The sequence below is a fragment of the Lactuca sativa genome, chromosome 2 (assembly GCF_002870075.4).
Source record: "Lactuca sativa cultivar Salinas chromosome 2, Lsat_Salinas_v11, whole genome shotgun sequence".
In the NCBI taxonomy this organism is placed as follows: domain Eukaryota; kingdom Viridiplantae; phylum Streptophyta; class Magnoliopsida; order Asterales; family Asteraceae; genus Lactuca; species Lactuca sativa.
Genome location: NC_056624.2, coordinates 156533799 through 156605887, shown reverse-complemented (window position 1 = coordinate 156605887; position 72089 = coordinate 156533799). Strand labels below are relative to the sequence as shown.

Below are 72089 nucleotides of genomic sequence, written 5' to 3'. Positions count from 1 at the left end.
TCGCTCACTACTGGGATGTTCTTTAGCTCTTTCGTTTCAAGGCTCGTGTCGACAACGTGAGCAAGGAATGCATGGTATTCCTTACGAAGATACTTCTGTGCTTGAATACTTGATATAATACGAAGACTTGCACTGGGTTTGTCGCAGTAGACTATAAGAGTTTCGTTAGACTGGAGGTTTAGACGGACTGCTTTCTCGAAACACATGATGTCAGCGCGATGAAGACTTAACCAATCCATGCGGATGATAACGTCGAAGCTTTTAATTGAGACCGGCATGAGGTCGATGGGGAATGAATGGTTATCTAGAGTTAGGGTACAACCTAAGTATATGCTATTCGTACTTTCAGTTTTTCCATTAGCCATTTCTACTGTGAATAGTTCTTTGAGTGCGTGTGGTGGTTGTTTAAGCATGCGAGCAAATTTATGGTTTACGAAGCTTCGCTCCGCTCCGCTATCAAACAGAATGCATGCATAGGAGTTATCGAGGAGGAACGTACCAGTCACCACGGTCGGGTCAGCAACTGCTTCCCCGTGGCCTATAGCTAGTACCCTCCTTGCTCCACCAACATTCTTTGCTTTGGGGCAGTCTCTCTTAAAGTGGCCTATTTCGCCACATCCATAGCAGGCCGGGCTCGCGCCAAAGACAGGGACTTGGGTGATCGGTTGTGTCGGGAACTTACAGAAATGGATGGTGTGTCCTTTCCTGTTGCAGTTCAAGCACTGCATTTCACGGCAGGGGCCGTTGTGATGGAAGTTGCCTTTGTTGCACTTAGGCAAACTTCCAGCATACTGTTTTCCCGGAGCAGTAGCAGCAGTAGGGGTTACCGCGACATGCACTGCCACAATTTGCTGCTTTTTGGCAGCTTGCTGCTTCTTCTTTTCATCCCAGAATTTCCGCTTAGTGTCAGCGGGTTTGGAGGGTTCCGGGATGGCTAGGGTTGTTGTGGTTGCAGGGGTTTTGACTCCATGGTCAATGTGTCGTTGTGCCAATCGCTTGGCACTGTCGAAGGTAGCGGGGTTTGATGCTAGGACATTCCCCTGATACGGAGGCACTAGCCCCCATATGTACCTTTCGATCTTTTTCCCTTCAGTGGGAACCATATTGGGGTAGAGGGCCACCAGCTCGCTGAATCGGGCAGTATAAGCGATTACGTTGGTGCCCTTCATAGTCAGGTTCCAAAGTTCCTGCTCCAACTTCTGGACTTCGCCCCTCGGGCAGTATTCCTCAATCATGATGTCTTTCATTGTTTCCCAGCCCATGTCGTTGGCTACGACGAGGGTTAGAGCTTTAACGTGGCCATTCCACCACGTCAGGGCTTTTCCTTCAAAGGTGCATGCGACATATTTGACTTTGCTTGCAGCAGGGCATGAACAGATTTCGAAGACCGATTCAGTCTTCTCAAACCATTGCGAGAGGGCAATGACTCCGTTGGTTCCATAGAAAGGCTTCGGCTTGCAATTGGTGAAATCCTTGTAGGAGCACTCTTTCGAGCGCACAGGGGTTTCAACCGGAATTGATTCAACAGGGGTTCCACCTCTGCTGGCATTAGACGAGTGATACTGAGCCATGGCAGTTGCCACTGCTGCAGCTACGGGAGCATTCAGTGTTGCAGTATCGATGACCGGAGGCGAAGGAGGTGGTGGAGGTGTAGGGTTATTCCTGGGAGATTTGCGAGGAGGCATCTTTCAGCTATAAGTTTATAAAGATAAGAGAAATGGTAAGAATCAATTTGTAAGCAACGTGAGAGTGACACATGGACTAACTAACCATAGCCCAACAGTTGAATGAGTGTTTGAGATCACAACAAAGAATATTAGTAGGAAACACAAATGTATAGATTTTTCCCACAGATTCGATAGATGTCAATAATACTGGTATTACTGATGTAATAAGTTCAGGGAAAATCGAACTATCAGTAGGTCTTACATCATACCATACAGAAAAGTTTGACAGTTCTTAGATTCCTAAACAGAGTACTGAAAGTTAGGAATATTTTACAAACAAGTGCTACATAGAGCACAGATGTTAAAGGCTATTCCTTAACCAAAAGACATAGATGTACTAGACATCATCTAACGGCGATGGGAATTCCTCGGGCGAGCCCTGAGGTCGGACACTTGATGAAACACCTCTTGAAGGTGTCGATCCTGAGCCCTCTGGCGGGCTCGAAGTTCCAAGACTTCAGCTCGGGAGGCAGCCAACTGTTGCTGCAGGGTTTCATTGGTTCTCCGTGTCCGGTCCATGTCTTCTTCAAGACGGCGGATGCGGACTGTGTTGACACTAGAGTTGGCATCAATCTCCATGACCCGGTTGATGGCTGCTCGACCTTGCTCAACATTACGAGCTATTCCGCGGATAATGACGGCCAGAGCTCGGTCAGCAGAACCACCATCACTGACGTTGTAAAAACTTCGGTCCCCAAAGTATGGTAAGGGTTGACCCTGTTTGTCACTCCAGCGATTCAAGTTGTTTACCCACATAGGAGTGGGACCTGGAAATGCTGGTCGGGGGTTGTTATTCGGGGCTTGACCTACTAGCGGTAGGTTGTTGACTTCAGGCTCGGAGTCGGATCCATCAAAAAAGCCTTCTGCGAGGTGATCATCCAAAGGGATTGGATGCTCATCTTCGGGCTCTTCTTCGATCCACCCGGCATTGCCTTCATTTGGAAAGTACGGGTCGCCGTGATGGAATCCAGCCATTTAAATCTACGCGAGAAGAGAGGTATAAGAATATAGTATACATGTAACTAGTAGTACAAAATACACCTATAGTATTTTAAGTTTAAGTTCTACTGATCTCCTTGTGGTATTGTTGGTAAGTTTTTAGACTTGTTAACACATCACAACCATTCTAGGGCATATGCTAATCACTCCTCGGACCAACATAGTTGATCAGGCTATGCCATTCCCAGGACTGACCATACATCCCCAAGCTCACTTGTGATATTTAACAATCGTAATACTTTTGTTCTTGTCATTGTGACATTGATTTTAGTATGAATGCAGACTAGCATACTTAATTAAATATTTTAATATTTAAAGTATAGACTCTGGATCGGAGTGCTTTAATCCCTAATGGGTTCATAGTTTAGTATATATTTTATGGGTTGATATACTTGATTCACTATAAACAATGCTCTGATACCAATCTGTCACACCCCAAAACCAAGAACGGCAGAAACGTTCTGGGGCAGAGGACGTCATGTACAGTATCACAACACAATAAATGTAAATAAGCAAACAACATCATCCATTGCATTAAATATATAATTTTAATACAAGCGTGTTCTATACAGTTTTAGACACCAAAAATATAATGTAAATCAAAATAATATGATGAGTCTTGAATGCGCTCCATCTTCTCAAAAGTTGGCATCGGTACCTGTCTACTGATGACCTGAGAATACAAGTTATTTTGAAAGTGTTTATCAGCATTAAGCTGGTGAGTTCATAAGTATTTTAGTGTCGATGTTTGTTATCAAAACGTTTGAACGTGTCTCAAGTATAAGTTTGTAAAATGTATGTAAGTATTTGTAAAAGTTTGAATCTCTCAGAAAAACCTATATTTTCTATTAAAGTAGCCTTCTACCAAGGCTTAACTGTTTTGTATGCTCGTTTGTTGTAAAAGTGTGTAATTTCCCAAGTGTAACTATCATTTAACAAATATAGTTTGTAAATTAATGTTTAAGTGAGGTTATCACTAAAAATATGTAATGGGTAAATCATTGTACTACTGTAGTTTTGTATTATAGGAACTATTTCTGTACTAACTACCTTAAACCGGATTTCTATTAAGGTATAATGTGATAATTGCACCATACTATCGACTGGTAACAACGACATACGAATGGTCGTAATAACGGAATGACGTTTGGCACCCGCAGACCTGCAGGTCCGGCTGTAGCTAGCAGCAAGGTGTAGGATAGTCAATCCAGTATAGATCTATACGTAAACTCACGCTCTCCCTCCAAGAGAATTCTGGCTACAACTCGGGACATGACATTTAAGGCATGCTCCAATCCAGTGGATCACAATTGTTAACGTATTCTTGTATATGAAATGTAATGTTTCTCGTACTAGTATAGTTGTATATGTTCTCCTCCTAGTATAGTTGTATATGTTCTCATCCTAGTATAGTTGTATATGTTCTCATCCTAGTATAGTTGTATATGTTCTCTTCCTAGTATAGTTGTATATGTTCTCTTTCTAGTATAGTTGTATATGTTCTCTTCCTAGTATAGTTGTATATGTTCTCATAGTAATGTAATGTATAGACTCATGAATGAACTGACTCATTGATCTAGAAGTTGTAGTAGTATGATCCTGTGTTACCCTGATGGTAACTTACTAATGATGTGTATAGTACGCATGAATATGGAATTACTTTTATGTCAATATATGTATAATTGATATATAACTAATATTGAAACGACCTTCGGACGGTCACCCGAAATCCCACCAGACCACATCCAAATCGAGAAAAAGGAAATAGGGCGGATGGCCTTCCTAAGCCCTTTAAACATTGCTTATATATCTATACATATATGGGCATGCAATTTATAAGAAGTATAACAAAGTTTAAATAAAAGTATTTGATAAGTAAAAGAGTTTGTAAAACATTTTGAAGTAAAGCAGTTTGATAAACAGTTTGAAAAGTCATAAAATCATTGGTTTTCTAGTTATTGATCGCATGTGATTAATGTAATCACATGTGATTGATGCAATAACTATAATCATTTAACTCTTATTCCCCCCATAAAGTATTTAAAACATTTAAAGTATTTCAAAGGTTAATTAAAGGGGTATGAACTCACTTGTGGTGAGCGGATTGGATTGTAGTGTCGGATACCGTGCTAGGTGGCAAACGGAGACTTATTCACACGCACGAGCCTAGTTATCATATAATAAGCATATATATAACTAATTAGCCAAATAATAACTTAATGAAATAAGTTGAGACACTTAGGAACATGTAAACACTTTGTATAAGTGTTATAGGTCCTAATGGTTGCATCTAAGTTGTTATGGGACAAGCTAAAGGGGTTTAAAGCTTCCAAGAACCTAGAATAAGAGTTTACTACCCAACAAACCCCACCCAAGGAGTTTACGGTCGTAAACCCTTGAGTTTACGGCCGTGAACTCCACTCTTGGTGGTTTTGGGTGTTTTAAGGTGCTAAATGAATTCTAGAATAAGCCTAGCTTGGTGGTTTAATCATTTGGGTAGTTTAAGGCATAGATTATACTCCTTTGAGGAGTTTACGGCCAAATGACCATATCCCTTAGAGTTTACGGTCGTAAACTCTCATGGGATGGATGTTTTAATTCTTTTAAGCCTCTTGCACAAGTAGGATAATTTCTAGGCTTTTGTTTAAGTCTAAGGGGGACTTTAGGCACACTTTGGTGCCTTTACTTGGAGTTTACAGCCCAAGAGCATTTCTTGGCCGTAAACTCCCTTTTAGGGATGATTTTGATGTGTTTTAGTCCCCATTTTAGCTACAAGTATTTGAGGGTTAAAGTCTAAAGCCTTAGGGGTAATTAGGACACACTTTTGGCCCTTGAAATTGGTGTTTACGGTCCAAGAAATTCTTGGTCCGTAAACTCCTAAAACTTGGTGGTCTTGATTGATTTCTAGCCTCAAATGATCCTACATATTATGCTAAACTAGTTGCCTAACAAGGAATTGGGACTAGATAGCCTTAAAGCTCCATTTTGGAGTTTACTCCCCAAGAACGTTCTTGGGCGGTAAACTCCCGGATCTCATATATTAGACATGTAATATATGTTATGAAGCATAAAACAAGTATTATAACACAACTAGGGAAGTGTACTCACGATTTGGGATGAAAACCCGAAGATCCGTGAGAGAGAATATGGCTTTTCTCTTGTTGGAAATGTGAATAATGAATAATTTAGTTCAGAATTCTATTTATAGTCCTGAAATATTTTTGGCAAAAATATTTTTATTCCGGAATTAGACTATAAAATTATGAAGTTTTGAAATGCTCAAGTTTCACAAACCCATGAGCATCCACTCTCCTGATATCTCCTTAAATGTAAACCCTAGTGTACACAAACTTATTCGGAAAAGCCTGAAATTCATTGAAACTGGACTAGCTTCTATTGAATAGATAATGTTCGTACAAAATGGAAATTTCGGGTTGTCACATCCAGAGATGCAAGAGTTATCCTCGCAGCTTCAGGAGCTGTTGGGGAAGGGATTTATTCGGCCGAGCAGCTCGCCGTGGGGAGCACCTATCCTGTTCGTCAAGAAGAAGGATGGTTCACACCGGATGTGCATTGATTACCGGGAGTTGAGCAAGCTGACAGTCAAGAACTGTTACCCGTTGCCGAGGATCGACAATTTGTTCGATCAGTTGTAGGGAGAATCTTGTTTCTCCAAGATCGATTTGAGGTCTGGATATCATCAGGTGAGGGTGCGGGATGAGGACGTCCAGAAGACAGCGTTCAGGACGCGTTATGGGCATTATGAGTTTGTGGTGATGCCTTTTGGGCTCACCAATGCCCTGGCGGTGTTCATGGATCTCATGAACCGAGTGTGTAGGACGATGCTAGATCGGTCGGTGATTGTATTTATCGACGACATTCTGGTATATTCGAGATCTAGAGAGCAGCATGAGGAGCATTTGAGAGAGGTTCTCGGAGTTCTGAGGTCGGAGAGGCTTTATGCCAAATTCTCCAAGTGTGATTTCTGGTTGCGGGAGGTCCAGTTCTTAGGACATCTCGTTAACCAGGAAGGGATACTGGTCGATCCGGCCAAGGTTGAAGCGGTGATGAGTTGGGAAGTACCGAGATCACCCTCTAAGATCAGGAGTTTCCTAGGGTTGGCAGGGTATTATTGGAGGTTTATTAAAGATTTCTCCAAGATCGCAGTGCCACTCACCAGATTGACCCGGAAGGGTGTTGCTTTTTCATGGGGCCCCGAGCAGCAGGCCTCCTTTGAGACACTTCGCCAAAGGTTGTGCGAAGCCCCGATGTTAGCTCTCCCGAAAGGGATGGAGGACTTTGTGGTATACTGTGATGCATCGATTTTGGGGTTGGGAGCGGTGCTGATGCAGAGAGGGCATGTGATAGCATATGCATCGAGGCAGCTGAAGCCTCATGAGACGAGATATCCCACCCATGATCTAGAGTTGGGGGCAGTGGTGTTCACCCTCAAGATTTGGCGTCACTACCTGTATGGGGTTCGGTGTACGATTTACACGGACCATAAGAGCTTGAAGTATTTGATGGATCAGCCCAACCTAAATATGCGTCAGAGAAGGTTGTTGGATGTGGTCAAGGATTATGATTATGAGATCCTGTACCACCCAGGCAAGGCTAATGTGGTAGCCGATGCATTGAGCCGCAGGGCGGAGAGCATCCCGCTGTGGGAGGTATGTTTGAGATTGACCGTGATAGCTCCAGTGTTGGACGCCATTCGTGGGGCACAGGCCGAGGCTGTGCAACCTGAGATGCAGAAGAGGGAACGGGTTGTTGGTTTGGTTTCAGAGTTTGTTACCGATGGTTGGGGGCTTATGACATTTCAGGGGCGTATCTGGGTACCATTTGTGGGAGGAACGCGTACCATTTTGATGGAACAGGCTCATCGGTCGAAATTTTCGATCCATCCGGGGGCCACTAAGATGTATTTGGATCTGAGGAAGGAGTATTGGTGGCCCTGTATGAAGAGGGATGTCGCGTGGTTTGTTGAGAGGTGCTTGACCTGCCGTAGGGTTAAGGCCAAGCACCAGAGGCCGCATGGTATGTTGCAGCCATTGGAGGTTCCCGAGTGGAAGTGGGAACATATCACTATGGATTTCATCACCAAATTGCCAAGGACTGCCAGGGGAGTTGATGCAATTTGGGTGATTGTGGACAGATTGATGAAGAGTGCTCATTTCCTTGCTATCAGCGAGAGTTCTTCAGCAGAGAAATTGGCGGAGGTGTATGTGAGGGAAGTGATATCTCGGCATGGGGTGCCGATCTCGATTGTTTCAGACCGTGATGTGCGTTTCACTTCCAGATTCTGGAAGAAGTTTCATGAGGAGTTGGGTACTAGACTGCATTTTAGTACCGCATATCATCCCCAGACAGACGGTCAGAGTGAGCGGATGATTCAGACGCTCGAGGACATGCTCCGGGTATGTGTGTTGGATTTCGGGGGTAGCTGGGATGCATATTTACCCTTGGCAGAGTTTTCCTACAACAACAACCATCATTCGAGCATTGGTATGCCACCCTTTGAGCTGTTGTATGGGAGGAGGTGTCGGACCCCCATTTGTTGGGGAGAGGTTGGACAGAGGGTGATGGGCAGTACAGAGATCGTGCTTCAAACGACAGAGCAAATCCAGCAGGTCAGACAGAGGTTGTTGACCGCTCAGAGCTGACAGAAGAGTTATGCAGACAGACGCCGGTCCGAGCTTGAGTTTCAGGTCGGCGACCTTGTACTTCTGAAGGTCTCTCCTTGGAAAGGAGTGATTCAATTCAGGAAGAAGGGCAAGTTGGGGCCCCAATATATTGGTCCTATCCGTGTGATCGCTAGGGTAGGTCGGGTAGCCTATCGTTTGGATTTGCCAGCAGAGTTGGGGCAGATTCACGACACTTTTCATGTGTCGCAGCTGAGAAAGTGTATAGCCGACGAGTCGGCAGTGGTTCCATTAGACGATATTCAGGTGGATGCGAGCATGAATTATGCCGAGAGACCAGTGGCCATCAGAGATCGGAAAATCAAAGTTTTAAGGAACAAGGAGGTACCCCAGGTGTTGGTTCAGTGGCAGCATCGGAAGGGATCAGAGATGACCTGGGAGTTGGAGCGTGAGATGCGTGAGCAGCATCCGGAGTTATTTGCAGAGCGAGACTTCGAGGGCGAAGTCTAGTTCTAGTGGGGGAGAATTGTAACAGCCCGGATTTCCAGGTATCTTTTATTCATATATTTTTGGGTGTTTTGTGAGGGGACTCGGCGAGTTGGAGCTCAAACTCGCCGAGTAGGATCGCGGTTCTGGACGCGGGTTCTCGCTTGGACTCGGCGAGTCCGTACTGTTTAATGAAACCCTAATTTCCCGGTCCTAAGCCCTATTTAAAGGACCTTATGGCCCTTCATTGTGGCTACCTTGACCTTGAGAGCACCAAAGCAGCTGAGGGTTCTTGTGAGTGAGATAAGAGGCCATTATTCATCAATTTTGTGTGTGTTTGCAAGAAAAGAAGGGGAAAGTCAAGCTAGAAGAGTTGGGGAGCATGGACCTACTTCCATTTCGTCAGGGGAAGCTTCTTGAGGTATCATTCAGAGCTTATTTCCGTATTTTTGTTGATATGGTCAAATCTAGGGTTTCTTCATGCGTTATTTGCTTTGTATTTGAAGTGTGAGAGGTCCCATGGGGATATGGTGCTTAGATCTGGACCTTAGTAGGTCCAGAGAGTCCCTAATGTCATGCTTTATGTCCTTCATTTTGGGTTGGAGACTTAGGTTGCCATTTTAGAGTCCATTTCTTCAAAAGGAGCCTTGTAGGCGTTGCATGGTAGCCAAGACTGTGACTTTACGTGATAAATATGCTTAGGAGGGCCAGATCTATGAGTTGATGGAGCGGATCTGACCTCAAAAGCGAGATTGAGTTGATGCATGGCATGAACTCGCCGAGTCCGAAGAACAGACTCGGCGAGTAGCATGAAGACTGCCCTTAACCACTCAGCGAGTGGTCCTGCCGAGTTATGGGTTGACTCAGTGAGTCATGGAGAGTTAGAGAGAGTTGACAGGTGGACTGAGTCGAGCTGGAACTCGCCGAGTTGTTCTTGAGACTCGGCGAGTTGAGTCGTGGTGGCCCCGCAATTCATGCCAGGTGGAACTCGTCGAGTCAGGGGAGTACTCGACGTGTCAAAAGAGAATCCTAGAGAGTTGGTGAAAACGTTTAGACTCGCCGAGTCGCTCTAGTGCACTCGCTGAGTCCGGTCAAAGTTGATCGTTGACCGTTGACCAGAGTTGACCAGTGTTGACTTGATAGGGGTAGTCAACCTTAGTGGTAAAAGTGTTAATTAGAGATATATGATGTTATAGGAGGATTATAGCTCGGAGGATCGAGCACGAGTGATTTCCAGGATTCGTGAGTTATCGAGATATACGAGGTGAGTCTTCTCACTATACTTTACCTTGAGTAGGTAATCAGAGTTATGTGAAAGAGTATGTGTGTGCTACGTGTATGTTATGTGTTGTACTGCATGATGTCTATGTGATTTATGCTGTGCATGCTTATAGAGTTGGAACCGGAAGGTTCCCAGAGTTAGAACCAGTGGGTTCACAGAGTAGGGTCTACGGACCCACAGAGCTATAGCCTCGAGTGGCTAATATGTGTTATGTGTGGTATTTTGGGGAACTCACTAAGCTTTGTGCTTACAGTGTTAGTGTTGTTGTTTCAGGTACTAGTGATGACCGTGGGAAGGCGCTGGCTTGATCTGTACACACGCATGGGATTTTTATATGTGATCTTGGGATTTTGTATGATGCGAACTGGAGTTTTAAACTTGATGTTTTGTGAAAATCAAATGAAAAATGTTTTTATATTTTGCGAAAAATTATTTTGAAATTCACGGTGTTACATGATCATCAGTATACAACCCAGTCGTCAACCTCAACCAGTCCTTTGCCCCAAGCCTTAGTAGGTTCAGGGCACACCTGATCTTCTGTTCAGCATGACATGAACACGTGAAGAAATAGCCCTCCACGTCAGATAACCACCTCATAGCTCTAATCGCATCCTGTGTACCATCAAACGTCACGGGCTTCATATTATCGAAGTCCCGATACTGTAAAGCCCTGCCGGCTCCTCCTCCAACCCTTGTCGCAGTTACAGCCGAAGTGGCTGCTGCGGCAACTGTGTCTGCTAGAGCTGCATATCGCTCGTCAAAATACTCAACCATCGCAGTCTTAATCGACCCAAACATCTCTGGCAGCTGCGCTCGGAACGCAGGAGCAATCTCGTCGTGCATGATCTCCCGAGTCCGGGCATCCAACTCCTCAGTCCCTATCTGGACCACGGGCTCAGGTGCTACCGGCACCTCCAATCCTCCGTCTCCTGACCCTGATCCTGATCTGGATCCCGAAGTAACACGTCTCATCACCACCATACTGCAAACACACTCAATATCTCAGATAAATCAAATAATGACGGAAGACCAATACCCTCAATCCCTAGGGGTTGTGACTTCCTTGCTACGCGTATGGGTCCTGTGCTTTCAGTAGTATGGGCCCCTACTACCTTCCACACCTACCCATATTTGTCTCAAGTATCACCACAATGCCCTAAACTATATTCAACATAATATGCGCTCAACCCTCACTAACAGGGGACATCGCCTAACTAGCAACTGATCCTGCAGTTCCGCACCACTCACACGTCCATGAAACTTCCATCATCCCCTACAGCGCTAGTGTACACTGGCTGCACATAGTGCTGGACCCGATAGACTTTCGAATATCCGATCCTACACTAAGGTCGAATCAGACATTCTCAAGCTATAAGATCTTGACTACAGACAACCGTGGTGCATACACTAAACATCTACAGTTATGATGTCAATTCCATATACAAGGATCCCTAGGCTAATAGGCATCATATAATTAGGCAATTCGATTAAGCGATTCCTGGATATCCCTAGCCTAGCTCTAGCATGATGTTCTAACATATCAGAATATCAAATAACTATATGGTATTTTGGGCCTTACTTACAGGTTCCGGCTGATTGTACCCTCTGCATCCTCCATCCTTTATTTTGAAAACCATTTTAAAACTTATTTTACGAAAATCTCCTTGATTTGAGACTGGATTCACACAAGTGTTCCTCCAATTCACTCAAACCAAGGCTCTGATACCAACTTGTAACATCCAAAAGAATTTACGCCAAATTTAAACTTTTAATATCAACAAAAGAAAACAACTAGTAATTGTTTACAAAACATTTCCAAATCAGTTATCATCAGAGTGTCCCAAAAAAAATCACAAGGATGAGGAGCGGTACGGTCACACCTTCGCCTTCTCACGGTCTCCTGAAGTACCTGAAACCATAACTGAAAACTGTAAGCCCAAGGGCTTAGTGAGCTACCCCCAAAATACCAATACCATACTGACAGAAACCATATCAATAACAATCAATCAGTCAACATGCGTACTGGCCCATCGGCTTGACTGGTCCACCCTACTGGGCCTACAGTCTATCTAGATTTATCCCGAGCCTTCGGCATGACTGGTCCGCCACGTGGGCCTACAGTCTCCCCGGACCACTCATAGGGTATGTTGGCCTTCAGCACAGAGCAGGACCGCCTCAACCCAACCAACAAGCAGATAACCATGTGCGTATAACTATCATATACGACATATACAAACATCAAGAATATCTATCTTACAGATCATCAATCACGAAGTTCTCTAGAACACTGACCTGGCAGGTCACTAACATACCAATCCCTACGGATCGTAAAACATAACATACTGCGTACCCTGATTCCAATCAAGTAGATCGTAATCACATGTAGCATACCATAACTATAATAATTAAAGGGTCGGCCATGGTGTCGTAGACCCTATCGATATAGTGAGGATAACTCACCTCGCAGATGTCGACTCGGAAGGTAAACTCCAACTCTCGGATCACTCGACACAGGCTCCACCACCTATAATCATAGTTCAACATACTCATAACTCCTTAACCTTATAAGGTACTCCATAACCCAATAGTCAACCCCTGATCAAGGTCAAAGTCCTCAGTCAAGGTTAAGAATCCATGTTGACCTCAACTCGTCAAGTACACCCAGCTACTCGCCGAGTCCCTTGAGGCACAAACAAACTCGCCGAGTCATCGACGTGACTCATCGAGTTCCTTTGAATCCCGATCAAACCTTAAGGCCACCCATCGAGTTCCCTCCTTGCAACTCGACGTATATACACGTGAACATGTTCTTGGTTAAAACTCATCGGACTCGCCAAGTTGTTCTTCAACTCGTCGAGTTTATGGTAATCTTCATCGGACTCGCCGAGTTGTTCATCCAACTCGTCGAGTTCATGGCCATCTTCATGCGACTCGCCAAGTTTCTCATCCAACTCGTCGAAATCATCCAGTCCTTTTTCCATACAGGCCTATTTTGAGCCATGCAGCGGCTCAAATTCACAGAATCAGGTTCCTAGAGCATACTTATCATGTAAAGTTGCAAACTTTACGTACATGCATTACTTTAAAAGCTCTTAATGCCAAAACCAAGCTCTTAATGGGTCTTCATGGACCAAGGGAACCTTAATCTCGACCAAAGCTGGAACTTTATGCTTCTATAATCCAAAGAGGGTCCAGATCTGAAGTTACAACTTCAGATCTAGCCCATAACTTGTCATACCAACTTGATATCCTTATAAAAACCCTAAAGCTCACTCAAAAAGGGAGGTCTAGACTGAAATAAACGAGGGTAATAGCTTAATACCTTCCCAAGAGATGCTCACAGAAGTAGATTCGGATTTCCTCCCAGCTTCTTGCCTCAATCACTTGCTTTCCCCAAGCTCCCACACCAAAATCTTCTCTCAAAGCTTCAAAACACAATGGGCACACACACATACGAGTTAGAGATGCAAAGGGGGCTTCAAAGGGACTGAAAGAGGCTTGAGCTTCTTTACATAGGGGTGCAAACCCCAAAAATTAGGGTTTATCCTTCCAACTCCTACTCGCCGAGTCCCACAAAGGACTCGCCGAGTAGCTCACTTAATTCGCGATCCCACCCGCTTCTACTCGACGAGTAGGGCTACCAACTCGTCGAGTAGGGCCAAAACCAAGAAATTTTTATTTAAAATAATACCTGAGAATCGGGGCGTTACATAAATCGTAAACAAATTTGGTAGAGAGACTATGTGAGAGTTTGATGAAAAATGAGAACTAATGATCGTAACCTTCTTCTGAAAAAGAATAATTGTTCATATATTAAACGAGATTAGGGTTTTATTAGGGTTGGGCCGTCACTAGTTGCTTTGGAAGCAAGTCATGATAATCCGGATCTAATGAGGATTTAGGGTTACCAAAACTAACGATTTTCATTAGTTTTACCATAATCACCCTTAAGAAATTGAATTTTCCACTATGTTCCCATATGTAAAATTTGGTGAGGTTTTGGGGGTGCTGCCCCAAACCCCGCAGGGGTTCTGCCCTTTAGACCCCACTAGGGGCGCTGCCCCTAGACCCCACCAAAAGGGCGCTGGCCCTTTGGAAACCCTGGACCTAAGGGCGCCACATCGGATCCCCTACTAGTCGTCGAACCAGTTTCTAATTGGATCTTATACATGTGTGCACTCCGCACCAACCCGTACATATAGTATAGTACAAATTAAGAAGCCTCTTAGCTTACATGTTAGTTCCAGTTACATAAAATGACATGGTGACACTAAAATCACCAACAATCCTCCCCCATTTTAGTGTAACCCTTGAACAAACATAACCTTATCAAAACAAACCAAACCAGTACATAATGAAAATATCGTAACGATTGAATTTCAACTTAGTATCATACATTTACAAATGACATTCTAAAACCAAAGGAATCGTCCTCCATGTTGGTTATTCAACTTGCATCCAAATGACATTCTAAAACCAAAGGACTTCCCAAATAACTCAAGCCATAATCAATGGTTCCCTTGAGATACTTGAACACTCTATTCACTTCTTGCCAATGTTGAGCACTAGGATTACTAGTATACCTGCTCAACTTACCCACAACAAAAGAAATATCAGGTTCGGTACTTTTTATGGCATATATCAAGCTACCAATAGCCTTAGAGTATTCCAACTGTGAAATGGGGAACACCATTATTTTACATTAATTTCACACTTGGATCCATATGAGTACTCATAGGAGAACAATCGGTAAAGTTAAACTGCTTGAGAAATTTCTCAATATAATGACTTTGAGTCATTACCAATCCTTTGTTCATCCTCTTAATTCTTATTCCAAGGATTACATCAGCCTCTCCTAAATCTTTCATGGAAAACTTGGATGATAACAACTTCTTTGTTTCATCCACTTGAAAACTTGGATGATAACAATTTCTTTGTTTCATCCACTTGATTTTGGTCGGTACCAAAAATCAACATGTCATCTACAAATAAGCAAATGATCACTCCAGCTCTAGTAGCATCATCAAATCTGATATAAAAACATTTGTAACATTGGTTTGTCTTGAAACCAAAAGACAAAATCACCTCATCAAATTTTTGATGCCATTGTTTAGGCGCTTGTTTCAGCCCATACAAAGATTTGACAAGTTTACAAATCATATGCTCTTTACCAGGCATAATGAAGCCTTCTAGTTGTTTCATGTCAACTTCCTCATCAAGATCACCATTTAAAAAGGCTGTTTTCACATCTATTTGGTGAATAACCAGATTGTGGATACTTGCCAAGGCAACCAACAATCTACTAATAGAAATACTTGTAACTGGAGCATACGTATGAAAATAGTCAATACCGAGTTTTTGTCTAAAACCTTGAATAACTAACCAGGCTTTGAATTTGTCAATAGTCCCATTAACATTCATTTTCTTTTTGAAAATCCACTTGCAACTAAGAGTTTTAGAACCCGGAGGCAAATTAGACAACACCCATGTGTTGTTCACAATAATTCATGACATTTCATCATCAATTGCTTCCTTCCAAAAGACACTATCATGAGACTCCATGGCCTCTTGATATGTCTTAGGATCATCTTCAATGCTATAGCAATAAGAGTATTCAAGATTAATTTCATCTCTTGAACCTTCCACCAAATACGGTTGGAAGTTGGATCTGAAAAGTTTTCACAATTTGGCCTCTTTTGCTTCTACGAAGCTCTTGTGGTTCTTGCACGATACCACCATCTTGACTTTCTGAATTTTGCTCTTTATTAGCACCAAAAGTCAGATCCTTAGGCCTTTGAATCGATGAAAACCACATCTCATCAAAAATTGCATCCCGTGATTCAATAACAGTGTTAATTGAAACCAAATCATTAGGTTCTATTAGATAAAACCTGAATGTTCAGCATATCCAAAGAATATGCAATCAATTCCATGTTCTCCCAAAATTTTCTTTTTGGGCTCGGTAAGTATTACAACTGCCCGACATCCCCAAACCTGAAAATAACTCAAATTAGACTTTTTCTTGAACCAAAGTTCGTATGGGATTGTTTTTTTCCCTTTATTTGGAACCCTATTTAATAAATAGCAGGCCGTTAACATGACCTCTCCCCAGAATCCTTCACTCAATCCCGAATATGATAACATCGAGTTTACCATTTCCTTTAAAACTCGATTTTTGCGTGTAACAATACCATTTTGTTGGGGTGTGTAAGGTGGCGTGGTTTCATGAATGATACCCACTCATTGAAAATATATGGGATCCATATATTCACCACCCCTATCAGTCCTGAGACGTTTAACCGGAATGCCTAATTGCAATTCCACCTCAGTTTTGTATATTTTGAATTTCTCCAAGGCTTCGTCCTTAGAATGTAACAAATACACATAGCAAAACCGAATGCATTCATCAATAAAGGTGACTACATACTTTTTATTTCCCATAGAAGGAGTGGAGTGAAAATCACACAGGTCACTGTGTACAAGTTCCAAAATAGCTTAATTTCTAGTGACACTAGGAAAGGGCTGTTTTGTTACTTTTGTAAGCATGCATGTTTTACATTTATCAGATGTCATATCAAAGGCTAGAATTAATCCATCTTTTGACATCTCATGCATATTTCTAAAGTTTACATGACCTAATCTTACATGCCAAAGCACAGATTTATCAACATTAAAAGCAGAAGATACAAATGCAGAATTTTGAATAGGTAATAATCTGTCACCAATATTCAAACGAAACATTCTATTATTTAAATATCCAAAGTCAATAAACATTCCACCCTAGACAAAACAAACTTATCCGACTCAATAACTTGTTTAAAACCATCATAATTCAAATAGCTAGAGCTAACAAGATTCTTGCGAATCTTGGGAACAAACAAAACCTCAAATAACCTAATTTTCTTTCCAGAAGTAAACTCAAGACACACGACACCTAAATCAAAAATAGGAATAAAAGAATCGTCTCCCATTTTCAGCATCGACCCATCTTCAAGCGGAGTTAATGTTTCAAACATCCGTTTATCCTTGCAGACATGGTTTGTTGCTCCGGAGTCGATCCACCAAGCAACATCATCATCCTACACATAGAATGATTCAAGGATAAATGAAACATAATAAACATAATTCTGATTAGAATTATCAAAGTTAGTCAAAAACTGACCTCCTTTAACTTGGGCCGAAGACCCGTTCACTTTCCCATTGGCTGGACTGTTTCCAGCACCATTGTTGCCTAAATTCACACGACAACCACGCTTGCAAGGCCCAACTTGATTGCACCTCCAACAAACCAGATCATTTCTCTTTTTGTTGGAGTTTCTTGGGACATGTTCCTGCTAGCGTTTGCCATGTCCATTGTGGTTCTGGTTCCTTGGTTTATTTTCAACCATATGAACCGAGGGTTGTCCAGATTCAACTTTTCCCTTGGGTTATTTATTTATTTATTTATTTTTTTTGATTTGTCACTTTTTCCTTCGCACGAAGAGATTATTCAATACGAATGTGACTAGCAAGTTGAACCAAGGAAAATTCCTCCTTTTAATGTTTCAAGTTATGTTTGAAGTCTTTCCAGGATGGAGGCAGTTTGTCAATGATGGTTGACACATCAATGGATTCATCCATATTCATACGGTTCAGTTTAAACTGGCCGTATATGCCAAGGAGTTCATTGTATTGTTCAGTAACAAACCTTGAATCGTCCATCTTATAATTATTAAAATCACTAACCAGAAACTTCTTGCTAGAAGCATCCTCGGTGATATATTTCAATTCAAGGGTGTCCCACAACTCCTTAGCATACAAGACTTCACTATGGATATCAAATAAAGCATTAGACATACTGTTCAGAATGTGACCTTTGCAGATGTAGTCATCATTGTCCCACTTCTGTCTCCTTCTTATCTCTTCAATCGTCTCAACATCACCTTCCTCAGGTTCTGCTGGTCTAGGAGTAATCAGCACGTATGCTGCCTTCAAAGTAGTCAGCATGAAGTGCATCTTCTTCTTCCACGGCCTGAATTCAACACCTTCGAACTTCTCCAGCTTTGCAAACTTAGTGGTCATCTCAAGGATTGAATCACCCATCTCGAGGAACAGAAGTTATCAGTTTGATTGTAGGAAAATATAGGGTTTATGGTGGAGATCTGGATACCAACTTGGATCATGAGAACACTTTCCGAACTGATATTTCTACCTTATGCCTGGGTTGCAAGAAATTAAGTCTAGGATAATCCAAGTGGACACTTATGATTCTAGGCACAAAAATCGTAAGCCAATTTGCTAGAGAGATTTTGTGAGAGTTTGATGAAAAACGAGAACTAATGATCGTAACCTTCTTCTGAAAAAGAAGAACCGTTTATATATTAAACGATATTAGGATTTTTTTTATTAGGGTTGGGCCGTTATTAGTTACTTTGGAAGCAAGTCATGATAATCGGGATCTAATGAGGATTTAGGGTTACCAAAACTAACGAGTTTCGTTAGTTTTACTATAATCACCCCAAGTAGGGGCTCTTCCCCTTGGACCCCGCTAGGGGCACTGCCCCTAGACCCCGCCAAAGAGGCGCTGCCCTCGGACCCCCGACTAATCGTCGAACCAGTTTCTAATTCGATTTTATACATGCGTGCACTCCACACCAACCCGTATATATTTTAGAGTACAAATTAAGAAATTCATTACCTCACATGTTAGTTCCAGTTACCTAAAATGACATGATGACACTAAAATCACTAACAATTTCCTGATTTTGTTTGGTATGTTAGTCACATTAAAGGAAGTGATGTCCTCAAGTTCTCCGGCGCCGATGTTCTTATATAGCCCCCGAGGCTTTTCAATTATCAATGAATAATTCAGAGGCAATATTCAGTTTTGGTATATTAAATTACTGAAAGAGTTTCCATGTTATGCTATAAAGACTTTGTAATTTCTTTATGTTTCCTTTGAGGGAAGAATCAACATGTGTTCTAGTACTTATACACGTATTAAAGAGTAATAAAATAAAAAGGATATATTCAAAGCCATCCAAAATTTACATATAAACAAAAGGAAAAAGACTAACGAAATTTTCAAACCGTTTAAAAATTTCAATTATGTCTTATATGTTCAAGAAAACCCAACATAGCTAATATTTTGTAAAAAAAACCCAACTAACTTACACAAGATTAAGTTGGTTGGGTTTTTTTAAATAAACAAAACATAATTAAGATTTTTTTAAGAGTTTACTAAAATGGTTGGGCTTATATCTCATTTTCCGTATAAAGTAACTCATGCTAATAACATATATATAATACTCCATCAATGTAAACTACATCATGGATTAATATTAAAGAAAACAAAAAAAAAACTGTTCATGAAACTATATCTTACGACATTAGCATGTCGATGGGACAGCTTACAAGCCCCTGTTGCCCATTTCCAAGAGCGCTTTTGAGGATCCTGCTGAGCCACAACTGCTCACAGACTCTTTCCTCTCTGACACCGTGGTGCTAAGACCAACTGAAGACGTATACGTGAACCTACACATACTCATCGGAGGTGCATAGTAGACAGGCACCGGATGTTTAGCCGGCAGGCTAGGCAAAGGAGCTTCAAAATTTAACACACTTATGGCTTGTTTTATCGACGGCCGACTGCTACTATCCGGATGACTACACCACAAACCAACCACCATCAAGCACTCCAATTCTCTCTGGTCAAATTCACCATTTAACCTCTCGTCTACGCCTTCGAACAGTTTCCCTTCACCATAAAGACTCCAAATCCATTCTACCAACCTTTGTTTACTAGGTTCAACCTTCGTGTCAATGGGTTTTCTTCCACACGCGATTTCTAACGCAACAACCCCGAAGCTATACACATCGGACTCTCTACTTGCTTTGCCTGTCATCAGACATTCCGGGGCCAAGTAACCCATTGTTCCGGCTATAACAGTGGTCTGAGAGCCAAGATCATGATCCACGAATCGTGCAAGTCCGAAGTCTCCTAACTTTGCATTGTAACTTGAATCTAGCATTATATTACTGGACTTGATATCCCTATGCACCACACATTGTTCCCATTCTTCATGGAGATAAAGCAAGGCAGAAGCAACTCCCATGGCTATTTTGTATCTGATGGACGCACTAAGCATCGATTTTGAGTAGAACAGATGGGAATCAAGGCTTCCATTAGGCATAAACTCATAAACAAGAAGGAAATCACCTTGTTCGTGGCACCAGCCTATGAGTTGCACCAAGTTCCTGTGCCTTAATCGACTGATGATCTTTACTTCAGATACATACTCTTTCTTCCCTTGCTTTGATCCACTTGCTACCCGCTTGACTGCAACTAGTGAGTTTACACCACTCAATAGTACGCCCTTGTAAACACCTCCAAAACCACCTTCACCAAGCTTTCGTTCTTCTGAGAACCCATCAGTTGCCTTACTAAGTTCGCGAAATGAGTATTGCTTTGGCCCCATGTTGTTTCCGAAGTCATATTGTATAGAGACATCTTCTTTTTTTCTCAATGTGGATCGCTTCTTCCAGCAAAAGAACCAGAAGAACCCAACCACAAGGCTCAAGGCACCTGAACCCATGGCTAAACCAGTAGTCAACCATATGTTCTTTTTCACTTGAGTTTTATCCAAATTAGAACTAAATGACCAAGAGTAAACGGTGTGTGTTTCAATCCAGTCCCCGGTTCCAGCCGAAAAACCAATACGAACCGATTCGGGTAGAACTTCCCTTAGATCAACAACATACCAAAGGCTACAGTTCCCACCAAATATTGGGTTGTCTTCATATGATAGAAAAACACTTAGGTTATATGTACTAGAATTATAACTCACCCATGCATTTGCAACCTTTCCATCCTTGATGCTACTATCCCATGAAAGATTAGCCACGGAGATAATTGAGTTGACATTGATTCCCACATGGTTGTCACTAGGATCCCATGGATTCTTAAACGAATCAAACTCAACTGCAACTACGGAGTTGTTGGAGGAGTTGAAAGCAGTAGCCGGACTGAATAGGCCAAGATACCCACCAAATGAACCCTGAGGAATCTCTGGTTCAAATGGCATGAGCATGAAAGATAACCCATCACCATATTCAGAAGAATTAAGAGCATTCATCGAGAAGGAGAAATGGGTCATGAAATCTGTTAGCTTTCGGGTCTTCTTGTCCCATATTTGAACAGGATCCCCATACAAAGCTCTCCCAACGCTGTTCATGAGCGACTGGTCACGCTGATTCTTGGTCACTTGAATCCCACTCGATGCAAACGCATCCCCTTGGTATACAATCATCTGGTTGTTGGGTTGAAAGCTTGTAAAATTGAATGAAACTGAGTTCACGTTGGTCATAAGAAACAACAATAAGATCAACAGATGAAACAGGAAATTTGAAGCTCTATCATTTTGAATTTGGTGAAACATCATTGAACAACAGGGAGTTTCCTGATTGAAATGGAACGTACATAGAAGAGGTTTGAGGAAAGGATAAACTGTTGTTCAAAACTATGTTGTTCCTTTTATTTGTCCAGTTGCTGTTGGAACCTGGTCAGCTCTTAGCAAAGCTTATGTTGAAGGGTACCTTAATAGCCGTCTGATCATTATTCATAAAAGAATCCTGACTGTTGAAAAGTAAGAGATTATAGATGGGCGGCAATTGCATTGCCTTCTTCGTGTTTGTGGTCATTGCTAAGCCACTGGTATCGTAATCATTTTGGTTTTGTTTATTATTCTTTTTGTTCTACATAAAGAACGAGACAACATTTGATGTTGTTTGGTGTAAAGACCAAAGAAATTTTTTTAAATAGAAGAGGCCGGCCGGTTGCCGTCTAAGATATTCCATTAATCCATTTAGAAAGAGCCACTCCTCTCGCATCTCCATTTGCAATGCTAGCTACATAGCTAGTAGTCTCATACACACACACACACTAATTATAATAAACGCATGCATAAACCTATACGACTTCGACGTCATAGCCAACACAACCATTATATATAATTGTTGGAGTTAGCATTCAAGACATATATCTTTTTTAGAACGGCAGCATTCATGAAAAATGTTTTAGGCTATGGATACTTGGAACTCAAACAATCAATACACGAACAACACAAGAAGATTTGAGTGGAAACCAACCGAAAGACCACATAGAAACAATATTGATTTTGTAAAATTGATGATGTGAAGTGGTTACAATTGGGCTGAAATCCCCAAAAGGGAACGAGTGTATATGAATTGATCAAATGAACAAAAAAATGACATCTAATGGCTTTTTTTTAGAGTTCTAGAAAGTGTGTTAAACAAACTACAACACCCATATATTTGGTGTTGGGTTAATCCGATATATGAGTGCAGGGGTATTTGGGGAAAAACCTTTTTAGGAAGTTTTCTGTTTGTTTAACAAGTATTACGTATTGGTTTAGGCTACTGCTTTCATTAATATAAATACGGACATGTATTCATTAGATTAGTTTAGATAGAGATATATAGCAATAAAATCTTTTGTTTGGTCTTGGGCATCAAGGTATTACCAGTTTAATATCTCACACTTGGCATATGAGCCTAGGGCTTGTGAAGGCATAGGATGGTGTCGATTTGAGAGTCAGTTTCAAGAAAACTGTAGCCCTTTGCTGCGGGGCACACGCAGTGGGAACCAGGTTCGGCTTAAGGGGTGTGGATTGTTTTTTAGCGCGAGTCGAAGCATCTCGACAACAGACCCAATTTTTCTTGATTGGGCTTGTTCTAAGGTAGAGAGAAACTAACCGGAGGCATGGAATAAACGGACGGGAAGACGTCAAAGCGGGTGACTTTGATTCGGTTCGTTTTGCAGGTGACGAAGACGATAAAGGTGGTCGTGACCTTGTCTTGTTGTTCGGTGGAAAAGTGGTCTCGGAACAAGCTTGATTAAAGAGGTCGGGTGGTGAAAAGAGATAATAGGATATTGATCAGTTGAAATCAGAAGGCAAAAAAGTCAAAGGGGTTACATAGTTCTAGATCGATTTGTTCATGATAAGGGGATACCGATGTAGGTGTGTGAAAAGCATGCGGGAAGGATCCGTCAAAGCAGATAGCTTTAGATTCAGTTGTTTGCCAGATTGAAAAAAAAAACGGTAAAGCATGTGGCTTTGTTTTTTTAGTCGGTGGAGATGCCTCTTTGAATAATGGTAATCGAAACAAACAAAGAGATTGGAGAAACAACACGATGTAAACATTATGGCGGTGGACGTTCAAATCGGATGACTTTGGATCTGGCTGGGGAGAGTTCGTGAATTCGGGAAAAGTCTATATGGTAATGAACGTGTCCAACGTGATGCCATGGTACATGTCATATGTGTTTTGAACAATCAAATGTATTGAAAGAAGACTTTGGATGTGGCCAAGATGGAGGTTGGGTGTCCGAAAAAAAGTCAGGATGGTTCGAAAAGGTGATTAAATGTTGTAGTGAACGAGAGGTATGGCCATTCCGATTAAGGGGATGATTGTTGGGTTAATCAGATATATGAGTGCACGGGTATTTTGGGAAAAACCTTTTTATTTTAAGTATTTGATTTAGATTAGGAAGTTGTCTGCTTGCTTAACAAGTATTACGTATTGGTTTAGGTTATTGCTTTCATTAGTATAAATAAGGACATGCATTCGTTAGTTTAGATAGAGATATATAGCAATAAAATCTTTTGTTTGGTCTTGGGCACCAAGGTATTACTAGTTTAATACCTCACATTTGGTACATAAAATTGGAAGGAGAGAAATGAAATTGATTACATTTCTCTTTGTTGGTGAATACATATAATAAAAAAATGAGAAATAAATCAATTCATTTTCCATCTTTTGAGATTTTGACTTTGATATCAACTTAGAGTGTTTAACTTTGGTATACAACTAAAGTAAGGTTTTTGACTTCCCAGCCGCAACTATTACATTAGAGTTTTTTATTTAGCTAAATGGTAATCTACAGTTTCTTTAAGATACTTGAACACTTTTTGAATAGCATGCCAATATTGAGTACTAGGATTACTAGTATATCTACTCAATCTTCAGCCGCCAAGGGGCATTGCCCCTTCGAACCCCGAAGGGGGCGCGTCCCCCACTACAAACAAAATGTTATTCAATGGCACACACTTTTAGTGACATTTAATTTTTTTGCCACTTATTATGTTTTTAATGACACTTTTCATATGCCACAAAAGAAATAATTAGTTTTATATTATTCCAAAATGTGTAATGTTCAGAGTTTGTGAAAAATTAGGCATATATGATATAACCCGATGAACTGATTCTTTTAGGCTTCCATCATAAAATTTCTAATACCATGAAAATTAATTTCCCTCCAAGCATAAATTGGAGTCTTCCCATTTAAAGTTCCTCTTTTTCGCCAACGAAATTGAATCAAAGTTTTGCCTCACCCCAAACGATATCGGGGATACCTAATGTTCGAACTTTAGGTATGATCTCACCTTCAGTAGGGTTCGTCGCCACCTACTCCTTTCAGTTAATCTCAGTTCGTCGGCTCATAACCTTCAATCATTTTCAATCTGCACGTATAAGTCTCACATTCAATTGTTTTTTTCCTCTTTGAGTGTTTTTTCCCTGCTGTGGTTTTTCTCCTTTAAGTTATCTTCACTAGCATACATGTAGAACCATTGTTTTTTACCCCCTGATGCACATAATGATGCACCTCGATTTCTTTTATGTTTAATCATCTAAATTTATTGTTTGTTGTAATGCATACCATGTGTTCGATTAAATGCCGAACAAAATTCAATCCACCAAAGTTGAATTTGTTTGTGTTTTGAGTGCTTTGATCTATTTGAGCCTGGATGAAATGCATACCATGTGAACTTCCATTACTTTTCTTGTACTTAAGATTCGTTTCTGCAACAAAAAACCATCTAGTGGTAGAAGAAGACTCTAGTTGAAATAAAAGTAGGTTTGTTTAATCTCTTCTTTTGCTATCTATTTTGGCCATTATGTGTAATTTGACTTTTTCTTTTTTCCAATATTCAGAGAGCATGGAACATGCACTGGATTTGAGTTAGTGGTTGGTAAATATAACTTATAATTTTTTGTTCTTTCATTGATATGTGATAAGTTGTTTTCATAGTTTCAAGGTTTTAATTAGGAAAGTTGTAGAAAAACGTGGTGTGGTACATGGATTTGGCTGCAGATTTATCTTGATGTGGCATTACATCAGTGTAGTAACCTCCTCCAACTTAATATGATGCTCCACAAGGTCTTCATGAATTAAAAGTATTTATTTTGAATTAAAAAAATACATGGAATAATTTAAAAGTGTTAATACATTTCATGGAATAACTTTAGGGTACATGTTTTCTGATCTATATAACTTGAACTCAACATAAGAGATGCGTGAGGTGCTCAAGTATTACATAGAGCAGATGCACAACCACCATCTTCTGGTATTATTTAGTCTTCTTCTTCTGCTTCTTCTATTTTTTTAGAGGGATATCTGATGATATGTTGTTCTTTTTCCAATACTTTTAAAAATGATAGTAGCACAAATTACATGTTATGAATCAAATCCCATTCGAGATCAAAAGTTTCTACTTTTAGTATTTATTACATGAAGATGATATTTCCCTTTAAATTAACTTGTGTTCCTTTTCCTTTTGGAACTTTTTAATCCAAAAAACTATCCTAGCATGCAAGTATGAAACAAACCAACCAATTTTGACATTTACCAAAAATACCATTTTACCCTTTAATTATTTTTGCACCTGATCATCCATCTTTTTTATTATTCACTCCCTTATTCCAAACAAAAGAATTAATATATTATAAGCTTAAAAATCCATTAACTTCACAAATTGTATCTTTTATTATGCTTTTTTTATTTACTAACTCGAAAAATAGATGTTTATCGGTAGATATTTATTGGTTTGTTTCTTTATGGTTCTTGATTTTCTCAGTCTAGTTTTGCAAGTTTTTGTTCTTGATTCTTGATTATTCTATAAGCTGTTTGATCATTTGATGAATTGTCTAACCTAGTTTAATTTTCATTTGTGTTGTTTGTAATAGGGATGCATGGGCTTCTCAATAAAAGTGATTACACCCAAAGACATCGCAAAGGACTTGATGTTACAGGATCGATAAGCAAACAACCATCACCTACCAATTTGATGATAAAAAATACTTTTTGTTTTGATAATTTTATATTGTGATAAATGTTAGTAACATCTACAAGTAAAAAAAAAGGTTGAAAAGCGGACTTTATATTGTTGAGAATCTTAAATGTGGAAGTATAAGGTGCAACACAACCAAATTCAGTTTGATGAATATTCCATCATAGATATTTGCTTTTAAATTTTTCACAATCATAGACTTTCGTAGAAAACGGTCTTAATATTTTGATCAAAAAATAGCAACATATCATATAAGTAAATTCATTCGGTTAAAGTAACTTTCATAACAGAAGATTAATCAAATTAATTAAGACACATCTAAATCGCAAAATACGGTTTTAATGTATAAAGATATAACTTTTATGAGTTATATTATTTGGTGACAGATGTATAAAATCCAGAAGAGGTAAAGACGTTGGATGAAGAACCAAAACCAATTTCAGTGCTTTTGGATGATACCTTGAGTTTCGGTAATGATCTTTCAACTTTTTTTTATATATTTTAGCAATGAACTATCATTTTTTTTAAATAATTTGTAACAGATAGTGTCACTTTTATTAGAGGTTGTTATTCAGGTTCTTCGGATGTTAATGAATTAGGAACATAATCACGTGGATTTTCCATTCTAGACCCGGTGAATTTTGCAAATTTAAGGATACTTAGGGATCACCTTCAAAAAGTCATGATAATAATGGTAATTATTTCTATGTGTTTTTTTTTCTTATATTTAATTGACAAAAATTTTATTATTTTCATCTTGAATAATGTTCTTATTATAGGTATTTATTTTCATTACAGGTAACCATTAGTATCATTGGTAAGAAAGAGTTGACATGATCATCATTGGCCTCTGAAGATTCTAACGAGGTTCAAAGCATAATGAGTTTTTGAGTTTTTATTTAAATATTTGTTAGTTTTGTGTTTTATGTTTGATTTTTAAACTTAATATGATCACACTTATTAGACATTTGTTTCCAAACATTTGGAATACTTTTGGAAAATCATCAAACTTTTAATAGAAGCGGTGATATTAACATTTCTACATTTTTTAGTTTTGTTTTCATTTTATATTGTAAATAAATAATGATTTTAATTAATTAACATTAATATGATGAAACACATGTGGTGGCATTTAGATTGATAGTGCGGTTTTTGTGGAAAAAATGATATGCCACTAAAGGTAGAATAATTTCCAAATAGAAATAATTTATTTATCTACAAAATGAGTGATTAGGATTGTGTCTCACGGTCTCACAAAATTAGACCGTCTCACATGAATCTAACATCACATATATATATATATATATATATATATATATATATATATAACCCCATTCTAATTGAAATATAAAAAATATTTAAAATATTAATAAAAATCATAGCCAGGGAGGTTGGTGAATTTGTTAGGGATTGTATTTGTTTTGTTGTTTATATGAATGCCATAAACCCTAAGGTTGGAGAGAGTGATGACACGCTTGCCACACTCTAGTATGCACCACCTAACATTTGTCAAACTGCTTCAACATTTTGTCATTTACAAGGCATGGGTTGACATGCTTGCATGTATCAATTTGGAGAATATTTGATCTTGACTTCGAGGTACAACGGCTTGGTAGTTGTATTTTCAGGTGATCAAACACGAGCGAGCCAATAACATTTCTTTTTCAGGTGATCAAACACGAGCCATTTTTAGTAAGGAAGTTCTAAAGAAGATGGAAAATAAGAGGATTAGGAGAGTAAAATGAAAAAGGTTTGAATGTGGTGAATAATGAAGATTGATGTTGTTATTTATAGTGAAAGATAGAGTGTTTAAAATTGGAAAATTCGAAAAAAAAAAACAGTTTTCTTTTAAAAAGGGTGTAATTTTTTGTAAATCAGTTTTTTTTTTGAAAATAAGAAAGTGGAATAACTGGTAAAAAAAATTATATTAATTTCCTTCTCTGTTATCGGTAGATTCTCACCGAGTTGCCTCGCCTCGCCAAGCTCGCCGAAGACATGGCTTGGTGTTCGTCGTGCTGAGTTGTGCCGATGCCCACTCTGTCGAGCCAAAGGTGGGAAAAGAACCATTTTTGGCGGGACTTTTTTCGCTTTTTGTCCTCATTTTAATCTCTTTACAAATGTCGTAAATCTTAAGGTGGAAGAAGATAATGGTGGTAAAGGCTTAACTAATTATTAGGGTTTAAGCTATTTCTTGGGTAGGGGTGAGCATTTGGACTGGACCAAACCGAAATGGATCGGACCGGTTTCGGAGAATATTATGGACAGTGGACCGGACCGGATGAGACTTACCGGTCCAGCATTTGGATTGATACAGCTTTAAATGCATACGGTACAACTTGTTAAAACGCGTTTTTGGGTTTGATACAACTCGTTAAAACGAATATGTTGTTGGGTTTGATATGTTACAACTCGTTAAAATGAATACTTTTTGGGTTTGATAAGTTACAACTCGTAAAAATGAATATATTTCCGTTTCTTGTGTCATTTGAACCGATCAAACTTTGATTGTTTATACTTTATACCATTTGTTTGAATGATTGTAAATCATTGAATATAACATGAGAAACAACAAAATTATAGTCTAAACTCATCTACAATCACTAAATTACACGTTAGAAAAATTGCATGTCAATTCGACTTAAAACAAATAAGATATGTTTGTTTAAAGAATTTTACAGAATACAAAAGATAAAAATTTTTGCTGGAAAGATGAAATATTTCAGCTTTGATATCTCATCTTTGAATGATTGTAACTCATCGAATATAACACCAAAAACAACAAAATTATAATCTAAAATCATCTACAAATTTTAAATTATATATTGGAAAAAACAGCATGTCAATCTAACTTAAAATGAATGAGATATTCTTAATTAAAGAATTCACAGAATACAAAAATTTAAATTTCTTGCTGAAAAGCTGAAATATTTCAGCTTTGATATCTCATCTTTGAAGGATTGTAACTCATCGAATATAGCATCAAAAACAACAAAATTATAGTCTAAAATCATCTACAAACTTTAAATTAAACATTGAAAAAAACTGCATGTCTATCCGACTTAAAACGAATGAGATATGTTTGTTTAAAGAACTTCACAAAATACAAAAGTTTAAATTTTTGTTGAAAAGTTGAAATATTTCAGCTTTGATACCTCGTCTTTGAATTAGGATTGCAACTCATCGAATATAATATATAAAAAACAACAAAATTATAGTATAAAATCATCTACAAACTCTAAATTACAAGTTGGAATAAACCGCATGTTAATCCGACTTAAAACGAATAAGATATGTTTGTTTAAAAAATTTCAAAGAATTCAATTTTTTTTTAAATAAGACGGTCGAAAACCGGTTTTTACCCGGACCAGACCGGATTTGCTGAAATCCTAGAACCACTCCTTCAAATGTTATTTGAAGATAAAATTTCCACAAGATTGAGATAGATATGTTTGAATTTCAATAAAAAAAAAAGTAATGAAATAAGACCTCGTCATGTTCATCCTTACTAGCATCCCATAAAAAAATATTTTATTTTTTGTATTTTTATGATCTGGATTTTTTTAATCACCTTAACGAAGGAGGTGGACTTCAACCAAGTCAGCCTTTTACGTAGATGACTTTTGGCTGGTACAACCACTCGATTGTCCACTTCTAAAGAAAAGAGCTAAAAGACCTATGATGGTCGGAAGCTATATAAGCCCAAAGCATCATGAAGCAGATGATTTTTGCAGCAAGTGGGAAACTGATCTTCTGAGTAGAACACCATGCTGTCCCTATGAGCGTGAGCAAAGGATGCCAGCGAATCTGCTACTTTGTTCCCTTCTCGCAAGATGCGGGAAAGATTGCATGAAGGAGATAAGAGAGAATTGGCACCTGAACCGAGACCTAAAGCTGAACCGCTGAAGGAACCGCTTTCCGTTGTTAAAGCAAGGACGCTTTTCATGCTTTTTCCTTACTCTTACTAAAGCAGGCACACGCAAAACTCTCTATTTGGCTTTTCACTGAAACCAATACGTCTAAACATAAGGTAGGTGCTTTCACGACTCACTAAACGGGGGATCAAAATCCCGCGCTCTATTCGGTCGGAACCCGGTTCGTCGAGAACCTTCTCTCATAGAGATGCGGAACATTCTTTGCCTCATCTTTCATGCCTACCTACCATGCTAATCAAGATGGAAGATCTCATTTCGAATTTGAGTTCGGAAACTTCCCTAGTTGAAATGGGTAACGTGTTCCGCTGCTTGGACTGACTCTTGCTATTGGAAACATATGCTCCCTAACGGCTTTCTGCAATTGCTGCCGAAATGGGGCAACTGCAAAATGAGATTGAAGAGCACCGTAGAGTGCTAAACCTCTTTTTTAGGAGTGTGAGAACACCGGAATCATCCCATTTTGTCATATGAAGTCTATCAGTGGTGCTATTTACTATTCTTTCTAGTTCTGACTTGAACCGAGAACCGGCCCGGGGGTCCAAGAAAAGGTCCGGTCCGGTCTAGTCCACAGGTCCAAATACTCACCTCTATTCTTGGGTGGGTTAGATGATCGCGGTGACCGGTAGAAGCAAAATAACAGCCAAACTAAGATGCATTTTTGGTCCTTGATTTTTTGTTATTTCTTTCTAGATTAGGTATAAAAAGTAACCTTCTTGCAGCCTAGTCTGTTAAACTTTTTAGTCCCTTTCCTATACAGAATAAGTTTTTTTTTGTTGTTTATCTTAATTTTTATAATGCTTTATTTATTTAACGATTTTGGCCTTGTTCCTTAATTAAAATAAATCTAAATGCATAAAAACAAATTTATATACGACTTCTAATGAGCTTTAAAAATTATCTTTAAAAAATAGATAGTAACTCACTAACTCATATACTCCAAAATGGTTGATATATAATTATATATATAATTACATATGATATTCGTCAAACTTTTATTCTTTAGCCTCTTAACTTTTATAACATCCACAATTTAGCTCAACTGCCACCTTCACACTCCAGGTCACCCATCTAAAGGACAACCAACTTATCAATGGTCAGTTCGTCAGGCACGAAATCCATAGATGTTCTCTCGTTTCCTTGTGGAGTTTCATTAAAATACCCCCTTAATAATCCCCATGAAAATACCAGAGCTTTTCATTTCCACCATGATTCTAGTCAGTAGTCACAGAAAAGTCGACTATAGATCCTTCCAATCATACCATAGTGTTCCATAAACTTTATTGACCCTGCAAAATCCACCCAAAATAGAGCTTTAAAACACGAAATTGAACTCGATTTAAATTTGTAAGAACGAAATCTAAGATGGCAGTAGGCTAACCAGAAATTCCAATTTAACAAATTTTCATCAGAGTGAATTCAGAAAAATAATTAATTTACAATAATTACTTTAAGAAAAACAATTACTTTACAAAACAATTCATTTACAAAATACTTACGGTGTGGTCTTTCTGTTTCCGAACAAGAGAAAACATCATATTGTTAAACTGTACCCCAATTGAGGCTTGATGAAAAGCACTGCAAGCAGCTGAAATTAGAAATCCCTTGTTTGAGGAAAAAACTATATACATAATAGCCAACAACCACGAAACCTGTGATATCACTATCAATGCCAAAAAAAAAAATAGAATGCATAAATTCATTGTAGTCAATCATAGGTATCTAAAATAGCATATACCTAAAGCATTATAGATAGCTATGGATGTTAAGCCCACAAGATATTCGATACAGTTTATAAATCGCCAAGGCAGTATTACAAGCCTTTGACATTGTCCTTTGTTGGTCCAGGCCCAAGAAAAACACTCATGCACACACCAATTTCTTAGTCATTCATAGAAAACAGAAAAATACATACGAGTCTACATTGTGGAAGAGCAAAGCTACATCCTAATACATACACATTCAACTACTGCTAGGAGATAAACCCTACTCTATTTTAGATTAGGGAAGTGATATTTCCACTCAATAAATTGATTCATCCATTTGAAATGTATGTTTTACCAACTTTTACGATAGCTGCAAAGGTTTATACCTTATGTGGATAGATCAAATTATTAAGTGGAAATATCACTTCCCTTTAGATTAGTGTTTAGTAGAGTGGTGTAGTTTTTAGTAGAGTGGTGTGTCCAAAGTAGGACTCTTATACTAATTAACATCCTAAGAAGAAGGATAAGTATAAGCTAAGAAACCTTAAAAGATAGGACTACTAAGTCCACGTTAGTAAACCCCACCAAACCAGGTCTTCTTAGACTAAGTCTTTATTATCAAGGTTGTGCATAAAAGAACATGGACTGGCCCATTTAAACCCATAACCGTGATCCATCTTAACTTGACTTGAACCATCAAGATTAACCCAGCATCCGTCCATGATCCCCTATTCCCCTTCAATTTAAGTTTTCACAATAAAAGAAAAAAGAAGTGATAATAACCTTTTGGAAGAGTGAAGGAACCTCCCTGCACATTATGAGTATGATAGATAGCTTTATCTAGCCTCACCATAATAGATTCATCATTCCTAGAAAACAGATAACAATAGAGCATTAGTAAATAAAAATAATAATAAAAAAAAGATATGAATTTTCATTTCAAATTTAGAGTTTGAACAGACATACACCACGCATAATGTATGTGTGCTGAATGACAAGTAAATATATCAAAAATCTTAAACTAAGCATATAGATACATACTGAACTAATCAAATTAACATTTGAAGAAGCAGATGAGCAGACATGAATACCATTGATAGGCCAGAAATCCCATGAAGGTAAATTAGTATGATATGATGGATTTTTCCATTCAAGTGCAAAGCTTAATTCCCAGGCAATTTGCTCATCATTTAAAATATCTTTGGTATTAGCACTACTACAAAAAAGAGCATTACCGACGGCTAAAACGTCATTAATCCATCGCTAATACAGTTTACCGACGGAATTGTAACAAACCAAAATCCATCGGTATATTCTTGTCGCTACTTGTTTGTAACGGATTTCCGACGGCTACGACTAATTTTTAGCGACGGATTTTTCCATCGGAAATAGTAACAGATCACCAACAAAAATATTTTTGCAATAGATTATCGACGGAATTTATTTGCAACGGATTACCAACGGAACAATCTACTAACGGATTACCAAGAATCTGGAATAACTTACTAACAGATTACCGACATAATCTAGATTAACGTACTAACGAATTACCAACAGAATGTCGAAATGACTTACTAATGGATTACCGACAAACTTTTTTGTGCCAAATTAGCGATGGATTTTGGCAATATAAAAAAATATATAAATTCATGAATAAGTTAAAAATTAAAAATAATTACATACTCAGCACGTAAAATTTTTAAACGTACATCAAATCTATATTTTAAAACCAAAAAATATAAAAGTAAATCCATAAATTTAAATCTATTAAATCCATATTTGACGTAAATTAAATCCATATTTAAAAATACATCAAACTAAAATTTTCATCTATATTTCTCATGATCTCAACAACCAATGGAGAGTATACTTCTTGATTAGCTCGTGGATTTCATACCTATCATTGAGAGTTGTTAGCTAGAGAGATATTAATATATTGTCAAATACCATAAATGCCCTTTAAATGTTGACCATAAAGGGGAATAAACAAGTAGCAATTATGATATTAAATGATGAGAAACAGCAGCATACTTTTATGAAATTCTTCATTATAGTCGCATACTTTCAAATAATCATAATAGCAATGTATGATGCCATAATCGAGAACTTTGGTAAAATACATTGCTATTTCTCACAGTTAACCCTTAAAAATATCAAATTATTTCAGGAGAATTTCGTATATGCCCTTCCTAAACAGCTAAATATCGTATTTGTCCGGCCTAAACTCCAAATATTGTATTTTCCCTTCCTAATGTTTTTTAATATCATATATACCCAAATCAATTATTTTTGTAATTGTTATTTATTTATAATTGTTTTTCATAAAATTAAATCAATATAACTAAAATACAATTTGAATAGACAAGATTGCCCTTGTTACTTGCTAACATATCACGTTTTCCCCCATCTATCATAAAATCACGATCGAGCTTTCCCTCTCTGATACTTCCGATCATTACATCCAATCTCTGTTCAATCAATCGGTGCTTCCCCTATTGTCGCGCAAACACACACGCATCAGGTAAATAAAATGCTAATCCATTCCCTTTCCTCAATTTCGATTCTGTTGTTGTTGTTTGATTTGTTCATGCACAAATTGAAAAAATTATCCAAATCAAAATAACACTCTGCGGCGGTTTTGTGGATCAATCCGTTTGGTGTAGTGAATTTGAGGGTATGTTTTCTTCGTTGGTCATGTTTATGTGACATCGAAAACCACTCTCCGAAAATGTAATTTTATACCTGCAGCAATAAGGTTCTTTAGTGTGCTCGACTTATTTGCATTCTTTTAGAGGTTCTTTTGCTCCATCTTTGATAATGATGATTATTTCTATCCTAAATTATCTTATTCTATATCAATAAAAGCAATGCATCATGAAGAAGATAACATAAAAAGATAAAAGTTTAAAAAATATGACCTCAGTGAAAGCAAGATTGACAAGGTAAGAAAGAAACTGTCCACTAGGGATTATGATTACATTGGTGCTCACAAGACCTCCCCTTGTTTCTGATGGAGCAGCTTCAGCAATATACATTAGAGCAGTAACAGATGCAACACCTATCCCTAATCCAACCAAAAGCCCACCAAATATAACCACATATGGATTCCATGCAGAAGCCATTACAAAAGATCCCAATGCAAATATCACATCTTCAAGAAGAGTTGCAGCTTTTTGCCCAAATTCATCATTTATTGCTCCTCTAGTTGCAGCCCCAATCATTGCCCCAATTAATACTATGCTTACAATTGTTTCCTATAAATACATATACATATATATATATATATATATATATATATATATATATAAATATATATATATATATATATATATATATATATATATATATATATATATATATATATATATATATAAACTATCATAAACAAGTTGAATGTTGAGAAAATTTGATCGATTAAGTTGGGAATGGAAGATGTACTTGTAGAAAACTATTTTGATCAACTGGTTCAATTTCGTCACGAATGTATACAAGAGCACCTGATATAACACTCCTGAAACTATCATAAACAAGTTGAATGTTGAGAAAAATTGATCGATTAAGTTGGGAATGGAAGATGTACTTGTAGAAAACTACTTTGATCAACTGGTTCAATTTCGTCACGAATGTATACAAGAGAACCTGATATAACACTCCTGAAACAGAAATTTTAGATGAGTTTGAAAGTTGCTGAAACGACCCAAAAATACGACCCGAAAATTTCATTTTTTAATACACCCATAATCATAAAACGGCGTATATCATAATAAAACCATGCGTTGAAAATCTCAAAACCATACTAAGATACAAATGAGAAAAATGGTATCATGACTGTATCAAAACAGATATAAGATAACTGATCAACTCCCAGGATAAAACTGTGGCGGTGGTGTGTGCAATGCCATCATCCCGAGCCCTTCCCTCTGCTTGCGGAAGTACCTGAAACCAAAACTGAAACTATAAGCACGAAGCTTAGTGAGCTCCCCCAAACTACCACATACCACACAATAACATATAAAGCACATACTGGGCCTTGGCCACTGCATCAGACCGAAGTCCGGCTAACCGGGGCCTTGCCCCCTACATCGGACCGAAGTCCGAAGCTGGCTGAAACATCGGACCGTAGTCCAAAGCTGACTGGGACCTTCGTCCCCTACATCGAACCAAGTCCGAAGCTGACTAGGACATCGGACCGAAGTCCGAAGCTGACTGAGACATCGGACCGAAGCCCGAAGCTGACTGGGACCTACGTCCCCTACATCGGACCGGAGTCCGAAGCTGACATTGGACCGAAGTCCGAAGTTGACTAGGACCTTGTCCCCTACATCGAATCGAAGTCCGAAGCTGACTGAACATAGCATAAACATATCATCTAGCATAAACACATAACCCTGTCTGAACCACGAAGGCATCAAACATACTATCTACTACATCGGACCGAGGTCCGAAGCTGACTGCTAGCTAAACGGGCCGACATTGTGGCCTTAGACCCGTTACTACTGGAAGGAACACTCACCTCGTGAACTGGCTGCTGTGTGTATGGCTCTGGAAGCTAACTGTTGCTGCTCCGGTATCACCCCGGCTACAAGTCCATAAACACACTCAATCAAATACTAAACACTGCACTGGGTAAAATGACTCTTTTACCCTTGGTCAAAGTCAACTCTCGGTCAAACTCAACTCACAGTTGACCTGACTCGCCGAGTTGGGCCTCCAACTCGCCGAGTCCCTATTCTCACTCCTCGACCCTACTCGCTGCTACTCGTCGAGTATGGCATCAACTCAACGAGTTCTCTTTTGAATAAAAAACTTAGGCAATCTGCATCCGACTCACCGAGTCATATGAACAACTCGACGAGTTGTTCTTCGAGCTAAGAAGATTGCCTTGGACTCGCCGAGTTGTATGAACAACTCGCCGAGTCCCTCCATTATTGAGTCTACCCTCAAACTCGCTGAGTCCACTCCACTACTCACTGGTCCCACTCGACACCGCTCAAAAGGAAGAAATCGGGGACTCGCGACTCGACTCGCCGAGTTGTTCTTCCGACTCGCCGAGTCACAACCATGCAACTATTCTACACTCGATTCTGCTTGAATCCATTACATACAAATGATAGATCTGAGTCCAATAAGCTGATTTACCACGTAAAGTTTCCAACTTTACGTGTACAAACACATGAAAAAGGGGATAAAGGCTAAAAAGGCACTTAAAAGGGTAGATCTAGGGTTATGATGCAAAATAGCTCCATAAAGGCAATAGATCTGGGCTCTACAACTCCTAAATGAGCAGATCTAAGGATATCTCGACATAATAGGGCTTCCATATCAACATAAGGCTTGAGAATAGCATCAACTAGATCTAGAGGGGTTTTTAAAGCATAAAAGGGAAGGAAATCCGAAGAATACCTCAAAGAACTCTGGTTTTCCCCTGAATCTTTGCTCTACAACTCTTCTCCTTGCTCCTTTCTTCTTCTCCTTCTTCAAGCCTTCACAAATACACACAAGATCACATAAATCACTCAAGAACGAATTAGGGTTTTCTCACAGATTTCTGAGGGTGAAGGAGGCGAGATTGGGGGCTATAAGGTGGATTAAATAGTGAGCAACCCGGGGATTTAGGGTTTCTCCCAGGCAGGCAGACTCGCCGAGTCCCGAATATGGACTCGCCGAGTCGCCGACTAACACGTGCTCGAAATCCCGTCCCTACTCGGCGAGTCAGGCTATGAACTCGCCGAGTCCCTCTTGCAAACTTCTAATTAATTACTATGGAATCATCATACCGGGGACGGGTCGTTACAATTCTCCCCCACTTGGCTCAGACTTCGTCCTCGAAGTCTGCTACGGATGAATCTGCAAATATCTCCGGATAGTGCTCTCTCATCTCCTCCTCAGCCTCCCATGTCCACTCAGACCCCTTCCGGTGCTGCCACTGCACTTTCACTAACTGAATTTCCTTGTTCCTGAAGGTCTTTGTCTTCCGGTCCAGAATCGCGACCGGTCTCTCAATATAATTCAGGCTGCTATCAACCTGAATATCCTCTAGGGGAACGACTGCTGACTCATCCACCAAACACTTCCTCAACTGAGATACATGGAAAGTGTTGTGGATCTGACTAAGCTCCTCAGGAAGATCCAACCGATAAGCAACCCGACCCACCCGGGCCAAAACCCTGAAAGGACCAATAAACCTGGGACCCAACTTGCCCCTCTTCCGGAACCTGATAACACCCTTCCAAGGTGAGACCTTTAGAAGGACCATATCACCCACCCGGAACTCCAAGTCTGAACGCCTCCTATCGGCGTAACTCTTCTGCCGACTCTGCGCAGTCTGCAGTCTACTACGGACCTGCTGGATCAACTCGGTCATCTTGAGCACCACCTCTGTGCTTCCAATGACTCGCTGACCTACCTCGCCCCAACAAATCGGGGTCCTGCACTTCCTCCCATAAAGCATCTCAAAGGGAGGTCGATCAATGCTCGCATGATAACTGTTGTTATACGAAAATTCCGCTAACGGAAGGTACGTATCCCAACTGCCACCGAAGTCTAGAACACATGCCCTGAGCATGTCCTCGAGAGTCTGAATCGTCCTCTCACTCTACCCGTCCGTCTGAGGGTGGAAAGTGGTGCTGAAAAGAAGACGAGTACCCATCTCGTCGTGAAACCGCTTCCAGAATCTAGATGTAAAACGGACATCTCGGTCTGACACCACCGATACCGGCACTCCATGACGTGCCACGATCTCGCGCACATAGATATCGGTTAACTTTTCTGCCGATATACTCTCCTGGATCGGGATAAAATGAGCACTCTTCGTCAACCGATCCACTACTACCCATATCGAATCCACTCCTCGTGCGGTCCTGGGAAGCTTGGTGACAAAATCCATGGTGATGTCCTCCTATTTCCACACGGGAATGTCTAACGGCTGCATCTTGCCGTGAGGCCTCTGGTGCTCCGTCTTGACCTTCCTGCAGCTCAGGCACCTCTCAACATACCAAGCGACATCCCGCTTCATGCAGGGCCACCAATAATCGAGTCGAAGATCTCTATACATCTTCGTCGCCCCTGGGTGGATAGAAAATCGAGACTTATGAGCCTCATCCATCAACACCTGCCGTACTCCTCCCCAGTACGGTACCCACACTCTCCCATGAAGTGTCAGCAATCCCCGACTGTCATAATCAAACGAAGATGCTCGGATCACTATCCTCTCACACTTCTGCCTCTCTTCCTTGAGGCCCTCGACCTGAGCCTCCCTGATCCGTTCCAACAACGGAGTAATCACTGTCATCCTCAAACACAAATCTCTGATAGGGGCTGTCGACACTTTGCGGCTTAGGGCATCGGCCACCATGTTGGCCTTCCCTGGATGGTAAAGGATCTCACAATCATAATCCTTAAGCACATCTAACCACCTCCTATGCCTCATGTTCAGACTCGGCTGATCCATAAGGTACCTCAAACTCTTGTGATCCGTGTAGATAGTACAACGGACCCCATAAAGATAATGCCTCCAAATCTTGAGGGCAAACACAACCGCCCCCAGCTCTAAATCATGGGTAGGATAGTTAGCCTCGTGAGGCTCCAACTGTCTCGAGGCGTAAGCTATCACATGGCCTCGCTGCATCAACACTGCTCCCATACCTGTGATTGAGGCATCACAGTAGACTACGAAGTCCTCTACTCCCTCTGGCAAGGTAAGGATCGGAGCCTCGCACAGCCTCTGTCTGAGGGTCTCGAACGCTGCCTGCTGCTCAGGCCCCCAACGAAATACCACCGACTTCTTGGTCAGTCGGGTGAGCGGCACTGCTATCTTGGAGAAATCTTGAATGAATCTCCGGTAATACCCTGCCAACCCTAGGAAGCTCCGAATCTCAGATGGAGACTTCGGGACCTCCCACTACATCAAGGCCTCTATCTTGGCTGGATCCATCAGAATACCCTTCTGGTTGACGAGGTGACCAAGGAACTGCACCTCGCGCAACCAGAACTCACACTTGGAGAACTTTGCGAAAAGTCTCTCCCTCCTCAAAACTTCCAGCACCTCCCTCAGGTGCTCCTCGTGCTGCTCCTGCATCTTGGAATATACCAAGATATCATCTATGAATACTAACACTGACCGATCCAGCATCGGCCTGCACATGCGGTTCATGAGATCCATGAACGCGACTGGGGCATTGGTGAGCCCAAATGGCATCACCACAAACTCATAATGACCATACCTGGTCCTGAAGGCAGTCTTCTGCACATCCTCATCCCTAACCCGCATCTGATGATACCCGGAGCGTAGATCGATCTTAGAAAACCAAGACGCTCCCTGAAGCTGGTCAAACAAATCATCTATCCTCGGAAGTGGGTAACGGTTCTTCACCGTCACCTTATTCAACTCCCGATAATCTATACACATACGATGTGACCCATCCTTCTTCCTCACAAACAGGATAGGCGCTCCCCAAGGCGAACTGCTCGGCCGGATGAAACCCTTGTCTAGCAGCTCCTGCAGCTGCGTAGACAACTCCTGCATCTCAGGGGGAGCTAGGCGATACGGTGCCTTGGCTATCGGAGTCGCACCAGGAATCAGGTCGATCCCAAACTCAACCTGCCTCTCAGGAGGTATCCCCGGTAAATCCTCGGGAAATACATCCGGGAAGTCTCGCACTATCGGAACATCATCAACTGTCGTCTTGCCCTTCTCCCGGGCATCCAAGACATAAGCTACATAACCAGCGCAACCCTGCTGAAAGTAGCGCCTCGCCCTTGCGGCGAAACAAAAGGTCGGTCCGCGATGGGGCCTCTCGCCCTGAATCACTAACTCTCCCCCACTGGGAGTGCGGACCCTCACTAGCTGAAGCTCACAATCAATCACCGCCCCATTGGGGCTTAGCCAATCCATGCCCACAATAACCTTATTCCCTCGTAGGGGAATAGGAACCAGGTCCACTGAGAACTGCTCATCAAACAACTGAAGAGAACAACCTCTATGCACTCTGCCGACCCTCACGGTCTTGTCATCTGCTATCTCAACCTCTAATGGACAATCCAGCTCCCCTGGAGCTCTGCTAAATCTCTTGCTAAGCGCAAGCGATACGAATGATCGGGTAGCCCCCGAATCGAATAATACCATAGTAGAAATGCCGTTCACAGAGAACGACCCTATATAAAACATACAATCATAAGCAATAATCAATCAGTAAAATAAAGAGATGAAGGGAAGATACATACCCGTCACCACATCAGGAGTCGCTCGCGCCTCCTCTGCTGTCATCTGAAACGCTCTACTCTTCGCCACTGGCGCCTCAGCTCGGCCCTGCCGGCCATCTGTAATCCTCAAAGTAGCAGGGGCAGGTGCAACCACCTTCCCTACTGCAGCTAAACTCGGACACTGGGACTTTTTGTGTCCTCTCTGATTGCACTGAAAGCAAATCAGATCTGATGCTGCAACAACAGTAGCAGGGGCCGTACAATCCCTGCTCAAATGCCCAGTCCGACCGCACTTGAAGCAGCCGGAACTCCCTGCCTTGCACACCCCATCGTGCATCTTCCCACACCTGCCACATCGACTGTGGCTCGGCTGGGACCTGGACCTGTGATCAGAAACCTTGGGCTTTTTGCCCGAACTGCCTGAACCCGAAACCGCCTCCGGTTTCCTCTTCTTCTCCATCTCGAGATCAATCTCCCTCTCTCGAGCCCTAGCAATCATGTCTTCTAGCGTTTTACAGCTGGACCGGCTCATAAACTGGCGGATATCGCTCCGCAACATCTCATGATAATGGGCCTTCTTCATCTCCTCATCGGCTGCATACTGAGGAACAAGAAGATCCCTCTCCCTGAACTTGGCGGTGATCTCCGCCACGGTCTCTGTAGTTTGGGTGAGGTCCTGAAACTCTCTGGCTAACTGTTGCACCTCAATAACTGGTGCAAACTCAGCCCTGAACCTAGTAGAGAAATCAGCCCAGGTCATGGCATCCAATGCTGCATCATCTCCCATAGTATGTCCGACCTCCTCCCACCAATCCCGTGCCCTGTCCTTCAGAAGACAGGACGCCAATCTGACCTTGTCCCCCTCGGGACACCTGCTAGTGCGGAATGCGTTGGCCACATCCGCCAACCATCTAGTACTCGCTATAGGGTCCCGTGCCCCATGATAGTCTGGAGCTCCACATGCCCTGAACTCCCTGAAAGTAAGTGTGTGCGACCCCATCATGGCCGCCACCTCAGCACGGAAGGTGCCCAATCTCTCATCCATCAGCTCTAGGATCCCCTCCTTGATCGAACCGAAGATCACAGGAGTCTGCTCTAAAATGATACGAGTAATCTCTGAAGAAAGAAACTCTCTGGTATGCTCATCCATGTGCTCGTTTCCCGAGCCTGATCCTGATCCCTCCCCGGCACCTCCACTGCCGGCTGCTGTCCTCGGACGTAAAACCACCATACTGAAACACATCATAGCAACATCAGAAAACGAAATATCTCAAGGGATCATTGATACTACTACTAGCTTCCTGGTCTTGTCTCGGCCTTCCTTGATTCGAGTACGGATCCTCTGCTTTCAGTAGTACGGGCCCATACTACCTTCCACATCTATCCGTACTTTCCTCAAGAACCGCCTTGACTTCACCAAGTCACTTCTACTACTACTGATCTCTGCTACTCTCATCCTAGGCTTGCCCTAGGAAAATCGCTGACTCCACTCATACCAGTCCTCAGCTGCCGAAGGCCTCCTTGTAATGTTTATTCGCCACCACCTGAATACCATCACATACAATGAGGCTCAGATAATCCTTCGAGTAAAAGACTCGTTCCTACAACGGTTGGACTCAGACAAGAGCTGCGCAATAGGGCCAAATCCAGCACTCTGATATTATTCAACCCTGATCACATGTGATGTCGCGTATTCACCTAATGGCTAACTCCCACCACTCAGAGTCCCACAAAGCACAAAGCAAGCAGCATTCGGATAAGGGAAACATACTCAGGCAAAACTATTCTCATAACGAGAAGCTACTCTAGCATACAATGCTAAACTCGCGCTACCAGGCATAACCAAAACAGGCTATCCTACTGCTGTTTACTCAATACTAGCATGCAATTCTCATAAAGCTGTAACACATAAAGCAGGCACATAAGGCATCCTCCTAGATCCTTAGTCCTATACTAGCATGCTGTTCTACTGAAGCTGAAACAATTAATCATAATAATAAAACTTGTATTGGTAATTTGGGAGTACTTACTTGAGCTCGGCTGATCGCATGCACCATACCCTTATCTTGTTTTTAAAAAAAATTCTTTCCTTTCTAAGTGCTTTTTAAAATCTCATTCGAAAACATTTTTCTTTTTGAAAATCTTTTTATCTTTCCCTTAGTTTGAGTTCAGATGCACCCGGAGGTGTATCCGAATCCCTCAAACCAGGGCTCTGATACCAACTTGAAACGACCCGAAAATTTCATTTTTTAATATACCCATAATCATAAAACGGCGTATATCATAATAAAACCATGCGTTGCAAATCTAAAAACCATACTAAGATACAAATGAGAAAAACGGTATCATGACTGTATCAAAATAGATATAAGATAACTGATCAACTCCCAGGATAAAACTGTGGCGGTGGTGTGTGCAATGCCATCATCCCGAGCCCTTCCCTCTGCTTGTGGAAGTACCTGAAACCAAAACTGAAACTATAAGCACGAAGCTTAGTGAGCTCCTCCAAACTACCACATACCACACAATAACATATAAAGCACATACTGGGCCTTGCCCACTGCATCGGACCGAAGTCCGGCTAACCGGGGCCTTGCCCCCTACATCGGACCGAAGTTTGAAGCTGGCTGAAATATCGGACCGTAGTCCCAAGCTGACTGGGACCTTCGTCCCCTACATCGAACCAAGTCCGAAGCTGACTAGGACATCGGACCAAAGTCCGAAGCTGACTGAGACATCGGACCGAAGCCCGAAGTTGACTGGGACCTACGTCCCCTACATCGGACCGGAGTCCGAAGCTGACATCGGACCGAAGTCCGAAGCTGACTAGGACCTTGTCCCCTACATCGGATCGAAGTCTGAAGCTGACTGAACATAGCATAAACATATCATCTAGCATAAACACATAACCCTGTCTGAACCACGAAGGCATCAAACATACTATCTACTACATCGGACCGAGGTCCGAAGCTGACTGCTAGCTAAACGGGTCGGCATTGTGGCCTTAGACCCGTTACTACTGGAAGGAACACTCACCTCGTGAACTGGCTGCTGTGTGTATGGCTCTGGAAGCTAACTGCTGCTGCTCCGGTATCACCCCGGCTACAAGTCCATAAACACACTCAATCAAATACTAAACACTGCACTGGGTAAAATGACTCTTTTTACCCTTGGTCAAAGTCAACTCTCGGTCAAAGTCAACTCACAGTTGACCTGACTCGCCGAGTTGGGCCTCCAACTCGCCGAGTCCCTATTCTCACTCCTCGACCCTACTCACTGCTACTCGTCGAGTATGGCATCAACTCGACGAGTTCTCTTTTGAATCAAAAACTTAGGCAATCTGCATCCGACTCGCCGAGTCATATGAACAACTCGACGAGTTGTTCTTCGAGCTAAGAAGATTGCCTTGGACTCGCCGTGTTGTATGAACAACTCGCCGAGTCCCTCCATTATTGAGTCTACCCTCAAACTCGCTGAGTCCACTCCACTACTCACTGGTCCCACTCGACACCGCTCAAAAGGAAGAAATCGGGGACTCGCGACTCGACTCGCCGAGTTGTTCTTCCGACTCGCCGAGTCACAACCATGCAACTATTCTACACTCGATTCTGCTTGAATCCATTACATACAAATGATAGATCTAAGTCCAATAAGCTGATTTACCACATAAAGTTTCCAACTTTATGTGTACAAACACATGAAAAAGGGGATAAAGGCTAAAAAGGCACTTAAAAGGGTAGATCTAGGGTTATGATGCAAAATAGCTCCATAAAGGCAATAGATCTGGGCTCTACAACTCCTAAATGAGCAGATCTAAGGATATCTCGACATAATAGGGCTTCCATATCAACATAAGGCTTGAGAATAGCATCAACTAGATCTAGAGGGGTTTTTAAAGCATAAAAGGGAAGGAAATCCGAAGAATACCTCAAAGAACTCTGGTTTTCCCCTGAATCTTTGCTCTACAACTCTTCTCCTTGCTCCTTTCTTCTTCTCCTTCTTCAAGCCTTCACAAATGCACACAAGATCACATAAATCACTCAAGAACGAATTAGGGTTTTCTCACAGCTTTCTGAGGGTGAAGGAGGCGAGATTGGGGGCTATAAGGTGGATTAAATAGTGAGCAACCCGGGGATTTAGGGTTTCTCCCAGGCAGGCAGACTCGCCGAGTCCCGAATATGGACTCGCCGAGTCGCCGACTAACACGTGCTCGAAATCCCGTCCCTACTCGGCGAGTCAGGCTATGAACTCGTCGAGTCCCTCTTGCAAACTTCTAATTAAATACTATGGAATCATCATACCGGGGACGGGTCGTTACAGTTGCCCAAAAGTTTTTTTTTTTTTTTTTTTTTGATAAAAATGGTTCATTTTTTTATATTAGCTTCTGTAATTGTATTTGACCTAGAAAATGTTAACCCATTAGCTAACCTGGCTCAGTTATTACATAGATTATAAGGTTAGAAAGTAGAAATTAACCAAAACAAAAGACCCCAAAGGCCTGTGTCGTATCCGAAATGGTTCAATTTATCAATTTATCAAGATCTTTCAGGTACCAAACAAATGGTTCAATTTATCAAGATCTTTCAGGTACCAAACAAATGCATCCACTTTGGTGATTTCAAGCTGGAGAAAGGGGAAATATGAATATGTTCCTCGGAATTTGATAGTCAAAGATGACAAAATTTTAGTAAAGTAACTAAGCTAGACTACTCGGATGAACAAATCAAACAACAACAACAGAATCGAAATATAGGAAAAGAAATGGATTAGCATTTTATTTACTTGATGCGTGTGTGTTTGCACGACAACAGGGGAAGCACTGATTGGAAGCAAAGATTGGACGAAATGATCGGAAGTATCAGGTAGGGAAGGCTCGATCGTGATTTTGTGATAGATAGGGAAAACGTGATCTGTTAGCAAGTAACAAGGGCAATCTTGTCCATTCAAATTGTATTTTAACTATAATGATTTAATATCATGAAAAACAATTATAAATAAATAAAAATTACCAAAATAATTGATTTGTGTATATATGATATTAAAAAACATTAGTAAGGGCAAATACAATATTTGGACACTACTAGAAAAATAGCCTTTAATGACACGCAAACAATGACACGCAGTGATTGACGATACGCATTTTTGGGCGCCCTAAAAATAATGTCCGTTTTATTAAAAAATGAAGCATAGATGACACGTATTTTTCCGCGCCCTAAAATTAGTGTCCAATAAAAAAAAACACGGAGGGCACCTATGTTAAAATGAGTGTCGTGTAGAGATGTCGCTTTATATTTTATTTAATGAAAGGCGCGTTTTCTTCTTCGCAGCTTGGGGGGAAACGAAAATCCCAAATTTTTGAAAGGCCGCCATTTTATCCTCTGCCTTATTTCCATAGTTCTTCTCTCTCACTTATCAATACCTAAAAAGCCCTAATATCATCACCACTCCTCATTTCTTTCAATCTACGACGCCGATCATGAAGTTCACAAAGCTTTCAAAGGATCCGGAATCGAGATCATTATCGGGCTAGGAACTCTTGAGAGATTCAAGGACAATCTAGGATCGAAGGTGGCTGTAACAAATGTTGTTCATGACATCGGTCACAGAAAAGGGAAATTCACCATTTTCATAAATTCATCATCTGCGAACCCTTAATAGGTGGCGTCTACGGTGGAAATAAAGGGTGAAATTGAAGTCTCCCGAAGAGAGAGAGAGAGAGAGAGAGAGAGAGAGAGAGAGAGAGAGAGAGACAGAGAGAGAAAGAGAAAGAGAGAAAGAGAAAGAGACTTGGGCACAGACTTGTAAAACCAATATCATCATCTTGTTCTTCCATCACTAGCTTCAACAATGGATGATTTCCATAATCCACGAGTTCAGGTTAGTAAAGATACTACTAATGAGTAATGATATGTTTTTTTATCTTTTGATATGTATTTGTGGATTTCATTGTTGTATCATGTATGCGTGTTTTTCAGGCACTGTTCATACTTTGGAATGTCAAAATTAGACCACCAACTACGAACCTCCGATCCCATACTCCATGAAAGATATGAACGAAGAATATTTACCAAACCTGCGAATCGATTAAATTCCCAGAAAACGAAAGTAATTTCCTCTAATTCCGAGACCGTGAACAGCAAATCTAATGACAATTCAGCGAGCCAAGAACACGAACATCTGAATTTTGATTCAGATTCGTGTGACTGATTTCAGATTTCAATTTCAAAACTCCGAACGAAAGTGTCGACTTGCGAACCAATCAGTGACACATTCAATTACGAGCGAACCTTTGTTTGAAGTTAAATCGATTTCTAAATCGAGTTCAGCAGTGCTCAACTTCAGTGAAAATTGTACATCAAAACTTCTACAACCTTACTTGGATGGGATTGTGGGGAAATTAATTGTACTTTTACAGGTATAAATAATTTTGTAGTAACCTTAAAAGATATGAATATATGAATACTGAATCATTTTTGTATTTACAGAATCCAAATTAAGCAGATGGTGTAAGAGGGAGCTTTGACTGCTTTAGCATCTGTTGCTGATTCATCTCAGGTATTATTCATCTTCATATTCTCTCACCAACTTGTTTATTTTCTTTAAATTGGTTCTCACATAGTTTATGATTTACAGGAGCATTTTCAAAAGTATTAGGATACAGTTTTGCCTTACTTGAAAGCTATACTCATGAATGCAACTGATAAAGCAAATTGTATGCTTCTTTTCTTTTTCTGTTATTAAACTTACTCTTTTAAAACAAATTGAGTTAAAGATTATAAATTTATAATTATATATTTTTATTGTAGGCATGGGCAAGACTCTGCAAGTGCCTAGGGCAAGATTTTCTCCCTTACATGAATGTTGTGATGCCACCATTGCTTCATTCTGTTCAACTTAAACCAGATGTTACAATTACTTCTGTTGATGATTCAGATGATAATATTGACAAGTTTGATGATGAAAAGTGTGATTTTTAATAAATTAAATGCTTGAATGAGAGTTAATGACCATTTTACCCTTTGATATTGCAGCATTGAGAGTATTACACTTGGAGATAAAAGAATAGGGATCAAAACTAGCGTCCTTGAGGAGAAAGCTACACTTGGAGATAAGAGAGTTAATGAGCATTTTACCCCTTTGGTGTTGCTATGCTGATGAATTAAAAGAAGGGTTTTTCCCATGGATTGATCAGGTGAAATGAAATTCCTCTTTTACCCTTTCTTGTCTTTTAACATTTGAAAAAAACCGGCTTAACTTTTTAATAAAAGACAGGTTGCACCAACATTAGTACCACTTCTTAAATTCTATTTCCATGAAGAAGTTAGGAAGGCTGCAGTTTCAGGCGAAATAAAATACCTCTTTTACCCCTGATAACTTTAACTGTTATTTTTTTATTTTCTTTCTGAGTGTTGACTTTTTCTTTGACTTTTTAGCTATGCCTGAGGTTATTCGTTTAGCAAAACTAGCTGTTGAAAAGGAGCAATCTCAGGGTCGCAATGAGTCATATGTAAACCGTTGTCATACTATATCATACCAGCTTTAGTAAAGGCTCTTCACAAGGTTATTTTCGTCATTCCCCCTATTTGTTGACTTATGTTTGCTCATATGAATCTTTATTTACTGGATTTTGTCTTTTAGGAACCTGAGACTGAAATTTGCTCAAGTATGATTGATTCAATCAAGGAATGTGCAAAAATTTTGTGGGCCCCTTTTAGATGAAAATCAAGCTAGAAGCATTGTTGAAAAGATCAAATAGGTGATCACTGCCAGCTCAGCAAGAAGAAATGAAAGGGGTGAAAGAGTCAAAACAGAGGACTTTGATGCAGAAGAAGGGGAAATGTTGAAAGAAGAAAACAAACAAGAGGAAGTATATGCTCTTATATTATATAATCTATTTTTTTATAAATCTGTTTATCTTAATAAATTATTCATAATATTTTCTTTTTTGTTAAATCTAGGTTGGTGATTGTTTGGGTACTCTACTCAAGACTTTCAAGACCCCATTTCTGCCTCTTTTTGATGAACTCTTGCCTTACTTGATGCCATTCTGGGTGAGTATTGAGTAACATTAATTATATTTTTTTAAATAATTATTTTTTATTTTTTAGTTTTTATACAAATATTAAAAATAAGACTTGCATTTTAAATTTAGGGCAAGGATAGGACATCTGAGGAGAAAAGAATAGCAATTTGCATATTTGATGACGTGGCAGAGCATTGTGGAGATGTAGCTCTAAAGTAAGCTTTTTTTAATTCTTTTGTTACTTTAGTATTTTTATTTTAAAAAAATTATAATTTTATATCTTGTTACAGATACTATGAAACTTTTCTACCATTGGGGTTGCAGGCATGCAATGACACAAGCACAAATGTTCACAAGGATAGCATAATTTAATATCAAACTATTATCATTATATTTTTTTATTTAATTCTAAATAAATATATATTTTTTCTATGTACCATTTCTTGTCGCTTTCCTCCTTGACCAGGTAATATCATCAATTTGTTTCTTTCTACTTAGTATTTCTTACTAGTTGTGAACAAGCCTCTCATCTCACATTTGAGTTTATAGGAATCAACAATCACTGTGAAACTTCTAGTGTTTAGATTTCTTACTGGTTGTGAACATTTGTTTCTTCCCTTTCTACCCTTCACTTGCAGGTTGATGATTTGTCAAGAATGTTCAGACTATTTTCCAAAAATACCCCATGGATTGGATCCTGTCTCTAGTATGTTTAAAAAGGTTTGTGATTTAGGAATTGGATTCTTTCTTTTAAGTAGAATATAGTTATTTGTATTTGTTGTCATCTGTTTTTATCTTTTTGATGCAATGCAGCATGTTGCTGCTGAAGGCACAACCTTGGTCAAACAGGCACAAGATGCTGCAAGTAATAAGAAGGCAGAAAAGAGATTGCAGGTTGATCCTGCTACATGGCCAATAATGATCTTTAGGGTCTGCTAGAAGGATTGGAGATTGCAGTTAAGCTTCTATCTAAGACTTCACGGCAAGGACTTGATGAATTTAAGCTAGCAATGCTTTACTTGATTTGGACATGAACCCTAAGATATCATATTTTGGCATGGCTAGGTAACCTTCTCAACAACATCATTCTACTTAAGCAGGTGATTAATCAAAGATTAAGTGATATTTTTAATCATGCTTGGCATTCCTTTCCAGTAAGAAACAGAGTTGTATGATTATTTGTTAGTTTTATAGGAATGTATAACACATATTAGCAATGTATTATTTTTGTTTAACATTTGAATGATTCTTTGTATGACATTATAATTTGTGCAATTTATTTTATATTATGCAATGGATTGTATTTTTTGTATATGGTATTTTATTTCTATTATAAGAAATTAAATGAAAATTTAATTTAAAAATTAATAAATATATAAATTTTTTTTTAAACATTTAAATTTACGATACGCAAAAATGTATGTCATCTTCATTTATGACATGGCCTTTCTTGACAGGGGCTTTCTTGATACGCATTGCATGTCATTAACACGCGCGTCGTAAGGTTACGACACGCGAATACGTGTCGTCTTCCTTTATGACAGGGCCTTCCTTGATACGCATTGCGTGTCGTAACCGCGCGTCGTAAATGCGCGTCGTAAATGCGCGTCGTCTGTAGACGACGCGCAAAAGCGCGTCGTCTCTCTTTATGACAAGGTCTTCCTTGACACGCATTTGCGCGTCGTCTGAGCGTTTTACGACGCGCAATGAGCGTCGTAAAAGGCCTTTTTTCTAGTAGTGGGAGTTTAGGCCTAGCAAATACCATATTTAGCAGTTTAGAAAGGGTTTATACGAAATTCTCCCAATTATTTGAATATTACCTTTTATCTTCCAATGAATTACTTCAAAATATCATCCATTTTTCCAAGAAGACGGCTTTCCATCTTCTCTCAACAATTCAGCTTGCTATTAATATTGGCTTCTATTTCCTCCTGTTTCTTCACTTTCCGTTCCAACATGCTCTCTAGTTCATTTATCTAAAATATGTTCCAACAAACATATATAATTAGTAGAAAATAGGGAAGGAAATAGTGTAACACCTGGAATCTAGAATGTCAATTATGGAAATAAATTCCCTTTTTCTAGGGGCTAACTCTTCGAGTTGATGGTATTAGCTCAACGTGTTAAAACTTTTTGGGGGGGCGCGTTTTAAGGACCAAATCGGCGAGTTGGACGCCGGTTGGGAAACCCTAATTTTTAGGGTTTTGCACCCTATTTAAACACCTTAAGTCCCAGATGTTGGCCTAATTCCCAGCCTTCATAGCCCCTAACCCTAATCTCGAAACCCTAGAGTCTCCTTGAGTGTTGTAAGCTCATTGTGGGTCTGTTTTGGTGTGTTTGAAGCTCATAGAAGGAAGAGAAGCTTGGTGCAAGGTGGTGGTTCAAGTAGGAGATTTCTAATCTTGATTCTCTACTCTATTTCCAACACATTTCGGGTATGAAGCTCTAACCTTGCTTAATATTTGCTTAGATCTCTTCTTGGGTTAGATTGTATGCTTTTAGCCATGGATGGATGGTTGTTAGAGAAGTAGAAGTCCCAAGTGTTTGTTCTTTCAGATCTATGATCTTCATGAGCTCTTTTGGCATAAAGGTGCCAACTTTATTGTCTTAAGCGCTTCAAGCATTCATTAAGTCCTTGTTTTGGCCTCTTTTAAGCATTTGAGCCTCTCTTAGTCATGCATGAGTGTAAAGTTGGAAACTTTACGTAGTCATTCAACTTTTTTGGCTAGATCTGCAATTTGGGGCTATGCCTTTGGTAATTTATTTCTTAATGATTAAGTCCTTATCATTTTAAGCCTAGGGGTTTGGATTTTGAACCCAATGTTGTAGTTCCTAGGGGTAATTTAGAAACTTTACCCTTCTAATTGGCATTATAGTGGAAATCTGAGTGGTTAAGCTCTTACTTTCGATTGGTTCAACCTAATGGATTAAGAGGTTAGATTCTTGGTGAACTCGGCGAGTTCATTGGTGAACTCGACGAGTTGGATCGGGTTTTCCCAATTTTACTGACCGATGGAGAAACTCGACGAGTTGAAGAACAACACGGCGAGTTGGGTCGTCACAGTTTGTTGACTTTGACTTTTGACTTATGTCTTTGAACAAGTTTGTCCCAAGGGGTACTTGAGGTAATCTGAATTGTAATTAAGGGAAGTACATGCTTAGGATAAGGCCCGTATGGGGTTGGGCCCGATTTGGAAAATTGGGCCATCAATGGGATTTTATGGATCTAGTAGTTTATGGCATTTTGGGCCTGAGTTATTAATGGGACATCGGGATACAAAGTGTTAGACTAGAAATATTGGTTGGGCCTTATGGCAAGACCATGTAAGGAGCTTGGGCCCAATTTTGAAAATTAGGCTATTGGTTGATTAGTGGGCCTTTAGGCCTTTCAGATTGTAGTTTGGGACATAGATTTGGACAAGGCTAGGATGGGGGTAAAATGGTCCTTTTACCTCAAGTATGGAATTGTGATTATGGATTGGAGCCCAATTGCTAATTGGGTGTATTGTTGGTATCGATAGTTTGGGAAGCCGTTAAGGCAATAGTTAGGGATTCTCTCAGCAAGTTTCTGTAGTGCGATGTTCTTACTATATCCATGGGTCGAAAGCACAAATGCCAACCCATTATGTGTTATGTGGTATGCTAGTTGTTTCTGTGATATGTGTATGCTAGTTGTCTCTTTGATACTTGCATGAAAGACTTTGGGGGGATCCCGTGGCATTTGGATATAAAACCATGTGGGATAGCTCATGGCATTCCAGTTAAATACCATTGGGGGGGGGGGGGGGGGGGCATTTCATATCAGATAAAGACCATAGGGGGAGCCCATGGCAATTATATGTATGTTGTATGATAGTTTGCGGTTGTATGTTGTGTGGTAATTTGGAGAAACTCACTAAGCTTTGTGTTTATACTTTTCAGTTTATGTTTCAGGTATTTCGGTTTTCAAATGGAAGAGCTTGGGATAATTGTAGGGCACACACCACATGTTTCCACCTTCTGTGAATTACTCTTATTTGTCGATGTTTTGCTAAAACTTAGCTACTTTGATTTTTAGGAAACGATATGTATTAACGATTTATTAATCTAAAAACAAAAATTTTTATGTCATGATTTTCGGGTCGTTACAAATAGCAACATACTTTACTATTTTCATCACAATATAGTGAACGCATCCACAATGAAAACATAATTTACATAATAAAGAATTTACATCTTATACATATTAGCAATGAACTTTACCTTTTTTACCAATATAGACAATGTACATACATTTATATAAGAACATACTATATAGAAACATATCTTTTATCCATAATAGCAATATACTTTACTATTTTTATTATAATATCAACATACTTTATTTTTTTACTGATAACACATGATAACACAGTAAGTAAATCAATATAGAAACATACCTTCTTTTAATATAAGGTGAAATCATGGGATGATGAGCCACACTCATAAATAGCCTGGCAATCCGTGTTTGCGCATCGTGTATTCGTGTCAGACACGAATTTACACGACACGAATTTGTTAAACACGAACACGGCACAAATTATAAAACTTGTTTGGGGTATCAAACACGAACACAACACGTAAAAAATTTGTGTGACACGTGACACGACACGAATAGACACGTTTTAACCGTGTTACACGAAAACACAAATAAACACGATTTTAATGCCTTTTTTTAAGCTAGGATGACAATTACATACAAATAATCTTAATCCGAAGTACAAAGTTCAAACTCAAAATTACAATCCCAAAATATTTTAAAACAAGTAAACGACTAAATTACTAACTACTAACCGTGTAAGAGGTTGAACTTTTAATCTAATCAGGCTCATCGTTGATATCCAAATTGACAACTTCGTTCACCACATCACCAACATTATAATTAACTTCTTCAAATAACCAATCTTTGGTAAAAATAATTGCTTCCGTGGAAACTTCAGTGGAAACGGGAATAGTCAATATATCTTGTGTCATAGCAGTAAGATCGGGATATTGAACATGATGCCATCTACAATATTTCAAAATATTTATTTATGTTGTTCTTGGCGTCCGAGGCTCCTTCAAATATAGGTCAAGTTCAGAATTTTTAGTTGAAACAACATACTCGTAATTAACGAGTCGAACACCTATTTGTAAAATGAGAACATTAAAAATATTGAATAAATATGATAAAAAAATAATAATAATAAATAGGACATTAATTAGGTCGAACAAATGAGCTACATTTGTGAGTTAAAACCAAGACACAACAACCAACCATGCCTAAAAAATTGCATATACATACGGATATTCAAAATCAAATCAAACCAAAAACAAGATTTTCATATCCATCCATAGTTAACCTACTGACATGCATATTTAAGGGAAGTTGTAGCATCTAGGCAAAAGAGTTACAAACAAATTTAGGGGCTTTGTCTTCCGGTGTGAGTCAATTAGAAACAAAAGCCTACAAAACACAACTTGAAATCATGTTTGGCTGCACAATTATTCAAAATCTAACATAGCCAGCGGGGCAGCATGTTGTTTTATTTTTAACATTTTTGACAGTGCAATTTCCTAGCATCTTAACACTACGTGATTAACGCTTATACATGATTTTATGTTTCATAGCTACTTTGTGCCATGATTAACACTACATTGATACAAGAAAATAACCCAACTCAAAGGTAGAAAAATGAAACAAAAAATCACAGGAGAGGCCAAGGAAACAAAAAAAAATAAACAGAAAATCACAAAGGAAAAGCATATACCATGTTTGTGTTAGAATCCATAAACTCAGAAGAAGCTATGGTTGCGATATACTATTGTGTGACCGAATGAAAGATCGTGATGAATCAGTGAGTATGATTGTGCTGTGTGCAGCTTTGATTTCACTTCAGAATGAGAGACATGGCATGAGAGTGGCGAGCGACGGTGAAAGGCTGAAGGACTGGAGATTGGAGAAGCACCAATGATATGGGACGATTCGGCCAACGATAGTTGATCTGTTGATGAATGGATGTCCAATTGTTCGATGATTGTGATTCGTGACTCGTGAGATGGAGAACTCAGGACAAGTCAACAAACGAAATTGAGAATTTGAGATGTAAGATGTCGGCACGCCCGTCCCAGAGGGTGGGCGATAGTGGCGACCGTCCATGGCTCATCTTTTAAAGCGACCCAAATTTTTTTATAGAAATTGTTATATTTAGAAGATAATACAAATAATTTTCTTTTAATTTTTGGTTTATTATAAAAAACTTGATGACATTTGTGTTTTTTAAAAGACCTATTTTTTTCTCTCGCCCTAGGCCTATAATATGTTTGGAACGGCCCTGAATGTCGGCGATTTTGGAAACGATTCAATTAGGGTTATAAACTAATTATTAACTTTTACGCAATCGGTCTCTAATATTTTATAAATATAAATTTTAACCCTAAAATATATATGTGTTTATATGCGTCACGTGTCAAAACGAATTTGTATCATGTCTTATACGTGTTTAAACTGGTTAAATCGTGTTTGACATGTATAAGACACGAAACACGGATTTAAAATATATGTTAGATACAAATAAACACGAAACATGAATTTCTAAAACACATACACGGAAAAGTTGTATCGTGTTCGTTTCGTTTTAATCGTGTCTTGTATCAAATTGTCAGGACTACTTGTAAGGTGTCCCCGACACGACGTTGCCCGGATCTGATGATCCTACCCCTTAAACTCAGATCCTACCCCGTAAACTCGCCCCTTCTTTTTCCCGCCAACACAATGCTCCCATATTTCAACATCTCCCAACGGATGCTGACTAGGGTTGGGGCCATATTTCTCACACATTGTCTTCTCATATTTGTCCTCCAATTTACCAAAACATTAAAATTGTTACCACTCTAAACACATGGAAAATAATTAAATACATCAAATCTTAAATCTAAAAAGGATAAAGATAACTTACAAATACGGTCCAAAAATTCTCATTAACCCAATGCTCAGGTTGGCTCCCAATCAACTCTCCAGATGCCAACTTCACCGTTGCACTCTTTTCAAGGTGAGTCTGCTTGAAAACATCTCCCCACAAAGGGTATTCCTCCTTTCCATTCTTCTACAAAAAAAAAACATACTTGTAATTTATGCTAAACAAAAAACAAATTACTAAAATTTATACACAAGATTCATTTACCATCTTCTTGCGGTGTTGTTCTGTTGTAATTGATCCACCTATATCTATTAAGATTGAACCATTAACACTACTGTTAAGATTTCTCTTTCCATTCTCGGATATATTTCTCCAAGTATGAGTCCTATATCTGTGTAGTAATAATAAATACAAGTTGTTTTATAATAAAAGAGAAAGCCATGATAATTATAAGAAATTTATTGTATTATATCACTCAACGACGTTATTTAGAGGTAACAAAATTTATTAGTATATATATATATATATATATATATATATATATATATATATATATATATATATATATATAGTTTTTTGACTTCTTATAGGATCAAATGGGAATGAAGCCACAACATATTGAGGGTTGGAGACAAATGCGCTAGAAAGAAGGTTCGGGTTGGTGTACAAGTCAAACACAACAAGATTGGGTAAGTAATAAACGAAATGAATGCGTTTTTTTTAAATATGTTATTATTATTAATTATAGTTTTTTTGTGTAAGGTATATTATTATTATTATTATTATTATTTTAATGATTAAATTTAGTTATTTGTTTTAATTATCGTATTTTTATTGTTTTCTTTATTTTAGGAGAAAATTCAAGACGAATATGAGAAAATGCAAAGCGAGGTCGGGGAAGGCAGAGAAGTAAATGAGGAAGAATGTCTAGAATGTGCCCTTGGGATGAGACGCAGGCATGCTCGCGGAGTGGGTAGGAGACCAACCGTCAACTTCAGTTTAATTCCAAATGAACGGCCTTCCACTTCCAAATCTTCATAATCTCAATCCCAATTTGATGCACAACAAATGCAAGAATACTTGCAACATAATAATGCATCATTGGGGGCATGTATTCCTAACTTCCAACCACCACCATTTCCTAACTTTCTATTCAACTCTAACACACAAGGAAGTACCTCTCAAGCGAGCCCAAGAGGATGGAAGAAGAAGGAGAAGAAGAAGAAGAAGAAGAAGATAATGATGGTTGATGTTTTGTATTATTTTGAACAATGTTAAGTACTTAATATTAAACTTGAATTTGATGTTTTCAATTTGAACAATGATAGCTAGTTATTGTATCTTAATTGATTATGCTGCAAAGTGTTTGGATTTGTTAAAAATATAGGAATGACAAAGAACAGAATCAGTAAAAAAAAAAAATCAGTGCCTCTCCCGACGACAAGTCGTCGATATAGGTATTTAATCGACAACTGTGAAAAACCTGTAATGACAACATGTCGTCGTGATAGCTTGTACATATCCCGACGACATATCGTCGCTAAATTATCCCGACGACATATCGTCGTCACTGGTAATTAAATAAAACTTTTTTTTTTCGAAATTATCATCGACGAAACCTGTACCGACGACATGTCGTCAGAGAAGTAGGAACCTATGTCGACGACACCTATGCTGACACCCTTTTTGACCTATGCCGGCGACTCAGTAACAACCTTGGTTGTCGGTATACCCTATGACGACGACATGTCATTGGTACAGGGTCAGAAAATGTTGTCGCCATAGGGGGTTAATGTTGTATTATACATCATAATAACTCTAGATCATCGTCTCAAATCAACCTCCAGGTACACAAATAAACAATTTAAATACCAAAATCTTTAACTGGAGGACATTATGATGACTAACCAAAATATGTAACATTTAAATTCGGTAAATGAAGTGTTAAACTAAACTGAACAATACATCAGCAAAAAAAGAATACTAACTAAACCTTTCTGGCAAAATTGATGTCAAGTTACAAGGTATCTTTTTCTTTATCCTCGAAAGAGTCATGAAAATTTTGGTAGAGCGGGAATGAAATTTTGAGCGATTACGGAGCAGCAATGAAATCAAAAATTCAAAGGAAATGAAAATTTATGAATTTAGGACAGCATAGAGCCCTATTGACTTATAAAAACGTGTCTTATAAAGAAAATATCAAATAGGATTAGGTTTATATTAAATAGAACCCAGATTTCCTTAAAACCGGGATTATATATAATGGGTCCTATTAATCTATTATTTATTTTGTAGTAGCGAATATATCATGAATTCGTTGGTTACTATCTCTATTGTTTTAGGGGGGGAAAACAAAGAATAATATCATGAACTTGCAAATAAATTTAAAGTTATAATAATAGAATCAGATTTTACCTTCCGAGACAACCTATTCCAATAATAAAGACACCACAATAGCAGGGGAAGTGACACATTTTATGTGGATTTTACAAGCTGCAGAGCAAGATACAAGAGTTGATGTTAGATTTTTGGATCAGAATATATGGATGAATATCTAAAATAAGGGAAAAGTAAAGGGAAACCTTATTAGCATTTTACCCAACATTTGTAATTGTGTGACTCCAAGTAAGACCGGAATCCCTTTGTAGCCTCTACCATGGGAATTGGGAAGGAGGAGGTATTCAGTGTTCTGTAGCTCAAGTAAATATGATGTGGAGCTCAACTACTTAAAGACGAACCAAAATGCCAAAATGGTAGCTTTTAATTTGTTGTCCTATTTCACTGCAATGGGTTGGTAAAACCCATTAAATAGAAAGTTAAAATAAAAAACTATTGGTTAAAAGTAAATATAAATTGTCCTAATTGTCTGTCTTATGTTGAGCGGGTAAATACCATTTTCATGTTCTCTTTTTTCCCAAATGCAGGTTTTGAGTTTAGCCAAACAGAGAAACTTTGCCATAACGTTTAATATAAATTTATGTTTTATCAAAATAAGTAATAAATTGTTTACAATAGTTATTTTTATTTATATTTTAAAATATAAACATAATAAGATATACTATCACCGTATCAAACTTATTGTCTACTTTTGACTTTTAAAGTCTTTATTTTTCAACTTTGTCCTTAAATATTTTTGTTTTAGATACTTGATGCAAAATATATGAATCAATTGTGTTTTATGTCTTTTCATTGTTATAAGCTTCATTAAGTAATATATAACATAAATAAAAATAATTAAGGTCAAAATTGATGAATAAATACTTCAAAAATCAAAAATAGACAACAATTATAGGACGGAGAGAGTAATGCTTACAATTTCTTAATCATATTTTCAATCAAATAAATAATCTACAACTTCACATAGAATGTTTTACCCAACATGTAACATAAAAATCTATTTATCAAATAAAATACACAATGAATTAAGAACTAAGACTTAACTTTTTACCCAAAAAAAATGAAGCATACTTTTATATATATTTTTTTATTCATGACGTGGATCAAGTTGTATCATATGAAAGATATAAATTTTATGGATGTGGGAATGAAAAATAAAATAAATTGGTTATCGAGAAAACTATTAATGATCTAAATTGGGAGGGTATTCCGATTTTTGGCATCTTACTGGACCACTTTGTGGTGCTCTTTTAAGAAGAGTGATTATTGGAGGTGGTTTTGGTACCAAAAATTCAGTCAAAGATGTAGTACAAGATGTACAAATTGATTCCTCTACTATCAACTTTCAACATGATATACCAAGTCATAGTTTTCTGTTATAGTTAGGTATACAAGCAGGGGCGTAGGCAGTAAGGATGAAGGTAGGACCTATCTTTTTTTTCTTTTCTTTTTTTTTTTTTTTTTTTTTTAATATACGAAGTATTTATTAAAAAAAAATAAGAACCCGCCTTATTTTTTATAAAAAACCTACCTTTGACTCATGACATCGTCCCATATCAGAAGCACATATCTTTTTTTTTTATATCAAAAGCCCATATCTTTTGCCCATAATCTATTAAGCTATAGCCCAATCAATTGATCCATTATTTTATTTTATTTTTTAAAAAAAAGAAAAAGAAAATGTGAAATAGAAATAAGAAACGGAAAAGACGCAAACTCCTTGCGTTTGGAAATTGGAATCGATCATTCATCATCGTGACATCGTCCCTGACTCCCTGTGTGCTCGGCCGGCCGACGTCCGGAAAGGTCGTCGTCGTCCTCGTCTGCCCGTCAGGTGGTAGCATCCTATCGGTAATTTTTGATTGACCATCACTCCATCGATCAACACTTAAGTTTGTAACTTACAAGTTACAAGTGTTACAACTTATATTACAATTTCAGAAGAATTCTTTGCCTTTTGTTGTTCAAAATCAAAATCCTTTGTTTGATTAATGATTGTACACTTGTATGATTTCATGATTTATATCACATTATCACTGAATCCTTGATCAGATTTCAGAATTCTTAATTTGTTTTTGTTAAGTGTTAACAGTTTTGAGAATTCTTTATGGTAAGTGTCAATAGATTTCAGATTTTCAGAGTTGTTATTGTCTATTTGATATAAAAACATTGTTTGTTCAACCGCTATTGTCTTAATTTTTATGTTATATTGTTATTGTCTTGATTTTGTGATTTGTCTATTACTCTATTTGATAACAAAAGATTGATAATGGTTATTAGTTTGATACTTTTTATAACATTCAATTTCATAATTCAATTTCAGAATAAAGCATCAACATTCAAGAATGTCTTTACATAAGTTTTATAAAAAGAAAGAAGATGGTGAACAACAACATAAGTATAAGAAGGTTGATTTAAATGCACTACCTGTTTATCCATTTGAACAACCAAGTATAGAATTTTATCATGTAAACCAAAGAGATGAAATTAGAAAAGCATACTTGCAAAAAGGGCATTTTCAACCTCTAAATCATAAGTTCCCACCACGTAATTTTGGAGGTAAACCTCGAAGATTTATTCAATCTCGGTTTGATGATAATAAATATTGGTTAGAATATAGTATAAAGGAGGATGCAGCATTTTGTTTATGTTGTTATCTATTCAAATCAAGTATACCAAATCAAGGTGGATTAGATCATTTTGTGAAAACTGGATTCAAAGCTTGGAATAGGAAATCATGAATAGATAAACACAAAGAAGGAACTCCACACACAATTGATGTCCAAAAGTGTCAAAGTTTGATGAACCAAAGACAATCCATCATGTCTGCTTTTGAAAAACAAACTACTTTACAAGAAAAAGAATATTGTACTCATTTGAATGCTTTAATTGATTGTGTTAGGTTCCTACTCCGACAAGGGTTAGCATTTCGTGGTCATAACGAGAAGGAAGACTCGGACAATAAAGGTAACTTTCTTGAACTATTACAGTGGTTAGCCGATTGATGTGATGTTGTAGATCGCGTTGTGTTAAAGAATGCACCAAAAATGCACAAATGAAATGCGGTGAAATCCAAAAAGATATTGTGCAAGCATGTTCATATTTAAATTTAAATGTTATTACGGGAGATCTTGGAAATGACTTTTTTGCAGTTTTAGTAGACGAGTCACGTGATGTGTCATGTAAAGAACAAATGGCATTGGTTTTGCGATTTGTTAATAAAAAAGGTGAAGTTGTAGAAAGGTTTGTTGGCATTAGAAATGTTAATGACACTTTAGCTTTATCATTAAAGGCTACCATTCATGATATGCTTTCAAAATGGAATTTGAGTCCTAGTAGGATTAGAGGACAAGGATATGATGGTGCTAGTAACATGAGTGGTGCATTCAATGGATTGAAGACTTTGATTATGAATGAAACAAAATCTACACACTTTGTTCATTGTTTTGCTCACCAATTACAGTTAGCCCTAGTGTTTGTTGCAAAGAATCACACGACGGTTAATGATTTCTTTGATGTGGTTTCTCGTTTGTTAAATATTATTGGGTCTTCTTACAAACGACGAGATAAATTAAGAAAAAAAAACAAGCAGATAAAGTTATGGCAGCACTGGCTGAAGGTATGGTTAATACTAAATTGTAAATTATAATTATTTTTAGTTGTTTATACTAATTATTCTACTAATTAAATTCGTGTGTGGTTTATTTTAAGTGAGTTTGAGAGTGGTACTGGTTTGAATCAAGAAGTAGATATTAAACGGCCATCTGATACTCGATGGGGTTCTCATTTTGCATCTTTATTAAATATTCAGACCATATATGCTTCCATTTGTGATGTACTTGAAGACCTTGGTGAATTTGATAGTGATCGTGATCGTTGAGCTGAAGCAATTCGCATCTTAAAGTGGTTAAAATCGTTTGATTTTGTGTTTTGTCTACATTTGATGGTTGATATCTCGGGAGTGACAGATCATTTGAATGCAATACTACAAAGAAAAGACCAAGATATCGTAAATGCCATGAATCAAGTAAGTAGCTCAAAAAAAGCAATTCAAGAAATTAGGGATGTAGGGTGGGAACCACTTTTAGAGAAAGTTACTTTGTTTTGTGCTAAAAACGAAGTTAAAGTCGTGGATTTCGAAGATGAATATTATAATGGATACAGTCGTCGAAGAGGCTCATAGGTTAGTAATTTTTGTTACTACTAACTATCACATTGATTTATAAATTTATTGTCTCTTATCATTAGTTACTAATATACTTGTATATATATTTTTAAGGTTAACAACTTGCACCACTATCAAGTTGATGTATTTAAGGAGGTAATTGATATGCAACTTCAAGAGCTAAACCATCACTTTAATGAAGTAAACACAAATTTACTTCTTTCAATTGCTTGTTTGTGCCCCACTGAATCTTTCAAAGCCTTTGATTTGGATAAAATAATGAAAATGGCTACCCTTTATCCAGAAGAGTTTCCAACAGAATATGATCTTCGAGTTCTTGAAGTGGAGCTTGGAAATTACATTAAAGATGTGCGAGAAGACGAACGATTTAATGATTTGAAGAGCATTGGAGACCTTGCCAAAAAGATGGTCCAAGAAAAGAAGCATATAATATTTCCCAAGATTTATCTTCTTGTGAAACTTGCATTAATCTTACCCGTAGCAACAGCAAGTGTGGAACGTGCATTTTCAGCAATGAAGTTAATAAAAACTGATATACACAACAAAATGAGTGATCAATTTTTGAGTGATGGTTTAGTGTCATATATTGGAAAAAATGTTTTAAAAGGCATCGGTAATGACACAATTGTGAAAATGTTTCAAGATATAAGACATCATAGGGTTCAATTTTAATAACTTTATTATAACTATTGAATTGATGTTTAAATATTTTAGGCATGCAACCCGACCCGCTACCACTAGTATTCTTTAATCTTTCATATTTTTTTCAACTTCATTTACATAAGGAACCACGTGGTTTTTAGTTCTAGATTCGCCACTGTATACAAGGTAAACTAAATACGTCAAGAACTAGGAAATTTGATGGTGATAGGTTCGGTTCGAAAAAAATTTAGGAAAGATGGAAATAGTTTTTTATATTTACAACGCAAATCACATTACTTGCAATTTTGTATTTGATTATTTGATTTACTTTACACTATAAATGATGACATACCACACCTGTGCACCAGCAAGTCGGACCTGGTTTATTTGTTGAACCAATAAGTTGTCAATTCTCAACCTTGTCAAAGTTGTCGTGCAGATTTCAAGTGGCGGGCATAAGTAACAAACAAACATAAGTGATGGACAGAAGTGACATAAAGAAGTGCATGACCTAAATACATGACTCGTGTACATGACCTAAGTGCATGACCTATTTGAACCCAACAAGATAAAGGGCCTTGACATCCTTACATATAAGCGTATATTTATATTCATTAACTATACATATTGGGTCACACTCATAAAATATTAGTATATTATATTATATTATATTATATTATATTATATTATATTATATTATATTATATTATATTATATTATATTTGTTGATCAAAATGCATTGTATGCACATATGAGTATATCCTAAGTTGTCTCTATCTAGAAGATTATCATGATTCACATTGCTAAACGTAATTTCAATGTAAATTGGATGACAGGTAAATCATATCTTATAAATAACTAAGGTTTCTAGCCTAAAAGGAGTGGAGAAGAAAACCCTCGGGACCTTTCTTTGAGCTTGTATCGTTCACTATCATTAGAAACTGACTTTATCATCGGAGTGTTGTCTCAGGTCCCCGCCCAAGATTGTTTCAGGTATCACCGGAGTCAAGATTAGGCGAAAATCGTGGCACGTTTCCTTGTTTCCACCGTCTCGTGAACCTACTTATTCATCATTGACACCTTTCGTAAGGCCATGAACAAAACCCACAAAAGAGAGCATGGCTTTTAGATCAGGGGACTCTTCTCATAGTCATATCCCATCGTAACCAACATCACTTCTGGGGAAATCAGTTTCTTCTCGTATTTCACAGTATCAATCATAACGTCCACACCTATGACGGTGTACCCCAGAAACACAAGACCACAACTTGATATCTAAAAATTTCAAGACCTTGGGGTGTTCAACACTAGATATCTAAAAATTAAATCTTAACAACAACTAGACCCTGGAGTGTTGGGTGTTCAACACTGGATATCTAAAAATTTTGCATATTCTTGAACACCCCTAACTAGACCCAACTTGTACCTAGTAGTTTCTATATTCTCTAAGCTCTCATTAAGTTTCTAAGAGCATCTCCAACACACCCCAAATCCCATTTTCCCTTATTTCTTCCCCCATTCTCCTCCAACCCTACCTTATTTTCATCTTAATTTTTGAATATATGAATAGTATTCCCCTAAATATGAAGGAACATTATTCATTTCTCAAAAAATAGAGGTAAAATATCAATTGCCAGTTGTAGCCCCTCTCGTTTTTAATTTATACATTTATAGTTTATTTTTATCTATTAATCATTTTATTATAATTCATATGTAATATTTTGTAACACCCTGTTCCGAATCTTTTCCTAATTTGGGGTCGTGACTCGAGAATCGAATATCATAATGTAACAACACTAAAATTATGAGGTAAAATTTTCATTTTTAATTCAACCAAAACATTGATTATCTTTAAGCCAACATTCAATATCCATTTTCTAAATATTCAAAAGTAATTTATAAGAAAACGGTTATCAAAGTAAAATCCCAAAATCATCATAATGCGGAAACATGGGTTATACGCTGCGATCAAGCGGGACCCTTCCCTTTTGAACCGCAAGTACTTGAAACCATAACCATAAAAACTGTAAGCACAAAGATTAGTGAGTTCCCCAAAATATCACATAGCATACATAATAACCACATATTGGGGCCCCTCCCTTCATCGAGCCCTGCTCGGTATACAGATTTGTCAGTCATCAGGCCCCACCTGGTACACATATAATCATACAAACATATAATCATACGAACACATACAATAATCACAAAGACAATAACATACCATACATTTATCGAGCCCCGCCTGACATCGGGTGTTGCCTGGTAATGAAGGGTTTTGAGCATTCTAACACTCCTAAGGTGTACATGCAACCCTAGTAAGAAAAACATACCTTTCTTGTTGCTTGGATTCCTTGAGAACCTTGTGACCCTATCACCTCAAGTGTGATGCCTCAAATGTCTCACACAACACCACAACACTTGGAATAACCTTGAGAGAAGACACTTATCACTCAAAATCGGCTAGCCCTCTAGTTCTCTTCTTAGTGCCCGATTTTGCTTGCCTTGGAGCTTCTTATATTGTGTGCCACAAGTAGGGTTACTCCATGTAAACCCTAATGTGCATGGCTTTTCATATTCCATGATCCATGGGTTTGTAACCTCCATGGACTAGCCATGGAGCACCTTATGGGTTTTAGCCCAATTCATATAAACCATGGATCATTTGTCACACCCCCAAACCAAGGATGGCGGAAACGTCCGGGGGTGGAGGACTTCATGTAGAGTATCACAACAATGAGTATAATAGTGCTCAAAGTAAATACAACCATCATAAATATAATTGAAAAAGTTACACCAAAGTATATGTTTACATGATTCAAATCAATTACATTATGATACAAAATGAACTGTTCAACGATTTATCGTCCCATCCTCAAAACGTGGTTGATTTCCTGTTTCACTGAATTCCTGAGAATACAAGTAGTTTTGAAAAGTGTCAAGACAAAGGTTGGTGAGTTCATAAGCTTTTGACAGTAAGAGTTTGAAAATCGATCTTTGTAAAGAGATGTATGATACCAAGAAAAATCCAATATTTTCCTTACAAAAGTTATGTAGTCCTAAATACCAGGACCGAAAATGAACAACTATTTGTCATACTTAAAGATATAAAAGTGATTTTAAATCGGCATAAAACCCTTTCTGATGTGAGAAAAATACCGTAATGAATGATGTGTAGTCTTAAATACCAAGACCGAAAGTATACAATAAAGTATGTAATTGTTGATGTAAAAAGTGATTTTAAATCGACATAAAACCCTTTTTGATATGAAGGCGTATAAGTATTTTTCTATACTTAAAGTAATTTTAGTGAGCTAAATAGACATAACTCGCTAATTTAAAGTTAGAACCCGTAAATCTTATGATTGTTAATACCACATGTGAGCTATCATAACTATACTTGACATAGACGGCCGCATAATACGACGTTCTTCAGGCGTCGCCTTTAAATGACACTTGTCACCACAGACCTGCCGGTCTAGCTGTTGCAAGCAGCTCTGGTATGGGTTTGTCAAACCCAATATAGATCTATACACAACTATCACGTTCTCCCTACAAGAGACTCTGGTTACAATTTACAGGACTTTTTGACTTTGTTACTTTGGAAGTAACCCGAAGGGAATGACTCACAAATTTATTCATTAACAGATTTACGTGAACTAAACGGAAAACCTTTGGTAAATAAGTTTGAGAAGTAAATGATACATAAACTATACCTATTATAGTTTATCCAAAACGTTTGTAATGTATAAGAATTCTTTTATGAATGCTTTAATGCTATGAATCCATAAACTATGCTCATTATAGCTTAATATACGTGTTTTAGATGAATGAATAATATTATCATGAATGACTATGTTTCAGTTTATGATGATAAACTAACAAGGAAAACACATTCAATATTTAGAACTTATCGTTATACACTTTGCTCAACATAATACAAAGTGTTATGAAAGTTATAAGCTGTTAACTAATTTTCAACCTTTCTACACTGTTTTTGAAAAGTCACAGAAAAATCATACGAAGTTGAAAACTAAATCCGTAAATTTTGAGAGTTCCCAAAATGCGTCTAGTTTACTCATAATTTTTATCATGATTTTTAATGACCTCCAACTTGGGTGAAAAAGTCCATAATCACAGACTGGTCCGGATTGGTGTTTGAAATGATAGGCAGTTTTGTAAAAATCACCATAAATTGTAGAAAAATCGTATGGAGATTTGCAAGTAGTCATTTTAAAGCTAATAACTGGAAATACTTAAACCTAAAACAGTTTTTCAAACAAAAATGTTTAAGTTGTCCAAAACAGTCCGTGAATGGAGTCCAACTTTTCTGATGAAAGCTGTTAGAAAAATTTAGTTATGTTCTTGGTGATTTAACTTGTATTCCCCCCCTAAAAACTTAAGAAAACATAAAAATGTAGGGGTATGAACTCACCTTGAGTGATTTCAGTAGATAAGTGTTGATGAAGAGAAGTGTTCAACCCAAGAACACTTGAAGAATCCCTTGAAGATTCGAAGCTCTAACACAAATATAATGGAGTTTGTGTAAGATATCCATGATTTGAGTGGAAATAATTGAGATAATCATAAAGAGAATGGATTATGCTTACCAAATGTGGAGGAAAAACTCAAGATCAGCCCTGGAAATCTCGAATTTCTAGAGAGAGGAAGTGAGAGAGAAAAGAGTTTGATCTTCTTGTGAAATGAGAGCAAATGAGAGAAGTGAGGAGAGAGGATGAATATTCGGCTCTCAAAAATGTGGGAAAGAGTGATGATTGAGTGGAAAGGACATTGATGTGACCTAGGTAAGGTGGGGAGGTGTGGCTGGTCATAGAGTGGGTGTGGGAGTGGTTGCTTGTGTCATAAAATAAAGCAAAGTCAACACTCCACCTCTTTGTACTTTACCCACTTGCTTTTATTATTTAAATAAAGATTTTTATGAAAATATGATTAAATTGTGAATATTTAGGGTTTATTATGTTAAAATATGATTTTGGGTGAAAATCCCGTGTTAAAATAATTAAAAACGGGCCTTAAACGCAAAACTACGCGAAAACCGGGAGAAAATGAGTTCCCAGCGAGACCTCTCGGTCCTAGGCCGAGGTTCGGTCCCTAGGCCGAGGCTCGGTCCATGCTGAGGATTGTAGCCGGAAATGAACAGAGGGAAACGAAGGGGCGAGGAGCTCGGTCCGAAGTCAGAAGCGAGGGCTCGGTCCTCGATCCTCAGAAGGGAAGGTTCGGCAAGCCATCAGAAGGGAGGGTTCGGTTAGTCATCAGAAGAGGAAATGGTCAGAACCGAAAGGTGTCGAACGTTCGGGTTCGGTTGAGCAGCCTTCGGCTCAGAAGGGTTCGGTTCCTAAGAGGGGTTTCGGGTCCTAAGAGGGGTTTCGGTTCCTAAGAGGGGTTTCGGGTCCTAAGAGGGGTTTCGGTTCCTTAAGTCCGTTTTTCGCGTACACTTCCGTTTTTGGGCTGTTCTCGCCAAATTCGAGGGTCGGGATGCCCCGAGTGATTATAGAGAGTTGGGAGAGATTTCGAGGGAGATTTGAGAGAGATTCCATATACTCAGAGAGATTTGGGAGAGATTTGACATACTTGGGGAGATTTCACATACAAAGAGATATTTGGGAGAGATTTCACATTCTTAGAGAGATTTGGGAGAGATTTGACATTCTTGGAGAGATTTCTCATTCAGAGAGAGATTTGGGAGAGATTTCACATACTTAGAGAGATTTGGGAGAGATTTGACATTCTTGGAGAGATTTCTCATACAAAGAGAGATTTGGGAGAGATTTCACATACTTAGAGAGATTCGGGAGAGATTTGACATTCTTGGAGAGATTTCTCATTCAGAGAGAGATTTGGGAGAGATTTCACATACTTAGAGAGATTTGGGAGAGATTTGACATTCTTGGAGAGATTTCTCATACAAAGAGAGATTTGGGAGAGATTTCACATACTTAGAGAGATTTGGGAGAGATTTCTGATAAGAAGAGATGGAGTGAATACGATTGAGAGAGGTTTCATTGGTGACCCTTTTTGAGTGTTCGGCTTCGCAATGCAGGGTCCGTAAGCCCCGTTAAGCCTTGTTTAAGGATCTTGCATACTCCCGATGAGTATGCAACATTGTTTTATCGGTTTGGCTCGCCACGTACCATAGTTTTAGGTTAAGGAGATCTAGATGTACGCACTTTTCAATTTATGATTTCTCATTAGAATAGAGAGTTGTTTAGAAATTACATAACGTAAACTCTAATACTCACGGCAAATTGAGTTGACCGGTTTGACTTGTTGACTTTAGTTGACTTTGACTTGACCGAAAATTGACGGTTGTCACATCATTAGCCCACTATACAAGAATAGGTGATTTACACAATCAACCCCATATATTTAATTAGTCTCCTTTTGATCACTTAATTAATTCTTGATCAATACTAATCAAATAATGTAACATCCCAAAGTACGACCCCAAAATTTTTGTTTAAATAGTAATAAAAATCATATACTGAATGTCATATCAGAAAAACCATACGTCAGATATCTAAACTCATAATAAAATATCGTGAAACAACTGAATCAAATCAAACTATGAATCAAAACAAACTCCCAGGATAAAGACTAAAGCTGTGGTGTGTGCGATGCCATCATCCCGAGCTCTTCCCCTTACTTGCGGAAGTACCTGAAACCAAAATTGAAACCGTAAGCACGAAGCTTAGTGAGCTCCCCCAAACTACCACATACCATACAATAACATATAAACACGTATTGGGCCTTGCCCACTGCATCGGGCCAAAGCCCGGAAACTGCATCGGACCGTAGTCCGGAACTGACTGGGACCTTGTCCCCTGCATCGGACCGGTGTCCGGAACTAGCTGCATCGGACCGAAGTCCGGAACTGAACGATCATAGCATAGCATAAACACATATCAATTTAGCATAACACATATCATCTAGCATAAGCACATATACTGCATACTGCATCGGACCGTAGCCCGGAACACATAACACATAATTCTATCTGAGTCACAAAGACATCACACATACTAACAACTGCATCGGACCAAAGTCCGGAAACTACTGCTAACTTAAACGGGCTGGCATTGTGGCCTTAGACCCGTTCCTACTGGAAGGAAAACTCACCTCGTAGCCTAGCTGCTGAAAGGACTGCTCCGGAATCTGTCTGTTGCGGCTCCGGTTTCACCCCGGCTACAATATCCATGAGCACCAACAATCAGATACTGATAATAATACTGAGGGTAAAATGACTCTCCTACCCCTGATCCAAGTCAACCTATATGTCACAGTCAACACTCAGTTGACCTGACTCGTCGAGTTGGGTCCCCAACTCGTCGAGTCCTTATTCTTACTTTCTTGATTCCACTTGCTGCTACTCCTCGAGTTTTGGTGCAAACTCGGCGAGTTCCTCGTCACTACTAATACTATGACAATCTGCATCCGACTTGCCGAGTTGTATGAACAACTCGTCGAGTTCTCCTTCATCCGATGATCATTCTAGCTGTGACTCGCCGAGTTGTATTAACAAATCGTCGAGTCTGTTCTTGAAGTATGAAGATTGCCTTGGACTCGCCGAGTCATGGCATTGACTCGTCGAGTTCTCCCACGAATGAGTCTAACCCTCTAGCTCACCGAGTCCACCTCTCACCCACTGGTTCCACTCAGCATAACTCGAAAAAGAAACACAGGGGACTCGCGACTCGACTCGTCGAGTCAGAAAAACGACTCGCCGAGTCGTATGCATGCAAACATTATATACTCAATTCTGCTTGAAACCAGTCCATACCAGTAATAGATCTGGGTTCCTGGGACTTGATTTACACGTAAAGTTTCCAACTTTACGTGTAAATAACATCAAATGAAGGGTTTAAGGTTCAAAGCACACTATAATAGTAGATCTAGAGCTTTCATGCAAAAAGGATCCCTAAAGGTGTTAGATCTAAGCTTCTGGAGTTCAAATCTAGCTAGATCTGAAGGCTAATCAACTCAATAAGTCCTCCATGCTTCTATTAAGCCAATAAATGGTCCAAGAATGGCTTTAATGGCTTCCAAAAAGGAGATTTAAGCATAGAAACAGAAAAGGGCCAAGATATACCTTACTTTCTTCTGAAATTCCTCAAGGATCTAGGATCTCCTTCTTCTCTTCTTGATCTACCTTCCTTTATCTCTCAAAATCTTCAAAGAACACACCAAAAACACACAAAATGAAAAGAGGGCTCTAGGGTTTCGAGAAAGATGCTCTGAGGGGTGATGGGGGCTGACCTGAGGCCCCAAAAGTTGTTTAAATAGGGTGCAAACCCTTGAAATTAGGGTTTCGCCCAGACTGGCGGACTCGCCGAGTCGCCAACTTAAACGTGCTCGAATTCCCGACCCTACTCGACGAGTCCAGCTGCCGACTCGTCGAGTTCCCCTTAGAACTTGAAGAAAATAACAATAAGCAAAATATAAATATCATACCAGAATTGGGGGTGTTACAAATAATATTATTAGTATATTAGAACTTATAATATATTAATAAGCATTAAGTGTCATTTCTCTCGTTTAGTCTATCCAAGTGTCGCAATGCCATGCAACCCAAATGGACCATACCAACCGGGTCAAGTACATTCCAGGAATAGTTATGAACTTAGACACCTAATCTAACAGGTAAGCACAAAAAACACATACTGATAACTAGCATACAATATACTCATCAGGCCCCACCTGGCATCGGGCCTTGCCTGGCAAGCATACCATCAGATGACACATGCAAGAGTCAGGCAAACATCTAGCATCCTAACGTATAAACCATGGTCCGACACTGGTGCCTTTAA

The 72089-nt window shown here is 38.8% G+C and overlaps 3 protein-coding genes, 1 long non-coding RNA gene and 1 pseudogene across 8 annotated transcripts; 2 read left to right on the top strand and 3 right to left on the bottom strand.

Moving 5' to 3' along the window:
* Positions 1-19525: 19525 nt before the first annotated feature.
* Positions 19526-21553, bottom strand: LOC111883365 (L-type lectin-domain containing receptor kinase IX.1). The gene has a single exon (XM_023879689.1). The coding sequence runs from the start codon at positions 21551-21553 to the stop codon at positions 19526-19528; it is 2028 nt and encodes a 675-aa protein (XP_023735457.1).
* A 9577-nt stretch (positions 21554-31130) lies between these two features.
* Positions 31131-31863, bottom strand: LOC111883465 (uncharacterized). Its single transcript, XR_002847445.3, has 2 exons — positions 31695-31863; positions 31131-31484 (listed from the first exon to the last, which is right to left on the bottom strand). It is a non-coding gene; the product is annotated as an uncharacterized LOC111883465 (long non-coding RNA).
* Positions 31864-46949: 15086 nt separating this feature from the next.
* LOC128132407 (uncharacterized) lies at positions 46950-50064 on the top strand (annotated as a pseudogene).
* A 5526-nt stretch (positions 50065-55590) lies between these two features.
* LOC111883429 (uncharacterized) lies at positions 55591-58765 on the bottom strand. Of its 5 annotated transcripts, none has more exons than XM_023879761.2 (5): positions 58625-58765; positions 58458-58535; positions 56307-56433; positions 56082-56228; positions 55591-55981 (listed from the first exon to the last, which is right to left on the bottom strand). In XM_023879761.2, exons 2-5 carry the CDS (start codon positions 58514-58516, stop codon positions 55838-55840), a joined length of 477 nt encoding a protein of 158 aa, XP_023735529.1. In that variant the 5' UTR covers positions 58517-58535; positions 58625-58765; the 3' UTR covers positions 55591-55837. The 5 variants fall into 5 exon arrangements, 3 of the variants coding, with proteins under 3 accessions (XP_023735529.1, XP_042755160.1, XP_023735530.1); XM_042899226.1 differs by having other exon boundaries at positions 56082-56225; XM_023879762.3 differs by having other exon boundaries at positions 58641-58714.
* Positions 58766-60784: 2019 nt separating this feature from the next.
* On the top strand, positions 60785-63297 carry LOC111883364 (uncharacterized). Its single transcript, XM_023879688.1, has 6 exons — positions 60785-61047; positions 61342-61406; positions 61592-62063; positions 62151-62290; positions 62408-62466; positions 62719-63297. The coding sequence occupies exons 1-6, from the start codon at positions 60785-60787 to the stop codon at positions 63295-63297; spliced, it is 1578 nt and encodes a 525-aa protein (XP_023735456.1).
* Positions 63298-72089: the final 8792 nt, after the last annotated feature.

Excerpts from the sequence above, each read along its gene's own strand:
- LOC111883429 (XM_023879761.2), bottom strand. The coding sequence starts at position 58,516 with ATGTGTCACTTCCCCTGCTATTGTGGTGTCTTTATTATTGGAATAGGT. Across the intron at positions 56,434-58,457 it reads GGAATAGGTTGTCTCGGAAG|ATATAGGACTCATACTTGGA; the intron begins GTAAAATCTGAT and ends ATTACTACACAG. Across the intron at positions 55,982-56,081 it reads AGAATTTTTGGACCGTATTT|GACAAATATGAGAAGACAAT; the intron begins GTAAGTTATCTT and ends GGTAAATTGGAG.
- LOC111883364 (XM_023879688.1), top strand. The coding sequence starts at position 60,785 with ATGTCTTTACATAAGTTTTATAAAAAGAAAGAAGATGGTGAACAACAA. Across the intron at positions 62,064-62,150 it reads CAGCACTGGCTGAAGGTATG|TGAGTTTGAGAGTGGTACTG; the intron begins GTTAATACTAAA and ends GTTTATTTTAAG. Across the intron at positions 62,291-62,407 it reads TGATGTACTTGAAGACCTTG|ATCATTTGAATGCAATACTA; the intron begins GTGAATTTGATA and ends CGGGAGTGACAG.
- LOC111883365 (XM_023879689.1), bottom strand. The coding sequence starts at position 21,553 with ATGTTTCACCAAATTCAAAATGATAGAGCTTCAAATTTCCTGTTTCAT.